Source organism: Lissotriton helveticus, chromosome 3_1, assembly GCF_964261635.1.
Source record: "Lissotriton helveticus chromosome 3_1, aLisHel1.1, whole genome shotgun sequence".
Classification (NCBI taxonomy): Eukaryota; Metazoa; Chordata; class Amphibia; order Caudata; family Salamandridae; genus Lissotriton; species Lissotriton helveticus.
The window spans coordinates 1,641,421,214-1,641,493,302 of record NC_136061.1 but is presented as its reverse complement, the minus strand read 5'-3'; positions in this window follow the sequence as shown (position 1 = coordinate 1,641,493,302).

Here is a 72,089-nt window from a genome sequence, read left to right as displayed (position 1 = left end):
CAGCTGTGTGTAGGCCAGACAGCTCTCCTCAATGCCTTCGTTGACCATGACAAAAAAGTTGCCCAGGTGATTGCTTTCATGGAGGGCATAGATTCAGACGTGGGTGGGCTGCACCGTACTGTCCAGGCTCTGTCCTCCACAGTGAGGTCTGCCCTTCAACAGGCACATACTCCCAGTCCTGGTCCAGGGCCTTTGTCCACCCCCCAGGTTGTGGCCACGTCTGACGATAGTGACCACGGTCCACAGACGTCAAAGTCCCGATACAGCACACGAAGCACACAGCCGCAACAACCCAAGCGGTCCCGCCCGCAGACACCATCCCCACAGAAGAGCAAAGCCACCCCAGAGCGCAAAGACAAAAGCCTGTCAGGCAACACCAAGGCCCAATAAGCAAAGAAGCAGACCTCAGGCTCACATGCCTCAGAGGTATCTCCAGCTAAGGACTGTCCTGTCCCTAAAGCATCTCGCAAAGAGAGGCATGCAGTTTCTGTGCCCACTGAGGAGGTGATGCATGGCAAGGGTACACTTTAAAAGGGCTCCAAGGCAGATTCACCCACGACCTCGACTCCCATTCCAAGCCCAGTGAAGCAGGGGAAGGAGGGCACCGTAGGGGTTATAACTGGCAAACAGGGGATGGAGGGTCAAAGGCGAAGCCAGGTGAAGCGTTCCGCTGGATCCAGCACATCCCCAGAGGCAGTGCCAGTGTCTGCACCTGATGCAGCTTTGTTGGTGAGTGTGCCTGTTGTGTCCACACCACTTTCCATTAATCCCAAGATAGAGAAGCCATTTAGGATCCCCAAGAAGTGGAAAGGCACCCCTCCACAATCTCCCAGCCACACTGTGCCTCATGTCAGCATGACTCCACCTCCACGTGCCACTACACCACCTGGTCCAAGCAGCCCTCTGGCTTGCCAAGCCACTTATAGCTCTAAATCAGCTTGGCCGCTCTCTCCCCGGTCAAGTGCTCCTACTGTCTCGGACACACAGCCAGCTCCCAGCCCACCTGACAGCCAAGTCTGACACACCTGTCTCTCACACAGGTGGGCCTGTACTGCACATTGTTACCCCTTGACTGTGTTGCTGATCATGTAAAGATACAGTCGCACACATTCCCTGTGCAGCCTCACATGTACTCGCTCTGCACTTTGCCCTGGACACTGGCCTTGCTATTTTGCCCTTGCCTGTGCAGATTCCTATGTACTCACTCTGCACCCTGGACTGGCCACTGGCCTTGCTGTTTTGCCCTTGCCTGTGCAGCCTCTCATGTACTCGTTCTGCACTTTGCCCTGGACACTGGCCCTGATGTTTTGCCCTTGCCTGTGCAGCCTCTCAAGTACTCGCTCTGCACTTTGCCCTGGTTACTGGCCTTGCTGTTTTGCCCTTGCCTTTGCAGCCTCTCATGTACTTGCGCTGCACTTTGCCCTGCCCACTGGCCTTCCTGTTTTGCCCTTGCCTGTGCAGCCTCTCATGTACTCGCTCTTTACTTTATCCCTGGCCACTGGCCTTCCTGTTTTGCCCTTGCCTGTGCAGCCTCTCATGTACTCACTCTGCACTTTGCCTTGGACACTGGCCTTGTTGCTCCTTGCTGTGTTGGACTATTCCCTGTGCAGATTCTCATGTACTCACTCTTCACTTTGCCCTGGACACTGGCCTTGCTGTTTTGCCCTTGCCTGTGCAGCCTCTCATGTACTCACTCTGCGCTTTGCCTTGGACACTGGCCTAGTTGCTCTTACAGTTTTGCCCTTGCCTGTGCAGATTCTCATTGATATGCTGTGCTCCCTGGACTGGCCACTGGCCTTCCTGTTTTGCCCTTGCCTGTGCAGATTCTCATGGATATGCTGTGCTCCCTGGACTGGCCACTGGCCTTCCCTTTTTGCCCTAGCCTGTGCAGATTCTCATGGATATGCTGTGCCCCCTGAACTGGCCACTGGCCTTCCTGTTTTGCCCTTGCAGATTCTCATGGATAAGCTGTGCTCCCTTAACTGGCCACTGGTCCTCCTGTTTTGCCCTTGCCTGTGCAGCTTCTCATGGACATGCTCTGCATGTTGTGCCTTGCTCTTCTCTACTGTTGCTGCCTATCTATGCAATATGTGAATAAAGACAGTTACTCCCGTTGTCTGTCTTGTCAGTGTCCTTGCTGAATAAAGTTTTTTTGGTGTGTTTATATGGTTGACTGTGCCCCATGCTCTGTGTGCTTCAACATTGCCAATGTCTTTGCTCACCTACTCTTTTTTTACAGGGGTGACAGGGACTTCAGTTCTTCCTGACACTGATGCTTATGGTGTCTATGATGTCAATTTTACCTGTAAAGCAGTTGTCATTTTTATAGTTTGTAAATGTTGGTTAGATACTTCACATGTCAGGTTGGAGGGCACTGTCAGCGCAGAGTGTGATTCTTTCCACAGGTTTGCAGGGAGGCTGGCCAGTGTCATCATGTATGTGTGTTATTCCTTTATGTGTGCACAGCAGTGTATGTGTGGTCATCTTGTGATGGCCAGTCATCCTGGTCCCATGGCCTACCTTAGATTTGTGCACTTAAGTAGTCAAGAAGTGTGCAGTGTGTAGGGGTGACTTTGTAGGGAGTATTGATGTGTCTGTGCCCCTGCATTGTCAACTACACACATGTGTCATCCAGGAGTTGGGTGCATGTTGTTTGGATTGTTTAGCCCTGTGGATGTGGTTGTATGCACATGTGTGAGTTGTATGTTGCGCACTGTGCAGTGTGTTGGTGTGTCCATGCAGTTCTGTCTGACTCCTACTTCTTGTTTTTGTCACTTGTGAGTATGCAGAGTGTGTGTTACTGGCACATCAGTGTTATGTTTTATTGATTATCCATGTGTCTTGATACTGTTTGTGTAGACTGTGCAGACCTGCTGCTCCACACTGCCATTGTGGTTGTGTTTTCTCATGCATTGCTGTCACATGGTGCCTTTTTGCCTCCAGTATGACATGTTGTGTGTGGTGTCATCTGGTATTAACAGGAGAGTGAGGGATAGTAGGGGTAGTGTGTGGTGTCATGCCATCCTCTATCAGTGCTTCAGATGCCTACCCATTGTGGGTCTGAACTCCCTCTGTTTGTGTATGGTGCACTCCTGCCATGTCCACTACTGACGTGCAGTACGCTTCACTTAGATGTCAACTGTCCCCTTGGTTTCTATGTGTGTGTGCCTCATCATCACTTCATTTGTGACACTGTGCTTTGTGATGCAGTTCTTTGTCCAGGAACAATATGCCACTCAGGATATTTCCCCAATTGTTTATTTGTGATGTTCTTGTGCTGTTTGGTAGTCATGGTTGCTCATCTGCTGTTCAGCTGTGTGTGCTGCCCAGTCCTCTGGTCAAGTTGATTCCACCTTTGTATCGCAGAATTGTGCATCTATTGTTGTTGTGTTGGATGTGTGTGTGTTGGCTATGGTAATGCTTCACTTCCTGGGTGAGCTGTTGTCTTTGTGCTGTGCTGATTTGTGTTGTGTGGGTTGATGTTGTATCATTCATGTCTGTGTATGACTGGTATGCTTGTTGTGCACACACTGCTTGTTGTGTGTGCAGTGCTGTGTGTCATTGCCTGGTGTGCATCCCCTGATGTCCTGCAGTGTTTTCTCTGATTGTTTTGCATGTGCATCTGTTGTTTGTTTGATGTGGCAGCGTTGTTCTGTGATGGTGCACTTCTTGTGTTTGTTGTGGTATGTTGTCTGTGCATTGTTCCTGAGTGATTTTGTTGTGCACTCTTGTTGTGTCTGTGCTCCCATTGCCTTTCCACAGTTTGGCTGCACAGGGCATGTCATTTTGTGTTGTGGTTCTGTGTGTGTTTCTGTTGCGTTATGTGTTAGTCTGTTGTTTTTATGCAGCCATTTGTTCCGGCATCCCTGTGTGTGTGTGATGTTTGTGGCTACAACAAGGGTGTGTGTTTGTTTGTGTGTGTATAGACTGGCAAGTATTGCCAGCCTTCAGTGTGTTTGGCACTTGTGTTGTGTGTTGCTGGTGTGATGGGGGTATGTGTGTACCTTCCTCCTGGTGCTTGGCAGTCATAGTGTGTGTCAATGGGCCCTGTGTGTTTTGCTGCTGGTGTACTCCTGTGAAGTGGTTGTATGCATGTATGGCTGTTCACAGTTTGACATCTGGGCCTTCATTTCTTCCTTGTGTCTATACATGGTTTGCCTTGCTGTCTCCCTGTGTTGTTGCACTGTGGTATTTGTGGTTTTACTTCACTGACTGTACCAGCCATGTGTGGTTAGATGGTCTGAGGGGGATGTTTTGTGTTCCTTGTCTTGCATGTGATGTGCACATGCTTGTTGTCTGTCTCCATGGCCTTCCATGTGTGTGCATCCCACTTTGGCTTTCCTGTTTGTTATGCTCCATTGCTGTTGGCATTTGGGATGTGTATGTGTCTGTGTGTCAGTCTGTGATATGTATGTGTGACTATGCAGGCATTGTGTCCATTTGTATGTTTGTTCCTTGTATGTGTTCATTTGGTGCTTGTACTCATTTTTGTTTCCCTGAGTGTGGTGGTGTTGTGGTGTGTGTGTTTCCCTGGCCCTGTGCTACTGTGCTGTGTGTTCCTGTGCAGCCACTCCTGCAGTGGTTTTCTCCCTGGTTGTTTGTTGTGTGGTGCAGGGTGTGGTTTGACCTGGCTTGTTGTTATGCATGGGGGTGCACAGGATGGGTACATGGCATGTGCCTTCATGGGGTGTGCTAATGTGTGGTGGGAGGAGGTGTGGCCCTGTGGTCTTTGTGCCTTGCCCATGTCTGGTGCTGGCCCTGCCTTCTGCATTGTGCGCATGTATTCCCTTGTGTTCACCGCTGGGATGATGTGACCGGGACATTGCTGCAAGATGGCGGTGTATGTGTCTCCTGGATGGCGGGAGTGACTTGGTGGCAGGTGGGTCATGTGTGGGTGCCCTTGTTGATGTGTTCCTGTCCCCAGCAGGGTGTCTGATCTGGATTTGGACCCTGTGTCAGCCCATGTGTTGTGTGTTGTGTTTGTTTAGTTGCGTACCTGCGGCGGCGTCCGTGGTGGTCCATGAGTTGCTGGTGATGTAGCAGGTACAGCACTGGAAAAACATGTAGAGCAGGGTCCATGGCAGTCGTGACTGGGTGGTGTGAAGGGGACTCCGCTGTCGAGCTTCCGCCGTCTCTGATTGTGCGGTGTCTCCACTGCAGTGCGTCTGCTTGTTTGGGGCATCCTAATTTGTGGAGCGAGGCGGACGTCATCCCACACGGCGGAGAGACTCCATTGGCTCCCACCGCCATGGCGGCTGGCGCATTTTGACGGCGGAAGGGAAATGGTCTATGTTTGGCCATACTAATATGGCGGACGTGAGTACCGCTGCTCGTGGGCGGAAAAATGCATTTTCCGTACCGCCGGCACTGCGGCAGTGCCACCGCCTGACATCCTAATGGACCCCTTAGTGTCGCATTCAGAGGTCCTCCAGCGTTATCCTCTGGTCACATTATTGAAGTTAGTTAGGAAGTGTTTGTTTTGAAATTCGAATCAAATTAAGCAAGCTGAGAATCATGTAACTGTTAGGTGTTTCTGCATTACGCTTCAGTGCAGGAAAGCAAAGGGCTTTCACTTTATCACTTACATCAAGTAAATTGGACTAGTGAAAGAATTTGTCCTACAAATATCAACAAATTCATTGACATAATTATGAACTATGGTTTGTACATTGTTAAGGTCCTTTGTGCCCTGCCATCCATGAATGATTCACTGATATTGTTTCAAGAATCTTGATAAAGTAGAAAAATACTGAATATAAAATTAATTTTACTGGCTTACAATGGCATATATTATCACATGCCATCAGAATATTTAAAATCATGTTTTATGCTTGATATCTTATGTTTTTTGTGTACTCTGTAAGAATGTTTGTGGATATGACTTGGTATCATGTTGAACCTCAAGTTTATCCTTTACTATGCTTTGAAAGTATTACATTTGTAAATGTAATAAAAAAAGTTTTCTAAAATGCTCAATTTTAGCCTATTAAAAATAATCTTAGGGGAGAATCCCCCAAACCCTGTTGTAGTGGACAGGATCAATTGCAGCACACTGTATGGGGACAGGTATGTCTTATTTTTGTGTTCTCTGTAACAATGTTTGTAGGTATAACTAATATCCTGGTGCACTGTAAGGTTATTATTTACTGTGCTTCAAAAGGTAACACATTTGAATATACAATGAAAAATGTGTTGTAGAATGCAGTTTTACCATTTTTTTAATTGCCAAGTTCTACTTGCAGTGGTCAGACCTGCTCACTCCACTTGCTAACTGTGTACCATATGAGGGCTAGTCTGACAACATTTGCCAGGGCTGCTTTGGGTCCCCAATCCGGCCCTGCTGTGCGTGGCAGTGGGCCACTGGCCGTAGAGCTACTGACTGGGTCCGGAGCATGAGGGGCCCCTCCATGTACTTTGCAGGGGGGGCTGAAGTTTTGTTATGCCATTGCAATGGTTAGCTTATTTTCAAGCATGTCTCCCACCACTATCTATGTGTTTGATAACAAAAAGACAACCTTGTGAGTAGTCTTTTCATTATATCATCTGTCATATGGGCATAGCAATACATTTACCTTCTACTACCTGGCATGTATTAAATGGGAGTTTTTGTCAAACACTTACAAAAAATTAAGCCTAGTAAAAGCATTGGCTTTTTCTACATTAGATTGGGGTCTATTTAGTGTCCGTATAGTCTTGTAGCAACAATAACAAATACATGGGCCTGATTTAGAGTTTAGCCACAAAATGGAGGGATATCTTATCTGCCATATTACAAGTGCCTTATATCCGAATGCACTTGTGATAAGGTGGAAACTCATATATGTCACATTTGTGATTAGGTGCTCCTCCACCAAACTATAAATCAGGCGCTCCAACTCTCTTCCTGCCAACACTGCAGTGTTTTTAAACTATAAGCAAAAGGAACAGATGATGGATGGAATGCTAAACGATGCAAACATCCCCCCCCAGTCACAGATCTGGGTTTAATCCATTGTTCTTTTGCTCACCACACCACCGCAGTTTAGACTCAGTCATAGGCACATCAGTCTTGAACCTGCACCTCATGTGAACAGTCCAGGCCGAACTGCCAGGCCAGGTCCTCCCTTGACCAGAAACAAGTATTCTGGGACCTTTTTCGAGGTATCTCCCCTCAAGAGCCAGGCTAGCATGAATCCAGTGGTACAGTGGGCATGAGACCCACGTCAGATGGACAGAATGTGGAGGAAATCAAACATTCACATCCAGTCAAGAGATATTGGCTAAATGCATTGTTCTTTTGCTCACCATGCCAACCCAGTTTAGACCTAGCCTTATGCAAATCAGTCTTGATCATGCTCAGTCCAGCCCGTACTTCCAAGCCTGGTCCTCCTTGGACCAGAAACAAGCATCACTATATAGGAAGTTTTCTGCTTAGTAAATGCGGTGATTCCAAGAGGCACCACCTGCTGCCTGGGCTTTGGCCTGTTGCCTCCCACCCTCCAGATTTGGGCACTCCTTCTCTGCCTTGTATAACTCCTCCCTGGTGTTTCCCACCTCTACGTGCCATCCAGCGAGTTCAGGTAGGTCACCAAGGTAGGCTTCACAGTAACTTTCAGAAGACCTGAGACCCCCCAACTCAAATAGAACAAGGGTCACTCGATATTGACCCTCACCGTTGTCAGCATTGGGTATAATCTGCACTAGAGCCACCTGCTGACTCCTTACCATAATCATACTGGCTCCTGTTTCCCTCAGAGCCTCAATACCTTGCCCAATAATGGTGACCCACTGCCTATGTTGTGCAGTATGCAAGGCATGTGGGCTTTAGGCACCATCTCTACTCCACCCAGGGACACTATGGTAATCTCACCGAGCCCCCTCCCACTAACTGTGACAAACTCCTCCCCAAGTACTATACTTGCCACCCCTGATGCCTTACCTGCAGTGGGAGGCCATTCTCTTTTTGGGCACTTGGCATCCCCCTTGTAATGCCCATATTTGTAGCACTCATAGCACTTGGGAGTCTTGATCTGACTGTTGTCAAGGAAGCTCGTTTCTGGTAGCTAGATTGGGAATGGGACCCTTTCCCCAGAGAATTGTTTTGGCGGCCTTGAGAGTACTTCTTTTTATCTTCTGTTGGAAATCCTGACCTCCCTTTTGGGATTCCCCTCAGATACCTTCTTGGACACTGCTGCTCACCCAGATGTCTGCCTCCTCAGCTAGCTTCCTGGGGTCAGGCAGCTTGGTATCAACCAGGTGCTGAAACAGCTCTGTAAAACAAATATCAAGAATGTACTCCTTCAAAATGAAGATGCGCAGCCCAGTATAATCTTTTACCCTGCTGCCCTCACCCAGACTTTCAGTGTCTTGCTGGAATAATTAAGAAAGTTCACCAAGTTCTGTGCGGGAAGTTTGTGACGCCCCTGAAATTCTACCTATATCAATCCAAATTTCTTGACAAGAATTGCCTTCACAGGGGTATATTGTGTCTTGTCCTCTACCTCTAGTGTTAGAAATGTATCCCTCCACGGCGAGGGCATGTACCTCCATAACCTACCCCCCACAGTACTCTTCAGGAACCCTGTGCACCCTTAGAGATACCTCATAAGCGAAGAACCATTTGTCAATGTCATCTCCCTCCACATAAATGAGAACCAAATCTTTTGATTTGCAGATGCTCTTTTCTTAAGTGGACACTGCAGGTACACTGCCACCATTGCAACTGGACCCACCTGTTTGGCTTGGATGCCCAATTCTTTAAGTTTAAACTCATGTGCCAACTTATTCTCCCACATCTTTAGATTGTCTAGTTCCAATTTGAGGTACCTCTCCTCTTTCATGCCCTCCAGGTCCTGTGGGTTCAGGCCTCTGGCTGATACACTGCTCCCTGCTCCATGCCAAGCATCAGGGGCATCCATGTCATCTGTTGGAGCAGAATGGGAATTCCAGTCCCTGGTCTGGGTCCTTTCTCTCCTCATCCTATGACAGTACTCCCCCTTCCTCATTGTCGTTCACCTCCTCCTCTCCTGATATGGCCTGCCATCTTTGTGCCTCCTCAAAGGCACTGAGGGCTAGTTGCAGATCCAACTTGGTAGCCTTCTTGTCTGCTTTCAGCACCCTCTGGGTCCAAAGCATGAGTAGCTCAGGCCTGGTGAGGGTATCAAAATTGTAGGCATCTATGGTGCAGCAAATAAAGGTTTAGAGCACTTACATTTGGAAAATATAAAAACAACCAATCAAAAAACTAAGGAAGAATGAAAAACCTTATAGTGATATTAGCTATGTAGTAGTAGTGTACATCACATCACTGTCTGGCATTGGACAAACACAAGCCCTTTACTCACCAATGCTAATAAATTGGGCTTCTGGTTGGCAGACGCAAGCACCCTGTCCAAGAATGAACCACAATCCTAGTCAGGGAAGGACAACAGCACGGTCTAAATTATCCTGTGCTCACCCTCTAGTAGCTTGGCACAGAACATTTAGGCTTACCGTAAGAGACAATGTGTAAAGTATTAGAGCAACACTTCAAATAGTAGCACAGCTAAAACTACACAAAAAGACTCAACAGTTGAAATAGCTAGATTATATTTTGATGAATACAACAAGACCGAAACAAAAAAAATGCAATAGGCAGAACCAGAGTTATGACTTTTTGAAGAATAAACAAAAATGTAGTTCTTAAAAGCATAAAGGGCCCGACAGTCTTAACGTTAGGATTTTTCTCCGTTTAGGAGTAGTAAAGTAAGGAGTCCTAACTTTAGAACTCCTAAATGCCTTCTGTGAATACCAAAAGTCTTAAAGTTAGGAGTTTTCTCAGTTTAGGAGTAGTAAAGTTAGGACTACTAACTTTAGGACTCCTAAATGCTTTCTGTGAATACCGAAAGTCTTAAAGTTAGGATTTTTCTCAGTTTAGGAGTAGTAAAGTTAGGACTCCTAACTTGCATTGGGCTTATGTCTTTGAATTATATTTTGCTGTAATGATGTTGTCCTAGTATTGTTAATTTGTTGAGAAGTGATTGTAAGAACATCACAGCATTGGCATGTACCATGTAGCTCAATGAGGAATCCTTTTTTGATTGAAACTTTATGATAAAATATTATTAAAATGTGTTCGGTTCAAAAAGATTGAATCACTGTTTGCAAGTACGATAGTTTGTATATCATTAAAAGTTGTGCGCACCTGAGTCCAGCAGGCTATTTGCTTTATGACCCCCCATTTTTTCTTGTCTGCAGCACAATGATCATCAAAAAGATAAGATGTTTACTAAGTGAAAGCAAGGAGTGCGTAGTCCACACTACAGTTTATCTTTCTAAAAGTGGCATTTTTAAAAGGTTAATGATGCATTCCACTTTAACCAGTAAAGACGATTCATCATTACCATTCCGGTGATATGAAACATGAAAGACCTACTCTTTCTCAATCAGGAATTACAGCTTATTAGTTGTAATAAGAAGTTCTCAATGGTGTTTAGAAAAAATATTGAATTGCAAGTATCGGTGTACAAGAATTACGGACGCGATTCACATAACTAACTTAAGACAAAATCCTAAATGGACTACTATTTTGGTATTCACAGAAGGCACTTACTCATTTTGGTATTCACAGAAGGCACTTACTCATTTCGGTATTCACTAAGTGTGGGCGTAAAATCCATTTCGCGGGCGAATTTGCGAATTTTTGACAATTTCGCGATCTGCGAATCGCGTGAACTTACCCAATAATTCGCAAATTCGCAAGCTACGAATTATTTTGCTTGGTCGCGCTTCAAAAATACAATATCGCGCGCGACGTTGACTCTGAGCCTGCCGTGTTCTTTTTCTCCCGGCTTTGTGTGTGCTGCGCCATTTTCGATCTTGCTGCGTGATCGCGCGAGAGTTTTTCGAACGCATGCACGGCGAGAGTTTGACAACGCGAGTACGTCATAAATGCCCGCAACGGCGCGCAGCTGACTTCCGGCAGGAGGTTTGAACAGCTCGCGTTCGCGAAATTGCAAAAATTGCAATTCTGCACAAGAAATCCACCGCAGGAAGCATAAACCTTGTGAAAATCATGATTTTGATCAGAATAACTGCTCAGATTGACATTTGGCTTTTTGGTGCAGGAGTCCATTTTTTGGGGCGGGGTGGGAGGAAGGAAGTGCCCCAGAGTCTCCAACTTCCTGTTCCTGTCCAGCAGGCTCCTCCCAGTGCTTTGTCCATGTACTGGTCACTTTTCATTTGGCTGTGGAGCTGGAAGGATTACTTTTTCTTGCTGCTGGTGGATTTTTGTATTTGAGGACTTTTTGGACTTTGGAGTTTGGATCACTTTTGGACTTGAGATTTTACAAGTAAGTTGGTGTTGTTTGTTTGGGGCATTGCAGTTGAGGCAACTCCAGTTCTAAAACTTTTTTCACAACTTTAACAAAATATATATTGTGGTGGGTAGCTAGCCACAGTATCCAGTAGGCCCAGGGTTAGTCATGGGTGCATGATACAACTGTTTCTCTGATTTTTTTTAACTTAATTCTCATTTATTTCATGGAATTTTAGCTCACTGTTATATGTTGTTTTTTTTTTAATTTTGGGGTGCCTTTAAAGCCTCACTAGCCAGTAGGCCCAGGGGTACTCAGTGGTGCATGGGCCTAGTCTTTCTGTGGGGTGTTATGAATTTAAACATCATTGAGGACATGGATGGCATGGGATTGTGGTGGTTTTTATGTGTTTTTCGATTTTTTGGTGTGTTGTTGAGGACTGGCCATGTGGGTGGGGGCCATTTTGAGGGCTGGCACAGGCAGGGCCTGGCCATGTGCTGGGGGGTCAAGGGGCCTTATTGAAGGCAGGCAGTGTGCTCAGGCCTGCACCCATTTTGCCTAGCTTTCATCCATTATGCCCACGGGTACTCAGTGGTGCATGTGCCTAGTCTTTCTGTGGGGTGTCTTGAATTTAAACATCATTGAGGGCATGGATGGCATGGGATTGTGGTGATTTGTATGTGTTTTTCGATTCTTTAGGGTGTTGTTGGGGACTGGCCATGTGGGTGGTGGCCATTTTACGGGCTGGTACAGGCAGGGCCTGGCCATGTGCTGGGGGGTCAAGGGGTAATTTTGAAGGCAGGCAGTGTTCTCAGTCCTGCACCCATTTTGCCTAGCTTTCATCCATTATGCCCAGGGGTATTCAGTGGTGCATGGGCCTAGTCTTTCTGTGGGGTGTCTTGAATTTAAACATCATTGAGGGCATGGATGGCATGAGATTGTGGTGATTTTTATGTGTTTTTCGATTCTTTGGGGTGTTGTTAGGGACTGGCCATGTGGGTGGGGGCCATTTTGAGGGCTGGTACAGGCAGGCCCTGGCCATGTGCTGGGGGTCAAGGGGCCATTTTGAAGGCAGGCAGTGTGCTCAGGCCTGCACCCATTTTGCCTAGCTTTCATCCATTATGCCCAGGGGTACTCAGTGGTGCATGGGCCTAGTCTTTCTGTGGGGTGTCTTGAATGTAAACATCATTGAGGGCATGGATGGCATGGGATTGTGGTGATTTTTATGTGTTTTTCGATTTTTTGGGGTGTTGTTGGGGATTGGCCATGTGGGTGGGGGCCATTTTGAGGGCTGGTACAGGCAGGGCCTGGCCATGTGCTGGGGGTCAAGGGGCCATTTTGAAGGCAGGCAGTGTGCTCAGGCCTGCACCCATTTTGCCTAGCTTTCATCCATTATGCCCAGGGGTACTCAGTGGTGCATGGGCCTAGTCTTTCTGTGGGGTGTCTTGAATTTAAACATAATTGAGGGCATGGATGGCATGGGATTGTGGTGATTTTTATGTGTTTTTCGATTTTTTGGGTTGTTGTTGGGGACTGGCCATGTGGGTGGGGGCCATTTTGAGGGCTGGTACAGGCAGGGCCTGGCCATGTGCTGGGGGTCAAGGGGCCATTTTGAAGGCAGGCAGTGCGCTCAGCCCTGCACCCATTTTGCCTAGCTTTCATCCATTATGCCCAGGGGTACTCAGTGGTGCATGGGCCTAGTCTTTCTGTGGGGTGTCTTGAATTTAAACATCATTGAGGGCATGGATGGCATGGGATTGTGGTGATTTTTATGTGTTTTTCGACTTTTTGGGGTGTACAACTGATGTTCCTCTGTCTTCCATTGCTTTCAGGTGCACAAGAGAACCACCAGTGCCAGGAAGAAGTCCTGCAGCGGTGTGTGCAGCACAACATCACGCGACGTCACGCGTGGCCACAGACAAGACAACTCTGCAACACGTGCAACTGCGGCCTGCTGTTCTGTCATCTGAAGAAGATGGGCCCAAAGAAAGGTGGCCGTAGCGCCTCAGCGAAGAAAGTTGCCAGTGCCACTGCCAGTAAGAAGGAGCAGAAGAAGCAAGTGGCACCACCTACCAAGGAGACTGGTGTGCCCACCGACACCTTTTTTGGGAAGAAAAACTATGCCTGCAGCAGCAGCGGTGTCCGCCGGGGACCAAGCTGGAAGCAGCACCTCCGCCTCATTGGGGTCAGTGCCACCACGCCAAGTTAGGTCCAAGACCATGAGTGCTGCTGAGGCAGCCACTTTACTTTCTCAATCACAAGAAAGTACCATCCAATCAACACCGGGTGTAACTCAGCTGGGGAGTGATCACAGCCGCAACGACAACCACAAGTGCAACTAGTACAAGCGCAAGTACATGGGCAAGGAGAGGCGCAAGTACATGGGCAAGGAGAGGCGCAAGTACATGGGCAAGGAGAGGCGCAAGTACATGGGCAAGGAGAGGCGCAAGTACATGGGCAAGGAGAGGCGCAAGTACGTGGGCAAGGAGAGGCGCAAGTACATGGGCAAGGAGAGGCGCAAGTACATGGGCAAGGAGAGGCGCAAGTACATGCACAAGGAGAGGCGCAAGTAGAGGTGCATGGAGAGGTGCAACTAGAGGTTCATGGAGCGGCACAACTGCCTACAACGCTTGTTCCTCCAGAAGTAGGGGCACATCAGGAAATTGATATACAAGTGGAGGTATCATCCGAGGAAGCCATCCTCCTGAGGATGATCCATTGTCTCCCAGATCCCCAGCAAGAAAAAGGTCAAGGAGGGCTGCTATTACTACTACTACTACAAGTTCTTCTTCAAGCCCCCTTCATTCTGATGACCTTGATCGTGATTGGAACCCAGCAATGCAGTCTGACAGTGAGGCATGCCATGAGCAGACAAAGGTAGCTAAGCCTAAAAGGAAGGTTCCCGCAAGGCTTCGACTTATGGGTGATGACGACGAACAAGAAGTGGTGTCTTCTGCTGCTGATGAACAGTCTGATGACGACCCAGTCATCACAGACGTCACTCCAGCCACAGCGGGCATGCAGCAGACAAACATTTTAACCCTAGCCCGAATGGCTGCTGAGCGGGATGTGGGCGGCGTGGCACTGGTACCACCACCAACGCAGTTAACTACAACACCAACACGACCTACAGCTTCCAGATTTTCTCATCAGAAGGGCCGGCAGGGACCTCCATCCAGCTCGACCTCCATTACCTCAAGTAGTGGTGCTGTAAGTGAACAACGGAAACAAATTCAGCCACGCCCATCCTCCACTTCATCTGGCATTGAAAGTCAAAGTAGCACCTCCACCACCAGCAGACATCTCCAGTCCCCAGTTTGGGACTTCTTTACTGTTAGCAAAAAGGCGGAAAACATGGTCCTTTGTTCGATTTGTAAAGTATCAGTTAGTCGGGGTAAGCTTGGTACCAACTATGGTACCAGAGGCCTGAGAGGTCATCTCAAACAACACCGCCCTATCCAGTGGTATAAGCACCTAAGTGACATCGAGGAAGCCAAAACAAAAACAAATCCAAATGTATCCCTTGATATTGCATCTGATGATGATGAGAGGCTGATCGTGCAGGGGGAAGTGAAGAAGCGACAGACATTTTTTCTGGTACACCCAGTACCCCTGGCAGCAGCACTGCAGTGGTAGCGGCCACACCCTCTACCCCTGCAACATGTATGAGGCACACTAAGAGTCTGGGACAGACACAAATGCAAAAAACTAAATCAATGAGCCTAACTGGTTTGAAGTCTGCATCATCATCATCATCATCATCATCACGTAAAACGGTCCAGCCCACCATTAGCAGCATGTTTTGGTTGGATGCGCCATTTGAACGCAACCACCTAACGGTGCGTCTGTATAACGCAAAGCTGGCTAAAATGCTAGCGCTGGACCTTCTCCCTTTCTCTTTCGTGGAAGGGGTGGGTTTTCGTGAATTGGTGGCAACAGTCTGCCCTAAATGGAAGGTTCCTAGCCGGTCCTATTTTGCAAGAGTTGCTGTTCCAGCACTACATCAAGATGTGCTGGAGGTGATTGGCGCAGCTATTCTGAAGAGTGCTGTTCACACTATCCACATGACAACCGACATGTGGACCAGTTGCCAAGCCCTTGATTAGATGTGCATCACTGCACACTGGGTCTCTTTTGCAGGAGTCGAAAAACAGTTAAAACACGAAGATGTTGACACGGAGGAAGTTTTTCAAGCTACTCGCAAACATGCAACAGTAGGCATGTTTGCCATGGAGAAATCTCACACTGCACCTAACCTTTTGGAGGAGTTTAACAGGATGGTCAATGAATGGCTGCATCCAATAAATCGCACAGTTGGTTATGTTTCCACGGATAATGGCAGTAATATAGTAATATAGTTAAGGCCATGGAGCAAGGTGGCTATTTCAGAGTGCCGTGTTTGGCGCACAGTATTAACATCGTGGTGGAAGCCTTCTTGAAAACAGAAGCAGCAGTCATCAAATTACTGACCATCTGCCGAAGAATCTGCACACATTTCAGCCATTCTTTTAAGGCCCGCAAGCAGTTGAGGAGCCTTCAATATGAACGTAAACTGCCAGTCAAAGAACTAATCCAGGAGGTGGCAACACGTTGGAACTCAACCTTTTACATGCTTGAGCGTCTGTCTGAGCAGTGGGAGGTAATACATGAGTATGTCTTTAAACTGGGTTCTACTCATAAAGACATGAGGCTAGAGTTGGAGGAATGGAAGCTAATTGCAAGCCTGACAGACATGCTTCGTCCTTTTGAGCTCTTCACGCATGCAGTCAGCAGGGAGGACTGTTCTTTGAGCAAAGCTATCCCATTGTTGCGCATGCTAGAGCACAAACTGAAGGAGGGGACTTCAACGTTCCGAGATGATGGTGAAAAGCGAGAAGCATATGATTTGGCGGAGAAGATATTAAGGCGCCTACTTGACAATGAAAGGCTTAAAAAGATACATACAGAACAACATTACATTTGTGCCACTATTCTTGATCCACGGTACAAAAAGGCAGTGGCTAGCAAAGCATTAATTCCTTTTGATGAAGCAGATGTTTCAAAGTACAAACATTGGCTAGCTGTGTCAGCCACTCGGTTCGAAAGAGAGCAGCAGAACCTTCAAGGAGGCAGCACAAGTACACCTGCACCAAGCCGCCCAAAAATATTGTCGGAAGGGGAATTGGCTATCTCAGCAAGGGTTTGCTCGGTCCACTGATGAAAAGGTCGCAGATGGTACGCAAAGTGGATCAACCCTGGAGAACCTTGAGTCGGTGGTGCAGGCCTATCTGGATGACCCAACAGAGGTCTGTCATAATGAGAACCCATTGAAATATTGGTATACGAAAAGCTCTGTATGGCGACTGATCACCAACCTGGCTCTAAATTATTTGTCTTGCCCACTCGCAAGCATGTCTTCTGAACGTGTTTTCAGTGCTGCTGGTGCCATTGTTACTTCAAAAAGGACCCGCCTTTTGCCCAAAAATGTGGAGAGGTTAACAAAAATCAAGATGAATCAGCACTTCATACCACCTGATTACAAAATACGTGAATGCACGCAGGAAGAAGAGGACACCGACTTAGGTGACGCTAATGGAAGTTCTTCTCGGTCACCAGACCTACTCCCTTCTCAATTCATAGACATGGAGGACGAGCTCTGCTTCCCTGACACCGAGGCCTGAAAATTACTTCCTTTTTTCCGTACTTATTCACTTTTATTCCTGTGTGTCTTTCTTTGTTTTGCTACTTTTACCACAACAAAACTCTAATCACCTAATCACAACAAGTCCACCATCAGCACTGTCTTCATCTTATTTTCCTTATTGATTTGAAGGTGCCGCAGTTTGCATTCAGATGTTCACAAGTTCACAACTCAATCATGCTCCTCTATCCTCCTCCTCCAGACCCCCCCTATCCATTTCCCTCAAGGCAGATGGATGGATTATGGAGAAAAAACAAAATTTGTCTTCGTAGACGAGCACCCTCAAGTGGGACTGAAATAACTGACTGACTACATGCTTGCTGATTGTTGACAGACCTACTTCTGAAATTTACAGGAGAGGCTGCCCTGTGGGCCCTCACTTTCCGAAGAAGATGAGGACAAAAAGTAGAACAGTAATGAATAATGAAAAGATGGCATGCAGTGGACACCAATGGTTGTCTGTCTCTGTAGAAACCAATTGCTGTTTGTTTTTTGTGAACAGCGCAATTTGTCATGTTTTGAATATACCAGTATTGCAGGTTTTTGGGGGTTTCTTTGGGGGTGTTCTAGATTTGCGGTGCTAGGTCGGGGGGTCTGGGAGCACTTCTGGCACAGTCTAATGTTGATTGCATTTGTTTTTCAGGAAATCCATGGTGGAAAAGGGGAGTTAGGGCCTAGCTGTACAGCGCATTTGGACTGAATTCCAGGTTGGCCCGAAATTTGCTAAGTCACCCTTTTTAAGGTTTTGCTTTTTGGCTGTTTGGGGGTGTTAAACTTGTTTCCGCCTGGGTTGATGGGTCTGGGTGCATTGCTGGGAAGGTCTAATACCGGATCAAAGTGGTTTGGAGAAAATCGGAGGTGAAAAAGATTTATCATTTTTACTCACTTGCTTGTCTTTGGGGTGCTGTTTGGGGGGGGGTTCCTGGTGTTTGGGGTGGGTTTTGGGGTCTGGGAGCACTGCTGGCACAGTCTAATTTTGATTGCATTTGTTTTTCAGGAAATCCATTGTGGAAAACGGGAGTTATGGCCTAGCTGCACAGTGCGCTTGGAGTGATTTTGGAATGAGGCCTAAATATTTCTAAGTGTGAGTTTTTCCGGTTTTCCTTTTTACCTGTTTGGGGGTCTTCTACTTGTTTTTGCCTGGGTTGACGGGTCTGGGGGCATTGCTAGGAAGGTCTAATACCGGATAAAAGTGTTTTGCATAAAATACATGGTGAAAAAGTTTTTCACTTTTTAGAGTTTTCGCTCACTTTTGTGTTTTCGGGGGCCTGTTTGGGGGGTTCCTGGTGTTTGGGGGTGGGTTTTGGGGTCTTGGAGCAACGCTAGGTATGGATACTTTTGATTGCAAGAGGTTTCAAGCAAATCCATGGTGGCAAAGAGGAGTGAGGGCCTAGCTGCAGAGCGCGCACAGAGCGATTTTGGAAATGTGCCTAAAAATTTCTAAGTCCACATTTTTGTATTTTTGCTTTTTGGCTGTTTGGGGGTGTTCTACTTGTTTCGCCTGGGTTGACGGGTCTGGGGACATTGCTGGGAAGGTCTAATACCGAATAAAAGTGGTTTGGAAAAAATCGGAGGTGAAAAAGTTTTTGCGTTTTTGCTCACTTGCTTGTCTTTGGGGTGCTGTTTGGGGGGTTTCTGGTGTTTGGAGGTGGGTTTTGGGGTCTGGGAGCACTGCTGGCACAGTCTAATGTTGATTGCATTTGTTTTTCAGGAAATCCATGGTGGAAAACGGGAGTTATGGCCTAGCTGCACAGCGCGTTTGGACTGAATTGAAAGAAGGCCGAAAATATTCTAAGTATGAAATTTTCCATTTTTGCTTTTTGCCTGTTTGGGGGTGTTCTGCTTTGTTGCGGATGGGTTGGCGGGTCTTGGGGCATTGCTGGGGAGGTCTAATACCGGATAAAAGTGGTTTGGAGAAAATCCATGCTGAAAAGCGTTTTGGCACTTTTTTTTAACTTAGGGCTTATTAGGGTTAGCAGCAGTGTTGCATGTGTTTGGGGGTATTCTAGATTTTTGCAACTGGGTTCTGGGGTCTTAGAGCACTCGTGGAAATGTGTAATTTTGGTTGCAAGTGGTTTAAAGAAAATCCATGGTGGGAAAGGGGGGATTTGGCATAGTTAAAGAAAGTGTTTGCCACTATTCTTAACTTCGGGCTCGTTAGGGTTAGCAGTATTGTATTGCATGTGTTTGGGCGGGGGTTCTAGATTTTTACGAATGGGTGGGGTCTTGGAACACTTGTTGGAATGTCTAATTTTTATTGCAAGTGGTTTGAAGAAAATCCATGGTGGGAAAGGGGGGTTTTGGGCATACTGTCTGAGTGCGTTTTGACACGATTTGAAATTAGGCCTCTGCGAGGAAGCAGCAGTATTCTGCACGTTTTTGGAAAGGTAATGTGGGGTGTTCTAGATTTTGGGGATTGTCATCTCTGAAAGTGACAGTATAATTTTTGCACTACACAGCGTCCCTTATATATTTTTTTCTCCGAGGTGTCTTTAACACTTACTGTTGTGTTTTTCCATCATCAATTACAGGCAGGCTTTTACCCTTTGCCATCGATGTACTACTCAGGCTTACAATTAGCGATCCACAAATCCGCATCAGGCAGTTAGTGGACAGTGTGTCTGGTCACCAAGATTGATCAACGGAGCATCCGATGGAATGAAGGAGTACAGCGAATAAGAGGAATGGCTGGATGCATCAACTTCACAAATACAACGGGACAACTACAAAAACAGTAACAGTATCCAAAATTCTCCTTATCTTTTAAATGATATTCTTGTGAACTTGAACTTACTTCTACGATAGTGACTCTGTGCGTTTGTTTGATCTCTGCTTCAAATTCATCCCTCTAGCTATTTGATACGTCTTTGCTATGTTTAACACTAATTTAATGTTCTAAGTGTTTATTCTCTCTGAGGGCAGAGAGGCAAGTGAAATTGCGTAATGACTGCAGCCCTGTACTGTCAACTTGTTTCTTCGTAGTTACTAGTAAGTTGCAGTAAGTAGTAGCACTACTTTTCAGTAAGCTAACCATCCATTTAGTAAACAACTTCTGGCATGCAGTAGTGCACTTCCTTTATGTCCCTTTAAAGATTTATCAATATCTTCAAATCCAAAGATTTGTTTCTCTTCATTTGTTGTTTGACTGTCCATGCTGTGTTTTTCCCCTCTACCAAACTTTCCCAAAAACCCCCATTCTCATCCAATTTTCAAACCCTAACCCTCTTCCCCCGGGCTGTGTGGTATTTCATTGAGGTGTGACTGACAACAACGATAAATTCCACACACTTGCTGGGGAGGATAAGGTCAAAGCAACCAGAAGTTCATGTGCGCCATCGTGGATTGATAAGAACATCCTCCTCCTACACGACGTGAACAATCAAATGCTTAATGCTTACCTTACGTTGGCACTGCTTAAGCTACAATTTAGGGCACTGTTCTGTACCGTACTATCTATTGTACTGTTTCTAATGCTACGCTCAGGCCACTCAATGTTTAATTTCCTCTTTTTTTCATATGGTGATACTGCCAGTGTGTACCACTACTGCTACCAGCACAACAATGATATTGCATCCGTCGAGGATTCAAGTCAACAACCAACCTTAATCACCATTTGCAATGCAGCCAGCCCTGGGGCACCCCGATTCTCAAACATGAATCACAGGTAAGATGAGCAATTTGGAGAGGTAGAATAATGGGCTAGGACTGGGAGGAGAGCAGAGATTGCCAGTACTACTAGTAAAGAACTAGTAGGGCTACTGAATTCACTAACTCGGTTACTGGCACTTTGGTACATTTCAGGACTAGATGTTTCATTCATGCTGGTAAGTCGGAAGAAACCAAACATCCAGTAACCACCGCCCACCCCCGCACAAAATAATATGAACGCATATACTATGTTTTGGTATGAAAAATAATTATTAAGAAATATATTGAGGTAGTCAAAAAATAAAATAAATTAACCCAACTCACCCCCCTGCCTAACCCCAGCCAATGTCCAAAAGTCCAAAAGTCCCCTTTCCCAAGCACCCAATTCCCACCCCCCAACAGTCTTTAAAAAAGGGGCAAGGGACAGTCACTTCCTCCGGTGGCGTAGTTTGGCAAGCTGTTGCTTCATGTCCTGCTGCTCTTTGCGGAGGTCCCGGAGCTGGCGCTGATGTTTTTCGGCCAACCGCTCCAGGTAGTCCATTCTTTTGCGTAGTCGGCGCACACGAACAATCCAGGATCTGGGGGGGCGCTGATGTTGTTGCTGCTGTGCGGGGGTGGCGGGAGGCTGTCGGGCCACGGCTCCGTTTGGCTGGAGGCTTCTGGCTGGTAGACCCGGGGTCAGTGGAGGAGGATGTAGATGTTGATGTCTCCTCATGCTCCCGAGCCCACAACCGCCGATACTCGGCACAAATAGCCTCCAGCTTACGGGCCCTGGCCCAGACAACCATCTCCTTACGGGTGAGCTTTTTGGGAGTAGCATCTATGAAGAAAGAAAGAAAAATACTGTAGCCAATAGTCTTTAACATAAAGTCAAAATAATTCAACAGAAGGTTGACACTCAGTAACACCAGCAAGTAGCAGACACAGTATAACATTTTGGCATGTATCTTTCCGCCGTCTTTGTAAGCCTGTGACACTGTGAGTTTCAGGAATTCCACTAGCAGCACTATAGGTGGACTCACTACTACATACATAGTCCGAGAGTACTAAAAAAAGGCCTTTTTTACTTTTTTTCTCTTGTTTTGCAGAAGAAATTACTGGTACGTGAACTTGTGGTAGCCGCCATAATGGCAGCTCACTCAGCTTTCACCCAAGAAATACAGACACAGGCCATGATGATGCAGACTTGCAGTACTTTAAGCAGTACATGCAGGTGGGGATAGGAATGTCTTACTTTTCTGTAGGGGTGGCACTGCCACCGGCCATACTTCATCCACTCAGTGTCTGCTCTACTACATCATACACCTCTGCTATCGACGAGGAGGATAAAGAAGATAACATTCAGGCTTCCAAAGTACGTCTATGATTCTTCTTAATGTCTCAAATGTACCAACATTTCTTTTTGTCAACAACAAACTAACACCCTTATCATTATATTTTGGAAACCGCCGTCTTCTTATGTTAAATTGCATTCAACAAAACCATTCTTTACAGTCATAAATATTAAGACACGCTCGTCCTTCGTTTCACCCTTCTTTAACTTTTCGTTCTACACATCCCTAAACTACATCTGATATGACTTGGCTTCACAATAAAAATTTGCCAGCTGAGTTGAAGTGAAATAGAGGGGGCCATTTGGTTACCAGAGAAGTACCGCCGCTAATGCTATTAAAAGTCAAGGTTGACTGTCTTCTCCGTGATAGACCAAAAAGTAGTTCTAAATTAGTAAATGTTCTTGACAGTACAGTGTACTTATACTGGTGTACTGTGTACTACTGTACAGTACATCATACACTCCTTTGCGAGCCTACTCAAAAAAATTAAATAAGTAAGTAGTATAATAACTTACCACCGTCCGCTGCCGCTGAGTCTTCCCACCCAGCTCCTCCTGTTGGCGCCGCCGCATCCAGAGTGGACCCCTCCGCACTGCTGACCCCCGCACTGGTGGTCATCTGTGCCGCATCAGATGTTGTGACGTCTAGGAAAAACATGTCATATTTTCAGATGCCATACACCCCCCCCTATTTTGTCTCGTAATGGAAGACAATGTTACATAACACATTTTTTATTACTGGGATTGAAAAAAGTAACGGTTTTGGGGAGGGTGTTAACCTTTTTTATGCTTATTCCATTAAATGCTACACTTCTTCTTATGACAACTGATGAATACTTGCTTAACGTGCACAATTTTTCTCATTACAGAAAGAAGATTCCATTGCCCTTCTGCCAGACGATTCACCAACTACTACTAAGTCATCACCAGCAGTACTTTAAGTACTCTAAAGAAGGTGGGGGCTCCCGCACAGTTATTCTAATAATTTAATGTGTCTGTTAACTATTATTAAGTTTGAGTCATACTAATTTCATTCATGGGAATGTTGTTTAAACTTTAACGTCATCTTCATCCATCAGAATAGTACGCTATTAAAAATAAAGAAATAATGTTTTCATTTCTTAATTGAAAATAAAACTTTAAAACTAAAAAACACTGTGTGGTTTTTGTTTACAAATGAGTGAGCGGAAAGGTTTGAACTACTGCACTTGGCAGTCATGTTTCAGTGACTCAGATAGGCCGGAACTCGTAGGTAGTCTTCTTCTGTTCTTCTGGGTCGTAAAATCATTGGTCAGACATTCTAGATAGTCGGTCAGGGGATTGGGGGTTCAACTTCTGTTCGGACTGAGGTATGTCGAAAGTCGAACTGCACCTATCATCAACAATGTCCTATTTATCTTGGCCATACTTCTTTGTGTGCAGAATAGTCCCTGAAACACTAGCGGTATGGGATGTGCTCCTCTCAAATCAAAAAGGCAACTGCTACCTTTTACTTGGTGTAAACAATGACATTTTGTTGTTGGAAATTGTCAAAGCACTTACATTAACAAGACTGGGATAGACAGCAAGGGCAACCCAGAGGACTGCACTCAGTGCCTAGAGCTATTGCTGTATCAGAGTTTTGTTTCACACCGTTTGCCGAATGGGCAAGCTTAGCTACCTACACAGACCGACTCATAATTGTAAATAGTAGTAGCTCAGAGAATGATGGTAGAGTCAGGATAAGAATGTAGAAAGTAGTCTACATTAGAAGATCAAAGACTATTTTGTAAAACATAGAACTATTAGGAACCAGTTTGTAATGAATAGGAGCTATAAAAGTTAGGGAAGTATAAGTATTAATATAACAATAGAACAACTTACTGGGGCCAGCAGAAGAGCCTGCAAGGGACTGAGCCTCTCCACCTTTTGCCACCGGAGTCTCTGTCGCCGCCGGTGCCTTGCCTCCCACTGACTGCCAAGGCTCACCTCGTCCTGTGAAGCGCTGTGACCGTCCTGACTCCGTCAGAAGCGGTCGCTCCCCACGGCCCCTGGTCTCTCCTGGGTATGGTTGTGCTGCTGGCTTTGCTCTGCTGCCTTGAACTGTATTGGTGCCTGCATTGATCGCATTGCCTCGTGCTGCTCGCTTTGCTCTGCTGCCTGAACTGTATTGGGGCCTGCATTGATCGCATTGCCTCATTAATTGCCCGCTTTGCCTTGCGTAGCGCTCGCATTGCCTAATAGATTAAAATAATACTGCCTTTTTGTGATAGTGCCTCTGCCCACAGCGTTATTACTATTGTTGCCCCAACCAGTTCCGGTTTAGTTTCTGCTGCCATTTTGTTATGTTGTGCCTCGGAGCCCATCCTCTCCACCCCGCTCCCGCCTCCCAGCTGCTCCTCCCTCCCACTGACTGCCAAGGCTCACCTCGTCCTGTGAAGCGCTGTGACCGTCCTGACTCCGTCAGACGCGGTCGCTCCCCACGGCCCCTGGTCTCTCCTGGGTATCCTTGTGCTGCTGGCTTTGCTCTGCTGCCTTGAACTGTATTGGTGCCTGCATTGATCGCATTGCCTCGTGCTGCTCGCTTTGCTCTGCTGCCTGAACTGTATTGGTGCCTGCATTGATCGCATTGCCTCATTAATTGCCCGCTTTGCCTTGCGTAGCGCTCGCATTGCCTAATAGATTAAATTAATACTGCCTTATTGTGATAGTGCCTCTGCCCACAGCGTTATTACTATTGTTGCCCCAACCGGTTCCGGTTTCGTTTCTGCTGCCATTTTGTTGTGTTGTGCCTCGGAGCCCATCCTCTCCACCCCGCTCCCGCCTCCCAGCTGCTCCTCCCTCCCACTGACTGCCAAGGCTCACCTCGTCCTGTGAAGCGCTGTGACCGTCCTGACTCCGTCAGACGCGGTCGCTCCCCGCGGCCCCTGGTCTCTCCTGGGTATCGTTGTGCTGCTGGCTTTGCTCTTCTGCCTTGAACTGTATTGGTGCCTGCATTGATCGCATTGCCTCATGGTGCTTGCTTTGCTCTGCTGCCTGAACTGTATTGGTGCCTGCATTGATCGCATTGCCTCATTAATTGCCCGCTTTGCCTTGCGTAACGATCGCATTGCCTAATAGATTAAAATAATACTGCCTTATTGTGATAGTGCCTCTGCCCACAGCGTTATTACTATTGTTGCCCCAACCGGTTCCGGTTTCGTTTCTGCTGCCATTTTGTTGTGGTGTGCCTCGGAGCCCATCCTCTCCACCCCGCTCCCGCCTCCCAGCTGCTCCTCCCTCGCTCCGCCCCCTCCACTATCTACTTATGACAGATGCACTTTCGCGCAGCGTCCACGCACAGCGGACGCGCCCCATGCGCGCCGAAGGCGCGCCAAAGGTAAGCCCGTCTACGCCCGTCCGCGCCTGGACCGCGCCCAACGCCAGGCACCCTGGCCCCCGCAAAATCCACTCCGCCCGCATTACATACGACGCCGCAACCCTCTCAGCTCTGAACCCCGGCCGCTCACCACAATGCTACCTGGCTGCCCCGGGACACACCCATGGACCCTTCACCTGCCACTCCTGCAAATTCGACTGCATCAGGACCCACACCAAACCCACAAACTCCAAACAGTGCCCCGACAACAACTACCTGAAGTGCATCCTCCTCAACACCCGCTCGATCCACAAACACTCCATTGAACTCTGGAACCTACTCGACACCACATCTCCGGACGTCGCCTTCCTTACAGAAACCTGGATGAACGCCTCTTCAGCTCCCGACATCGCCATAGCCATCCCAGACGGCTACAAGATCATCCGGAAGGACCGCACCAACCAAACAGGAGGAGGCATCGCCATCGTCCATAAAAACACCATCCGCATCACGACCAGCTCCGATGATAACCTCACTACCGCCGAACATCTTCACTTCCAGATCCACACCGACCCCAAGACCACACTCAGAGGCACCCTCATCTACAGACCACCAGGACCCCGTACACAATTTAGCGAAGACATCACTGACTTTATCAGCCCACACGCCCTCCCCTCCGAGAACTACATCCTACTAGGAGACCTGAACTTCCACCTGGAAAAGAAAAACTACAGCAACACCACCAACCTTCTAGACAACCTAGCCAATCTCGGACTCAAACAACTTGTTGACACCCCCACCCACCTTGCCGGACACACGCTCGACCCAATCTTCACCTCCAGCAAGCACATCTCCTTCGATCACACCACTACTCTCCATTGGACGGACCACAGCTGCGTTCACTTCAACTACAAAAAGACCTCGACCCACAACCCCCCACAACCTATTCCCCGAAGAAACTGGAACAAAATTACCACCGACCAACTCTTCACATCGCTTCACCAAAACCCCCCTGCCAAATCATCGGACCCAAACCAAGCAGCCACCAACATCACACAATGGATCACCCACAGCGCTGACGAACTAGCACCCTTGAAATACCGTCAAATCTAGCAAGGCAGCAAAAAAGCCCCCTGGTTCAACGACGACCTTAAGAAATCCAAGAAGCTCTGTCGTACCCTCGAGAAAGCCTGGAGAAAAAACCCAACCACTGACAACCTGGCCTTCTTCAAGAACGCCGCCCGCAAACACCACCAACTCATCCGATCCACCAAGAAATCAGCATTCAAGGATCGACTTGACAACAACGCCCAAAACAGCAAGGAACTATTCAACATCGTCAAAGAATTTACCAACCCCACCGCCGGCACCAACGACATCACCCCCTCCCAAGACCTCTGCGACTCTCTATCCTCATTCTTCCACAACAAAATCGCCGACATACATAACAGCTTCAAAAACCAATCCGAAGACCAGCCCACTTCACCCACCCTCAAACCAAAACCGCACTCTAACAACCTCTACGCCTGGAACCCAATCACCACCGAAGACACCATCCGCCTGATGAACTCCATCCACTCAGGATCGCCAACCGACCCTTGTCCCCACCACATTTTCAACAAAGCAGACTCTATCATCGCACCCCATCTCCGCGATGTCATCAACTGCTCCCTCAACTCCGCCACCTTCCCGGATAGCTGGAAACATGCCGAACTCAGCGCCCTTCTGAAGAAACCCACAGCAGACCCCACTAAACTTACGAACTACCGCCCCATCTCGCTCCTCCCATTCCCCGCCATAGTCATTGAGAAAGCCGTCAACAGTCAGCTCGCCGCCTTCCTCGAATCCAACAAATCCCTCGACCCTTCACAGTCCGGCTTCCGAGCCAAACACAGCACCAAAACCGCCCTCATCGCAGCAACAGACGACATTCGAACACTACTGGACAACGGAGACACGGTTGCCCTCATCCTACTTGACCTCTCCGCAGCCTTCGACACAGTCTGTCACAGCACCCTCATACAACGTCTCAACAATGTCAGAATACAAGGAAAAGCACTAGAATGGATCATCTTGTTCCTCGCCGGAAGAACCCAGAGAGTCCACCTCCCCCCTTTCAGATCAGAGGCCACCGAAGTCATCTGCGGCGTACCACAAGGATCATCACTCAGCCCCACCCTCTTCAACGTATACATGAGCCCCCTCGCATCCATCGCGAACCAACACAACCGCAACATCATCTCCTACGCAGACGACACCCAGCTGATCCTCTCTCTCACCAAAGACCCAAACACCGCCAACACCAACCTACACGAAGGAATGAAAGATGTAGCCGAATGGATGAAGAACAGCTGTTTAAAACTAAACTCAGACAAAACGGAAGTCCTCATCTTAGGTTCATCCCCCTCTGCCTGGGACAACTCTTGGTGGCCACCTGCCCTGGGAACCGCACCCACACCTACGGATCAGGCACGCAACCTGGGCTTCATCCTAGACTCCTCTCTCTCGATGTCCAGACAAGTCAACGCCGTCTCATCATCCTGCTTCAACATCCTACGCATGCTCAAAAAAGTCTTCCGTTGGATCCCCATCGAAACAAGAAAGACGGTCACCCGCGCCCTGGTCACCAGCCGTCTGGATTATGGAAACACCCTTTACGCCGGAATCACAGCCAAACTACAGAAAAAACTCCAACGCATCCAAAATGCCTCAGCCAGACTCCTACTGGACATTCCTCGTCAAGCTCACATTTCCGGTCACCTGAAAGACCTCCACTGGCTCCCCGTCAACAAGAGAATAACGTTTCGTCTCCTCACCCACGCACACAAAGCCCTCTGCGATCTTGGACCCGAATGCCTCAACACACGACTAACCTTCTACACCCCCACCCGCCGACTACGATCATCCAATCTAGCCCTCGCCGCTATCCCACGCATCCATAAATCCACCATGGGGGGCAGATCCTTCTCCTACCTAGCGGCCAAGACCTGGAATTCTCTCCCCACCCACCTCCGCCTTACTCAGAACCACCTCTCCTACAGAAAACAACTTAAAACTTGGATATTCGATAAGTAAATGCGCCCCCCTCCCCCAAGCGCCTTGAGACCCTCTGGGTGAGTAGTGCGCTATATAAATTTCTGAACTTGAACTTGCCCGTGGGAGGTGCTGGTGATCATGAAATAAAGAAACACAACATGGATGATTGTTTTTTTGGAAATATTTGATTTCTTTGTACTCAATCTAAAATTATGTCGGGGAAACAAATTAACATCAATTGCATCTGATCTGGTCAACTAGGAGGATAGTAGTACAGTATTGCAGGATTCGCAGACCGTCTAATAGGAAAGTTATGTAATTCACTAACTACATCAACAACAAAAAGGTTCTACTACGACTGCCATCACTCAGCAGCACGAGACGTCGCGTGACAGACACAGTCCGTCATCATGATTGCAGACCACTAACAAATGTCCTATAACAAGTAATAAATAATATACTCAACGTATCAATCCACCACTATCTCTTCAAAGTGGCAGCAGCATGAGTACAAAGAAGGACTAGACTTGAGTCTACTGTCTCTAGCATTACGCAGTAATACTCTCAAATGACTAAAAAGTTGCAAACAAGTAAGCATAGTAGCAACGCCAATAACCAGGCGAGCACCTGCAATGACAGAAGCTATTTAAACATTAATTTACCTGCAATGTAATCGAATCAGCAGCATTCGTACTCTTCAGGAAAAAAATAGATTAGCAATATAACAGAGCAGAAGGAAAAAAAGTAGTTATTAAATAGGTACTTACCAAGGCCAGGGATCTCCACTCCTAGCAGGTCGAGCATGTCATGCTCCCGGTCCAAGATGTCACTCCACCGGTGCGTCACTTGCTGGTAGGTGCGCCGGACCCCAGACTCCTTATACATGCGCCGGCACACCTTCTCCCACAGCTGGCGATGCTACCGGAGGCCGTAACCGGAAGAAATCCACCCACCTGCTGCCACGGTGTTAGGGAGGTGGACTTGGACGAAAACCATTAAGGCGGCCACCTCCACCGCAGAGAAGATCTCCCTGGCCTGGTCTTCCTCCCCCCTCAAACGCCCACAAGGGAGCTGGGTACAGGGTGCTGGGCCCTTCCCCTTGCCCTGGTCGCCTCCCTTAGCCATGGTCCTCGGCACAAGAAGAAGGAAAGAAGAATAGGTGTGAAAAAAAATAAGAGAGAGAGCGAAAGAAATAAAGTAGGTAATAAAGTAACAAAAAGTTAAAAAAAACACAAAATATAGATGTAGGAAATTGAAGAGAGAGATAATAAGCAAAAAAAAAACAAAAAAAAGTTCAGAAAAACATAGGATTACAAAGATGTAAGATGGATAGAAAGGTAGCATGCCCAAAACCATAGCAGTGAATGAAAAACAAGATGGCCACGCCCATAGAGGACCGCTGGCGTAAGTTCGCACGATGTTTCCCCCGCGAGCACGCAAAAACGCCCAAGAACACGTAATCGCGCGCCGCATACGACACGAGCATGCAACTAGCGCCCGGAAACGGAAACACGTCACGCAAACAAGATGGCCGCGCCCATACACGACCGCATGAGCAACCTCGGGATCGGTGCGCTGCAAGCGGTCCGCGAATAAGCAAAAAAACGCGCGAATACGCAAAAAAAAAGAAATCAGCAAATTCGCACGAATTTGCGGATTGCAAGTTTGATTTCGCATGAATTCGCGCCCCGCGAATCTCGTGAAATGGCAGAAAAACAAATTTTGGAAAACTGAAAGCACTTAGCAGGTGCAAAAGTTCAAGCTAATTTGTAACCATTCCCTGTAGTGCTTCCTGAGGGGCCCCTCCAGAGTTCAGTTGCCTACTTGCACCTATTCTCTGACCCTGCTCTGACCCTCAAAGCAGGGTCAGAGAATAGTTACAAGTATGGCACAATGCTCCTGTAAAATAAATTACTGCAACAAGAAGCACGTACAGCTAAGGAAGCAGGCGCCAGACTTGAAGCACAAATTCAGTGACACATTAACCAGCCCCAAATTAATTCATCTCAGTTGAGGCTGGGCAGGTGTGCTTTCCCGCCATAATATACAGTGGTGAACAAGAGGGTGGTAGTGGTGAACCAGAGGGTGGCAGTGATGATCCTGAGGGCGGCAGTGGCGAACCAGAGGGTGGCAGTAATGAACCAGAGGGTGGCAGCAGAGGTGAACCAGAGGGTGCTGTGATTAACCAGAGGGTGGCACTGGTGAACCAGACGGTGCTGTGATGAACCAGAGGGTGGCAGTGATGAGCCAGAGGGGGAGAGTGATGAACCAGAGGGTGGTAGTGGTGAACCAGAGGGTGACAGTGGTGAACCAGAGGGTGCTGTGATGAACCAGAGGGTGGCAGTGGTGAGTGCTGAACCAGAGGGTGGCAGCAAGGGTGAACCAGAGGGTGCTGTGATGAACCAGAGGGAGGCAGTGGTGAACCACAGGGTGCTGAGATGAACCAGAGGGTGGCAGTGGTGAACCAGAGGGTGGCAGTGGTGAACTAGAGGGTGGTAGTGATGAACCAGAGGGTGGCAGTGATGATCCTGAGGGTGCCAGTGGCGAACCAGAGGGTGGCAGTAATGAACCAGAGGGTGGCAGTGATGAACCAGAGGGTGGCAGTGGTGAACAAGAGGGTGGTAGTGGTGAACCAGAGGGTGACAGTGGTGAACGAGAGGGTGCTGTGATGAACCAGAGGGTGGCAGTGGTGAGTGCTGAACCAGAGGGTGGTAGCAGGGGTGAACCAGAGGGTGCTGTGATGAACCAGAGGGTGGCAGTAGTGAGTGCTGAACCTGAGGGTGGCAGGGGTGAACCAGAGGGTGGCAGTGATGAACCAGAGGGTGGCAGTGGTGAACCAGAGGGTGGCAGTGGTGAACCAGAGGGTGGCAGTGGTGAACCAGAGGGTGCTGTGATGAACCAGAGGGTGGCAGTGATGAACCAGAGGGTGGCAGTGATGAACCAGAGGGTGGCAGTAGTGAACTAGAGGGTGGCAGTGGTGAACAAGAGGGTGGTAGTGGTGAACCAGAGGGTGGCAGTGGTGAGTGCTGAACCAGAGGGTGGCAGCGGGGGTGAACCAGAGGGTGCTGTGATGAACCAGAGGGTGGCAGTGGTGAACCACAGGGTGCTGAGATGAACCAGAGGGTGGCAGTGGTGAACCAGAGGGTGGCAGTAGTGAACTAGAGAGTGGCAGTGATGAACCAGAGGGTGGCAGTGATGATCCTGAGGGTGGCAGTGGTGAACCAGAGGGTGGCAGTAATGAACCAGAGGGTGGCAGTGATGAACCAGAGGGTGGCAGTGGTGAACAAGAGGGTGGTAGTGGTGAACCAGAGGGTGACAGTGGTGAACCAGAGGGTGCTGTGATGAACCAGAGGGTGGCAGTGGTGAGTGCTGAACCAGAGGGTGGCAGCAGAGGTGAACCAGAGGGTGCTGTGATGAACAAGACAGTGGCAGTGGCGAGTGCTGAACCTGAGGGTGGCAGGGGTGAACCAGAGGGTGTCAGTGGTGAAACAGAGGGTGCTGTGATGAACCAGAGGGTGGCAGTGGTGAACCAGAGGGTGTCAGTGGTGAACTAGAGGGTGGCAGTGATGAACCAGAGGGTGGCAGTGATGAACCAGAGGGTGGCAGTGGTGAACAAGAGGGTGGTAGTGGTGAACCAGAGGGTGACAGTGGTGAACCAGAGGGTGCTGTGATGAACCAGAGGGTGGCAGTAGTGAGTGCTGAACCTGAGGGTGGCAGGGGTAAACCAGAGGGTGTCAGTGGTGAACCAGAGGGTGCTGTGATGAACCAGAGGGTGGCAGTGGTGAACCAGACAGTGGCAGTGGTGAACCAGAGGGTGGCAGTGATGAACCAGAGGGTGGCAGTGATGATCCTGAGGGTGGCAGTGGTGAACCAGAGGGTGGCAGTAATGAATGAAAGGGTGGCAGTGATGAACCAGAGGGTGGCAGTGGTGTACAAGAGGGTGGTAGTGGTGAACCAGAGGGTGACAGTGGTGAACCAGAGGGTGCTGTGATGAACCAGAGGGTGGCAGTGGTGAGTGTTGAACCAGAGGGTGGCAGCAGGGGTGAACCAGAGGGTGCTGTGATGAACCAGAGGGTGGCAGTAGTGGGTGCTGAACCTGAGGGTGGCAGGGGAGAACCAGAGGGTGGCAGTGATGAACCAGAGGGTGGCAGTGGTGAACCAGAGGGTGTCAGTGGTGAACCAGAGGGTGGCAGTGGTGAACCAGAGGGTGCTGTGATGAACCAGAGGGTGGCAGTGATGAACCAGAGGGTGGCAGTGATGAACCAGAGGGTGGCAGTGGTGAACTAGAGGGTGGCAGTGGTGAACAAGAGGGTGGTAGTGGTGAACCAGAGGGTGCTGTGATGAACCAGAGGGTGGCAGTAGTGAGTGCTGAACCTGAGGGTGGCAGGGGAGAACCAGAGGGTGGCAGTGATGAACCAGAGGGTGGCAGTGGTGAACCAGAGGGTGGCAGTGGTGAACCAGAGGGTGCTGTGATGAACCAGAGGGTGGCAGTGAGGGACCATAGGGTGGCAGTGATGAACCAGAGGGTGGCAGTGGTGAACTAGAGGGTGGCAGTGGTGAACAAGAGGGTGGTAGTGGTGAACCAGAGGGTGGCAGTGGTGAGTGCTGAACCATAGGGTGGCAGCAGGGGTAAACCAGAGGGTGCTGTGATGAACCAGAGGGTGGCAGTGGTGAACCAGAGGGTGATGAGATGAACCAGAGGGTGCCAGTGGTGAACAAGAGGGTGGCAGTGGTGAACTAGAGGGTGGCAGTGATGAACCAGAGGGTGGCAGTGATGATCCTGAGGGTGGCAGTGGTGAACCAGAGGAGGACAGTGGTAAACTAGAGGGTGGCAGTGATTATCCTGAGGGTGTCAGTGGTGAACCAGAGGCTGTCACTGGTGAACCAGAGGGTGGCAGTGGTGAACCAGAGGGTGCTGTGATGAACCAGAGGGCGGCAGTGATGAACCGGAGGGTGGCAGTGATGAACCAGAGGGTGCTGTGCCCATACACAACCGCATGGGTAACTTCACCATGCAAGCTGCCCGCGAAGACGCAAAAAGCCCCGCGAACACGCAAAAAGCCACGCGACCACGCAAAAAAAAAGTTCGCAATTTCGCACGAATTCGCGAATTATGCGGCCGCGAATTCACTTTCGCACGATTTCGCGGACCGCGATTTCGCAGATTTCGCCCATGCTGAGTATTCACAGAAGGCACTTACTCACTTCGGTATTCACAGAAGTTAGGAGTCCGAACTTTAGGACTCCTAAATGCCTTCTGTGAATAGCGAAAGACTTACAGTTAGGTTTATTTTCAGTTTAGGAGTAGTAAAGTTATGACTCCTAACTTTAGGACTCCTAAATGCCTTCTGTGAATACCGAAAGACTTAAAGTTAGGATTTTTCTCAGTTTAAGAGTAGTAAAGTTAGGACTCATTTGAAGGTAAGTAATATTGATTTTGAAAATATAGAAGTCTTTAATATCGTTTGCAAAAATATAATTGTTTAAAATATAGTTTTTTAATTAGTGTTATGTATTTTAGTATTTATTTTAAATGTATGTGATGTAAATTTTTTGTATGTGTTGTTTATGGTTTTTAATATGTGTAAATATTTAGTAGTTATTACATTTCATTTAATAAACTTTTGTGTTTTTTAGTTCCGTAGCAGGTTGTGGGTCTATAAGGGAATAGGGTGGGAAGTAATTTAATTATAAGAAATGAATGCTTATTTTGTATTTAATAATATAGATTTATTTCATATTTAGGGGCTGATTCTGATTCGGTAAACCAATCGTACGACCGAAACGAATCCTTAGCCCTTTCAAAACGACTTGTACAATTCCGTCCGAATCGCGTAGTACGATTCGTTTGAAAAATATACGACTGAATCATTGTGAACTGTCCGAAAAACAAGGGAAAATCCATATGACACGGACCCTCACAGTGAACCGTACAAATCGTAAACATGCTGTATGACCAGACAAGTACGATCCGGGGAATGAGCACGCGATTTGTATGGAAAATGTCGCGTATAAGCGATTCCTACGGAGAGCCACACAATCACATACGCACCGTACCCCTGCAATCATGGGGTGTACGCACCGTACCCCTGCAATCATGGGATGTACGCACCGTACCCCTATGCACCGTACTCCTGCAATCATGGGGTTTACGCACCATACCCCTGCAATCATGGGGTGGACGCACCATACCCCTACGCACCATACCCCTGCAATGTTGACGAGACGCATCGTACTTGCTGGGTTGGAAAATGCTGCTTCGATCCGTACGGACGTTGCGTCCTGCGTGTTCCGAATGCGATTCGTACGGATTTTTAAGTCGTATGGTCTATCGTACGATTCGTACGAAGATCTGCTTTGGGTCCGAATCATAGTTCATCGTACATACGGGGACGTCTAAGGGTACGATTCGTACGGGAAATATGCTTCGTACGGCTATTTGTAAGGGATTTTACCGAATCGGAATCGGCCCCTAATTGTTTGATTGTGATTTTTTTGTCTGTAAATTATATGTGTGGATTGTAGGGTTTATAGGGATACGGGGTGGGAAATGTATTTTTAATTAAATATTATTTTTGTTGACTTATATTAATCAATTCATTAATTATGTTAATTGTATAATTTGTTTTGGTGTGGGTTGTGGGGTTACAGGGAGAAAGGATGCAAAGTAATGTATTAGTAATTAATTAATAATTAGTTTACAATTAATACTAATTAATTAATTGATAATTAATTATGGTAATTGTTTCATTACATTTTTTAGGTGTGTCTTTTTGAGCTTATAGGGGTAAAGGGTGGGGAGCAAATTTATTTTAATTAATTTACAATTTGCTATTAACAACTATTAGCTATTTAATTGAAGATTAATTTTAATTGTGTGCAATATGGGCTGGACGGAGACTGGGACCGGAACGAACAGGACCTCCAAGATGGCACCTGGATGGTCGTCATCTGAAAGGGGAGTCAGCAGTCTAGTCGTTGACGAGGAAGGAGACTGGACGTCACGGGAGGCGTTCGATGGTTTGGACAGCTGCAGGGCGTTAGGTGATTGTGGAGAGGACATGAGGAAGAAGGAGTGCGATGGAGTGAGGAGGAAGGCAACTGGAGACAGATAAGGACCGGAGGAGCCCTAAGGAGTAGAACACGACAGCGGAGTGGCTCAGAACAGGGAGCAGTCCCCAACACACACCACGCTTGTATCCAGTAGTCCCCCGAGGAAGCTGGACACCGAGATACCCACTGCTACAGTCCAGGGGGACCGTAGCCCCAGGCAAGGGACTTGGAAGGAAGGGTGGAGGAGGAGGTGGTCAGGGAAGGGCTTCTTGGGACTGTGGCACAAGTAGGAGCACTGATAAGAGTATGAGTGGAGTCCTCTACACAGAACCTTCATGTTCCCAGCCCTACCGTTGTATATAGCAACCCTCACTAAGTGGTGACCTTAGCATGTTGGTTATGGGGAGCGCAATATAAAGCTATAAGAAAAATAGAGCGAATAGTGACAGTAGTGTCCTTTTTTCTGTTTTCCTTTTGGTGGGAGTGCCAGCCCTGACTGAAGTACTGAAGGGAAAAGCTTGTAGACAAAGGCCTTACACTCCATGACTGTGCTTCCAGACTGTGCTGTCTCTCCATTATATTGTCACACATTTAAATGGTTGGACTATTGTCAGTGAATAAAACTGAGATATTGATTTACACCTTCAGACCTTGTGTATTATCCTAAGACCAGACTATAGACTCATGGGACCTCTTAAAGGAGAAGAAGTGAAAACCCTTAAATTGTGTAATTAATTTTTCTAAAGTTTAATTTTAGGTGCGAGTTGTGGGGATTATAAGGATATAGGGTGGGAAGTTAACTATGTTTAATGATTCATAATTTAGTTTCTAGTTATTATTTGTTTAATTAATAATGAAATATGTTAATTGTGCAAGTATTTTCTTCCGGAATTTAGATGTGGGTTGTGGGTTTTGTAGGGGTATGGGGTGGGAAGTAAATGAATTTTAAGTAATTAATAATTATTTTTCCAATGAATATTAATTATTAATTTAATAATTAATTTGGTTAATTGTGTGAATAATTGTTTGTTAAATGTTATGAGTGAGTTGTGTGCTTTGTGTGGATTTATTGTGGGAGGTACATTAATTATAATCAATTAATAATTATATGAATTTAATGAAAATTAGTTTGTTGGTGAATTTTTATATTAATAATGTAAATAATTTTTTAGGTACAGGTTGTGAGTTTTGTGGAGTTATAGGGAGGAAAGAATCTAAACTTCATGTATGTAATAATTAAAGTTTTTGAATAATTCCTAAATAAATATATTTATGTGTATGAAAATTATTTTTGAATTGTATTTATATAAATATTTGTAGGCATTTGTGATATGTATTTAAGATTCAGGTGTTTTTATTGTTATTGTTTTATTGTTTAATCTTAAATATACTTCTATTTTATTTTTCAACATATTTATATATTTTCCATTTACTTTGTGTTTAAAATAATTTTATTTTGTTGAAAATATTTTGTTTGTTTTTAATGTTGAATGGACTGGAGTATGAATAGGAATTTGTACTCCTGCGCTAGACAGCACTTTCCATACTGTTGCACTTATTGGAGTGAGAATAGTAAATTTAGCCCCTCCGGAATCCAACACTTTCCCTACTGTTGTACTGACTGGAGTGGAACTAGTACATTTGACCCTTCTGCTATTCAACACTTTCCCTACAGTTTTACTGACTAAAGTGGGAATAGTAAATGTTACACCTTCGCAATCCAACACTAACCCTACTTTTGTACTGACTGGAGAGGGAATAGTACATTTTACCCCTCTGCTATCCAACATTTTCCCTACTGTTGCACTTATTGGACTGGGAATAGTAAATTTTACCCCTCCACAATCCAACACTTTCCCTACCGTTGTATTGTCTGGAGTGGGAATAGCAAAGCTTACCCCTCCGCTACATCACTTTCCCTACTGTTGCACTTTTTGGAGTGGGAATAGTACATTTAACCCCCTCCGTAATCCAACACTTTCCCTACTGTTGAACTGACTGGGGTGGGAATAGTAAATCTTACCCCTCCACTATCCAACACTTTCCCTACTGTTGCACTTATTGAAGTGGGAATAGGTAATTTTACCCCTTCGCAATCCAACACTTTCCCTACTGTTGAATTGACTCGAGTGGGAATAGTAAATTTGATCCCTCCACTGTCCAACATTTTCCCTACTGATGCACTTATTGGAGTGGGAATAGTAAATGTTACCCCTCTGCAATCCAACACTTTCCCTACTGTTGTACTGACTGGGGTGTGAGTAGTGAATCTTACCCCTCCACTAAACAACACTATCCCTACTGTTTCACTCATTGGGGTGGAATTGTAAATTTCACCCCTCCTCAATCTAACACTTTTCCTACTAGTGATTGGAGTGGGAATAGTAAATCTATCTCTTCACACTTCAACAGTTTTGCTACTGATGTATGGCTGGAATGGGTACAGTAAACATTACTTATCTGCAATCCAACACTTTTACTACTGTTGCATTTAGTGGAGGGAGATTTGTAAATTTTAACCAGATTTCTTTTGTTTGCATTGTGTGATGTGGGGGTAGTACATTTTATATATTTTAATTTTAATAGTTTGCATAGTTCGGTTTAAATTGTAGTGGGAACAGTATCTGTATTAAATTTTATATTTTATAATTTATTTTATGCTGTTATACTTTATATTATTAGGTTTTTGTTTATTTAAAATTATAAAACTTTTATTTAATAATATTTTTTATGTGTAAAATAATTTTTGCTACATTTAAAGAATTTTACAATGTTAATTTTTTTTATTTAATTATAACGGGTTGTTTTTCAAAGATTGTATTTTAATGGTATATGTATATATATATATATTGTCCAAAACACACCGCTCCGACTCCTGGAGAAGTAAAAGGCCACCACACGGGGGTCCGGTTGGAAGCCTTTATTAGGACACCAAAGGCATAATGCATTTCGGCGCTCCTGCGCCTTCCTCAGATGCCTCTGTACACATGACGCTATTCCTCCCACACTTTAAAATTGCCTCCTGTTGTGCTCCCATTGGTTAAGGAGCCTCACCTCCCAATCACCTGTCACCACGCCCACTGTAGTTCGTTGCCACATACTACAGTTCCCAGAATACATCGGGATGGGCTGTGTTGGGGTTGCGGAAAAATGAGGAACAGCTGAAATAGTCCGAATAAATAGGGGCAAAGTGCAATATCCAGGTTGGCGACTGTGTTTTGTGAAGGGTCCAAATGCCTCCTCGGGACCCCACTGACGTTCTAGCCCCTTGTGGAGTCTACAGGCGAGCCACAGGACAGGATACACTGATTCCTGCCACCTCGTGAAATCACGAGCTGCACCTTGCAGAAGCCCTGTCCCGAGTCAGCACTTCAGGGCGGGCCGGTGTTACCAAATCCTTGGTCAAGTCAAAAAGAAACAGCATCAACTGAACCAGCAAGACACCGGCCTCTTGACAGAACGGGGCCTCCTAGCAGGCAGCTGGCAGCGTGCAAATTGTCCAAAACACACCGCTCCGACTCCTGGAGAAGTAAAAGGCCACACGGGGGTCCGGTTGGAAGCCTTTATTAGGACACCACAGGCATAATGCATTTCGGCGCTCCTGCGCCTTCCTCAGATGCCTCTGTACACATGACGCTATTCCTCCCACACTTTAAAATTGCCTCCTGTTGTGCTCCCATTGGTTAAGGAGCCTCACCTCCCAATCACCTGTCACCACGCCCACTGTAGTTCGTTGCCACATACTACAGTTCCCAGAATACATCGGGATGGGCTGTGTTGGGGATGCGGAAAAATGAGGAACAGCTGAAATAGTCCGAATAAATAGGGGCAAAGTGCAATATCCAGGTTGGTGACTGTGTTTTGTGAAGTGTCCAAATGCCTCCTCGGGACCCCACTGACGTTCTAGCCCCTGTGGAGTCTACAGGCGGGCCACAGGACAGGATACACTGATTCCTGCCACCTCATGAAATCACGAGCTGCACCTTGCAGAAGCCCTGTCCTGAGTCAGCACTTCAGGGCGGGCCGCTGTTACCAAATCCTTGGTCAAGTAAAAAAGAAACAGCATCAGCTGAACCAGCAAGACACCGGCCTCTTGACAGAACGGGGCCTCTTAGCACGCAGCTGGCAGCATGCAAATTGTCCAAAACACACCGCTCCGACTCCTGGAGAAGTAAATGGCCACACGGGGGTCCGGTTGGAAGCCTTTATTAGGACACCACAGGCATAATGCATTTCGGCTCTCCTGCGCCTTCCTCAGATGTCTCTGTACACATGACGCTATTCCTCCCACACTTTAAAATTGCCTCCTGTTGTGCTCCCATTGGTTAAGGAGCCTCACCTCCCAATCACCTGTCACCACGCCCACTGTAGTTCGTTGCCACATACTACAGTTCCCAGAATACATCTCGATGGGCTGTGTTGGGGTTGCGGAAAAATGAGGAACAGCTGAAATAGTCCAAATAAATAGGGGCAAAGTGCAATATCCAGGTTGGCGACTGTGTTTTGTGAAGTGTCCAAATGCCTCCTCGGGACCCCACTGACGTTCTAGCCCCTTGTGGAGTCTACAGGCGGGCCACAGGACAGGATACACTGATTCCTGCCACCTCGTGAAATCCCGAGCTGCACCTTGCAGAAGCCCTGTCCCGACTCAGCACTTCAGGGCGGGCCGGTGTTACCAAATCCTTGGTCAAGTCAAAAAGAAACAGCATCAGCTGAACCAGCAAGACACCGGCCTCTTGACAGAACGGGGCCTCTTAGCACGCAGCTGGCAGCGTGCAAATTGTCCAAAACACACCGCTCCGACTCCTGGAGAAGTAAAAGGCCACACGGGGGTCCGGTTGGAAGCCTTTATTAGGACACCACAGGCATAATGCATTTCGGCGCTCCTGCGCCTTCCTCAGATGCCTCTGTACACATGAAGCTATTCCTCGAACACTTTAAAATTGCTTCCTGTTGTGCTCCCATTGGTTAAGGAGCCTCACCTCCCAATCACCTGTCACCACGCCCACTGTAGTTCGTTGCCACATACTACAGTTCCCAGAATACATCGGGATGGGCTGTGTTGGGGTTGCGAAAAATGAGGAACAGCTAAAATAGTCCGAATAAATAGGGTCAAAGTGCAATATCCAGGTTGGCGACTGTGTTTTGTGAAGTGTCCAAATGCCTCCTTGGGACCCCATATTTATATATTTTAATTTTAATAGTTTGCATAGTTCGGTTTAAATTGTAGTGGGAACAGTATCTGTATTAAATTTTATATTTTATAATTTATTTTATGCTGTTATACTTTATATTATTAGGTTTTTGTTTATTTAAAATTATAACATTTTTATTTAATAATATTTTTTATGTGTAAAATAATTTTTGCTACATTTAAAGAATTTTACGATGTTAATTTTTTTAATTTAATTATAACGGGTTGTTTTTCAAAGATTGTATTTTAATGGTATATGTATATATATATATATATATATATAGATATATATGTATATAGATAGATAGATATATAGATAGCTATATATATAGATAGATAGAGAGAGTTTTATTATTATAAAATGATGATATAAACTAAAATTATTCGTTTAGTAACTTTTTGTAAGTAGATATATGTAAATATATATTAATTATATATATATGTGTTTAACTTTTTTAATTAGGTTTATTTGTGATATTTGATAAGATATATATTAATTATGTTTTATTATTTTATAATTGATGTTACTATTTAATATATTGAATATTTATTATTTTATTTTATGTTTAAAACTCAATATTTTGTACAACTATATTAATGACCAATATTTTTTTATATATATTTTTGTACTTACTATTATAAGTATAAGATGTCGATATTTTGATATCGTTATTTTAGTCTCAATATTTTGGTATGGGGATATTTTGAGTGTTGATATTTTGTCAGTGTACTGTTCCCAATGTTAACTTATGAGAGGAGTATGACTCACAGTAGTGAAAAAAGCAAATTCTGTGTTTTTACTGCCAGGAGATGGTGGAGAGGTGGAGAGGTGTGGCTCACTGGTTAGAGGCGGCAGACCTGTAAGCAGAGAACGGCCCGGGACCAGGGTTCAATTCGCGACGCGGCAGGGTCTTGGACCAGGGTCAACGGACTCAATAATTCTCGCCTCAGTGCCTACTCTAACCAGGGAACACACTCGGTAACTCTGGGCATTAAGCTTGCCTCATCTCTACAACGGCCCCCCACAGACGCCGGGGATGCCTGGTTTCACCCTGGAGATACCCAGAAAGGGACCATCTCACAGGGAAAACCAGGACGGGTTCCCCAGCGGTCTACAGCGCCAGGACACTCGGGTAGAGTAACAGTGCGCTTTACAAGTTTCCAACATTTAGGACATGCAAAATTGAAAAGTTCTACCTTTTGATTACACAGCACCCTGTCCTAGGGGCTACCTAGGGTCTTATATGTAATAAACAGGGAGGTTAAGGCTTGGCAAGGTGTTTTAAATGCCAGTCGACATGACAGTGTAAACTGCAAACACAGGCTCTGCAGTGGCAAGCCTGAGACATGTTTAAAGGGTTACTTGAACGGCTGGCACAATCAGTGCTACAAGCCCCCTTGTAGCATTTAATTTACAAGCCCTGGGCACATGTGATACTCTATACTAGGGACTTATATGAAATTAAACATGCCAATGGTGGATAAGTCAATCAAATCATATTTAGGGGAGAGAGCACATGCACTTTAGCATTGGTTGGCAGTGGTAAAGTGATCAGAGTCCTGAGACCAGTAAAAAGTATTTAGCATAAGTGAAGGCAAGCAGGCAAAATGTTTGGGGGAAGACCACCCTAAGGATGACAGTTCTACCACTACACGTAGCAGCATGTGATTCAGAGGGCATTTCTAAAAATGTCTTCTCTCTTACAAACTAGCTAACATTTGGACGGCACAAGTGCAGAGAAATTCAATTGGTAATAACGGATATACTAATATTTTGTGTTCTCACATGTATTCTGATAAAAATGGTATCTCACTTGTGGGAAACTTAGCAAAATGCAAATGTTTTAAAACTATATGCTTCACACAATCCACAGTGGGGTGACTTGCATGCTTTCCTTAAGTTTTCCTACCCAGAAGCCCTTTCAAACCTCAAACCTTGACAAAACAAATTTTTTTCATGTTAGTTTGACGAAAACGTCTGGAATCTATGGGGACTCCAAATTTCCTGTCACCCAGCATTTACCCAAGTCTTTCGATAAACATGGTACCTCACTTGTGTGGGTAGGCATAGTGCCCATGGCAGGGAAAGGCCTAAACCACCACATAACCACATCACATTTTTCATCTGAAAACTGAGACATTTTTTGTAAAGTGGGTAGCTGTGCATTTGTGGCCCAGCTCAGCTGCCACCTAGGGAAGCCTAGCAAACCTGCATATTTTTTTAAAACAGACGCATGGGGGAATCCAGGGTGGTGGGACTTGTATTGCTCTCAACAGGTTTTCCTATCCATAAGCCCATGCAAACCTTAAACATTGGCAAAAAGCACACATTTTCCTCTCATTTCTTTGAGGACAACTTCAGCAATCTTTGTGGAGCTCCAAATTTCCTGCCACCTACCATTCTTCTAAGTCTTCCAAACACATGTAACCTCGGTTGTTTGGGTAAGCCTAGTGCCAGGAAAGGGCCCAAAATACAACATGAACACATCACATTGAAAACACTGAAAACTTCCCTTTGCAAAGTAGGTAGCTGTGGATTTTGGGCCCTAGCTCAGCTGGCACCTTGGAAAGCCTAGCAAACTTGCACATTTTTTAAAACTAGACTCCCGTTGACAAGAGCAAATTAAAGCAAGGTCAATGGGACTACCCTGCAAGGACTATCATTGACCCTGGTTTTATTCGTTGTTGTTGTGGGTACTAGGCATAGCCCCACAGGTGGTGTCACATTTTCATTGGGAGAAGGGTGGGTACACTATTGTGGGGTTAGAAAACCTTGTGGTACCCATGCAAGGCACACCACCCTGAAATCCCCCTGGGTGTATAGTCTCCAAAACTGTCAGTAGTTGGTAGGTTTTCGTGGTAGCGGCCTATTTAAGCCCAAAATGTGCAGCAATTCACCATGGCAATTGGTACGATAATGGGATTTAGCTCTACTCTTCTGGTTCATATGTAAAAACAACACAGAATAGAATGGAATGCCGTCTTGCTTGCCATTGACATGGGATGTTTTAGTCTGTTAGGGATCAGAAAGAATGTTCGGGCTTTTAGGGGTGAGGGTGGTGCCTGGTGTCAGATTGGGCCAGACACCCCACATTTGTTTTTTTAAAAGAAATATTTCTGCCATACTGTGGACTTTCTGCTCCCCAACGGCCAAATTGGGGCTCCCTGCACCCCTTTATTTTGCCCCAAATGCAAAATCCCTCATGTCTTGTGCGGTTTCTACCGTTTTGCAGGGCAGATTTGGGGCAACCTACCCAAATAACTTCCTATCTCCCCTCAGGGGAGAATAAAGGCATTATTGCCCCTTCTAGAGCAGGGGTAAGGGTCATTGCCAGGGTAGGCCAAAACCTCCTTTTGTGTGTTTTGGAGCCTTTTTAATTCCCTGTTGTCTAGTGGGCTTTCTTCCTACACACTCACCTGGGGGAGGAAGACTTGGGCAAACCCCCAGTTTGCTCCCCACGGGCCAGCAAAAAGCTGTTGCTCCCCTTTAGTGGTGGGGGCATGGCCATGCTCATGGTGGGCAGTCCCATGTCTCCTTTTTCAAAATATTTTTATAATTCCTGGTGTCTAATTAGCTTTCTGCACAAAGGCCAAATTAGGGGTAATTGCCTCTTTCACCTCCAGAGAGACAGAAAGACTGTTGCACCCTGTTTGGGGTGGGGCTTGGCCATGCCCATAGTGGGCACCCCCTACCTGTTTGTTTGATTTCCTCTAACATTCCCTGGTGTCTAGTCAGCTTTCTGCCCCCCCCCCGGAGTGAGATTGGGGCAATGTGCCTCCAAGGGGGAGCCAGAAAGACTATTTGCCCTTTTTTCGGATGGGGCTCTGGCCATTGCCATGGAGGGCAGACCCACCCCTCTTTTTCTAAATATGTTTTTTAACCCTCATGTCTAGTGGTCTTTTTGCCCTCTGAGGGCAGAGAGACTCTGTTACCCCTTTCGGGTCAGGGGTATGGCTCAATGCCATGGAGACCACACTCTCCTTTTATGTGTTTTTGAGCCATTTAGAATTCTCTGGTGTCTAATGGGCTTTCTGCTCCCCTGGAGAAGAGATATTGGGACAAACCTCCAATGTGTTCCCCAAGGGATGGCATAAACACTATTGCACACTTTTTGGGCTTGGGGTAGCCCTCACCCCTCATTTTATAAATTACTTCATATCTCAGGTCTTTAGTAGACTTTCTGCTCCGCCCGCGTGGCTAACAGTGCCCATCTGCAAACTTCCAATGTGACGCCGGGAGGGGGTACAAAGACTGCTGTACCCTTTTAAGTGGTGACGGCATGGATATACCCATGGTGGGCAGTCCCCATCCTTATTTTTGGGTTCCTGGAACTGTCCCTGGTGTCTAGTAGCCTTTCTCCCCCCCCACCAACCCGGAGAGGCAGATTGGGGCTAACCTCCAAGCTGCCGCTTACTGTAGTCAGAGAGACTGTTTGCTCTTTTTTGGGATAGGGTGTGGCCAGTGCCATGGTGGTCAGCTCCCACCCCCCTTTTTCTAGATATGTTTGTTTTATCCCTGGGGTCCAGTGGGCTTTATGGCTTCCCAGGGAGCAGATTGAGAGTAATTGCCCCAATCTGCTTCCTTAGAGGCCGACAAACTGAACATTTGTGGGTGTTGTGGGGAACACAAGCCATTTCTTATAGGGCTGCTCCCCGAAACTCCGTAGTGTCTGGTGGGTTGATCCCTGCTTGGGGATTTCTGTCCTGTGGTGATTCTCAAGCAGGGCTCCACTGGGCAGATATACCATTGGAAAGGGGAGATTCTCCCCTTTCCAGTGTTACCTTCCCCAACACAATCTGTGCTTTCACTTTATCCGTAACAACATCAGCGTGATCATCATTACCAAAAGCAGAAAGCCTTGGGTTGCTCATACAGCTCTATCCGAGCAGCCTGAGCTAAAAATGATAACAAATATTCCATCTAGTGCACCTCCAAAATGCCAGCCAGTTGCTGTCACATGCACTGGGGAGGTTGTGCGGGCATCGGCCATTGGCCAACGTCTGCTCTAATGGGTTAAAAGAAACTAAAGAGTATTAATAAAAATTTCAGAATTCCACAAAGTGGAAAGGAATTCCAAATTAATCAACACCCAAAGATATATTTTTAAAAAGAAAAGCATGCTAATTCACACTCAATTAAAATACTAAGAGGCTCATTATGATGTCGGGCAGGACACAAACTCAGACTTGTGACCGACCGACTTGCGGGCCGCGGTTCTGACCGACTTGCGGGCGGCGGTTCCGCCCGCTGCATTACAATGCGACAGAACACTGTTCGGTCTGATTCCCATTGTATCCTATGGAAGCTCGAGTTCCATCCGACAGCCAGCCATAACACAGGCCCCTATGGGGAAATGGTGTGTGTGTGTAAAACCCTGCAGCTTGCCGCGGGCACCCCACGGTGCCTGCCACACAGTGCAGGGTTTTACAGGGGGGGCCACTTAGTTACCCCCTTGGCCCCCAATCAGAGGCTGCAGGATGAAGGGGGCCCTGTTAGGGGCCCCAAAGTCAATTTCCAACAGCCTTTTCATGTTGGACAGGCCAACGCGGAAAGGCTGTTGGAAATTGAAATTGTAATCCCGAGGACGGAAACACTGTCCATAGGGGTGTACGATGCGGTTCTGACCGACATGAATACTCCGACAGCCGGTCGAAACGGATTCTGAATGACCGGGAGGTCTACCTTCCAACTGCAAACATCAGAATCTGGCGAGCAGATTGTCATCCGACCAAGTAGATCAGAAGGGTCGATGAGAATCTGACTTTAGGGAGGAGGATTTCCGCCCAACATCATAATCAGCCCCTAAAAATACATTTACCAATGTACACAATCAATTAAAGGGAAGTTATTGCTATAGTAGTTGTCACAGGGTTATCAGTGCAAAACCCTTAATTCTTGCATTTCACAGGGTAATGTGGCAGAGTAGCCCAAGGATACCTCATGGAGGTTTTTGTGGTCTAGAAAATCAGAATTGAACAGCACCCAAAAATAACACACAATAAATCAGTGTCCTACCAATGTTTTCTTTGAAAATGAAAAGTAACAAAAAGTAAAGCAAATTAATGCAAAAAATAAATACTATATTTAGAGTGACAAATATTGCAAGAATTCAGGGGGAATTAGAAACTGAAACCCGACATTTAGGAGCCTCTTAAATTAAACAGAGTGCAAAGCACATACCCAACAGAAATCTAGCAGGAGGCAACTAACTGTAAATATTGTCTCCTTCTATTATGTTTTTGGTATCATGTGGCAGTTTTCTCAGATTAAACCTACATAGTTCGTAACATCTTTCAAAATGTAAAATAGGAGGCCTACTGCATTTGTCACCAAATTTAACAACGACTACAGTAAGTCAAATTGTGTCAAGGTGAAAATAAATAAATATGACCATATGTTCTTTGCCTGGGGATTCCCATCATCACTTTGAGGCAGACACAATGTTTATATTGACATGAACAATAAGTGCATAATTTAGAGTTTAGCAGATAAGGTACTCTGTCCACCCAATTCTTGCCCATCTGTCCTATTGTAAGTCAAATGGGCTGTCAGCTTTCAATTGGTGGTATCCTCATTTGTTCCATCGATGGAAAGCTTATATTGTTAGCCTGACAGAGTGCTGGCCATCAGAATAAGGGCATCACACAACCTGTCAGTGGGACATAGGCCCACCACATCCATGCCACGATGTACCGGCTTGTTGGCGTATGTAGCTTTGTCACATTGCCCAGGACAGATGCAGCTCATTTCCTAACCTTTGTAGGTTCCAGCGGTGTACTCAGTGAACTACAAGACCACTGGTTCAGTATTACACACCACTATTTGTTACTTTCACACATCTTTATTATTTACTCACCTTTTGCAGTAGCTTTTCACTTGATCCTGATGAAGGCCAAGACACTTTTATAGGTCCCCAGGCCGAAACATGTTGAATAAGGCTTGCCATAGCTAACCTTGTAACCAGTTTTAACGCACAATTCCCTTCAGCACTGCAGCCTCTTCCACTACACACCGTGCTCACATAGGGTTTTAGAGTAACCCACTCTTCCATAAAACATCCCTGTGCTCCTCCCTCGCAGTGAGGGGGTTGTAGCCCGCGTTGAGACTAAGCTCTCAACGCAAGGAGGTACCCCTATGATGAAGCATGACACCTTTGGTGTGTGAGGGGAACCATGCTTAAAAGGGAGCCCCCTCTCCTAGCGTGATTGTCACATTCCACATGCCCCTCAGACAGACGTTCCGGACCCGTGGGCTCTTTTTGTGATTGGTGATCACACCACCTACCTCATTGTCTGATGTCTTTTTTTCTGTCCATCAGTGACAGCGAAAACCTGACAACGATGAGCAGAAAAATTTAATATTAATGACACTGACACCCAGAAAAAAAAACTTCCTTGGTGTGTTGGTCATTAATTATTAGTTTTTTTAACTCAAACTCCCACTTTGGGGAGTTTGCTTTTGAAAACTAATACATTTTCCAGTGGACAGATGTCAACCAACTATTTGCTTCCTTTAGAGGAACTGCTGCTATGGTTGTTCCACTCAAAGTACAGAGATCACCGATAGGCCAGCAGTTTTCTCTAAATGTTGTGGTCCTCGGTCCATCATCGTAGTGGACAAAATGCCCTCTGCCACCTTGAAATATAAAGTAAATACAGCCAAACACTAAATTAGGTCTTTTGGGCCATATGTACTAAGCATTTCCCCATAGGCATAGAATAGGTAACACCCTTTGATACATCTGGCCCCTTGTATTTTCCTTCAGACACCAAGAATTTACTGTGGCCAAAACTAAAACAGGACCTCTGTAAAAAAAAACTGCACCAATTGCATTTGTCAGGAAGGTCACAATATAAAATACATTCCTAATACATATGTCAAATTGTTTCAACTATAAAGCCCCTCCCTGTGGTTTTTGTCACAATAAAAAATCCTTTCTCTTTCATTTGAGTTAAGATGCACAATTTAAAACACCTTACTATTGCATTTATAAGAGTGTTTACTATAAACCATCTTCCTATTGCATCCGTTAGAGGGTTCACAATGTAAAGCCCCTGGCAATGAGTTCAATGTGAAACCCTTTTCTATAATATATGTCAGAGAGTTCAGAAAGAGAAACCCCTTCTTACGGCATTGGTCACAGCAGTATACCATGCAAAGCCCTTTACTACTGTATTTGGCTTGGGATCCTACATTAAATTTTTTTTTATCTAGAGCCATTAGCACAGTGTACTAACAGTCTACCTATACAGACCTACTGGATTAACATATGGTTTTCACAATAAATATTTCAGACCTCCTGCTTTTGTCCTGCCTTTGTCATCAATTTTTATTGTTAAACAGATAAGATCTCCAGCATCTAGCAAAACTTTTAGCATTGACCAAAACAATGGCGGCTGGCAGGGAACGGGAAGGGGGCAAGGTGTTTGAAAAAAACAAAATTAAAAAGAGAACACTTACCTCTTCATGCTGCTATCCCTCCTCTGTCATTGCTTCTCTTCCGGTCTAGAAAGCACACAGGCTCCCCTCAGCCAATCAGGATGCTGATGTCACCATGACAGAAGTACCATGATAGGTCTGAATGCCGTGGTTTGGCACTAAGACGGAGACTGGGATCCTGTGTATGTTCCCACCCAGGCTGTGTATTATAGCATGGTGGAGGACATGCTAAGTGCGCATGACTGTTTGGCCGGCCTAAGATGGCCAGCTAAATCGTCATGTGCACTTACGTGCATGAACCACTCCTCCCCTGTGACACCAGCCCTACCCCTACATAACCCAGCCCTGCAGCTACGAAAAATAAAATGATAAAAACGATGTTATAATCATTTCAATTTTCCTACTTCAACTACTCTCAGAGCAGGGGGGGGACACTCCTCTGCTTTAGTGGAGGAGCCGCTGCTGGACCCAAACAGGCTTGGCTTGTTACCACAGCCAACTCAGGCCTACCGTATTGAGCACAATACACACTCTTTTTCAGCAGAAGTACAATTCCGGCCAATCAAATACAGTAGTGAGGAAGATCAACTTGTTGTCGGAGCCAAGGTCATGCTCTCAGTAGTGCTTCTTAAAGAGGTTTATAAGTTGAATATATTAATTCAGTCCTAAAAAGGGCTCATTGTCCCAGCGAGGAACTGTACTTGCCGTCTAGGTGTAAACGCAATTAAATTACGTTTTATGAAATCCAGCTGGGAAAGCAAACTTGAAACAGCCACACAATTCATGTGGTTCAAAGTTTAACCAAAATTCATTCATGCCAGCCTATTATTACGTATCATCTATTAACTACAACTTCTCTGTACTCATGTATATCAAAAGTATATGGACACGCCTGTCTCAGATGAGCATGCAGCCTAAAATCACTTGGAAAAGCTTACTGACCATGGCCATATTCTCAAACATGTATCCCCACCCTGCACCAGTGCATATAAGAGTAAGTATTTAATTTCATGCAGGAACATTCACATAGGGAATTACCACATGTACTGTTAGCTTTACATAGGCAAATTTTGCTCCCAGACAGGTTTTGCACCTGGGCTCATGTGAGGTGCATACTCTTTTCTATTCCTCATTGACAGAGAGAATTGCAAATGAATGTGCACTTGGTGGATTTCCTGTTCCCTATGTGGTAAAAAAAACCTTGGTACAGAGCTGTCTCCGGATAAGGTGCAATACATGAATGACATTTCAGATACCTTACTTCATCGCCTATGTAACACAGAAATGGTGAAGTACTGATTTACATTCACACTTCTGTCTTAAGGATGTATAGTAAATCTAAACATTGACAATCAAGACTATACTTCTTGTTGAAAATGGGAACTTGTGGACATCAAAGACTCCCCAGAATTGTGATCAAAGTGTTAATGTGAGGCAATTCACAAATAAGCATTTACATAGCCAATAGGTCTGGCCTGAGAAAATTGGGGACAAACAAATGTGCCTTCACCTAAGCATGTCCAACATGCTTGCACTAAAAAAATGTTGTATTTAATAGTCAGTGGCGTGGCTCTTTTTACCAGTATACTTTAAATAGCAAAAACTTTCTAACTGTTCCATTAACTTTTTTTAGTTTTACTGTTTGTGTAAGGAGACGAGAAAAACAATCACAATCTAGCCAAGCACTAAAATTGCAAGCAGCTACATTGTTGCAATGTCATCTAAACTCTTTACAACAACAACTTAAAAAGAAGACAGAAAATAAATCCCCATTTACCTGGGCAGTAAAATTGCAAATTACAAAATAAATAGCTGGTATTTACCATTATAAAAAAGTTAAGTAAGAAAGAACACTTTGAACCAACTTTGTCTCTGAATAGAAAAGAACTATTTTTTAGGCGGATGTGACCAATGTGCACATGATTTGTGCAATCGCAAAGTGGATGGAGCCAGTAGGTAAAGTGCAATGTGATGTTGTCCCATTCTGTATGCACTGATTGGAGGAAACAAAATGTGAATGACCGTTTTACCGACTAATTAGTGAAGTCTGCTCTAAAAGCAACTCCAGATAATTTTTCTGGAAAAATAGCTAAAGGTGCCTGAAAGGCGAGATGTACAAAACACAGTGTGCTTTTGACTGCTGCACCCATATTCCGTTTCTGAATATGGACCAACCCGTGCCCCCAGTGTGAGTTTTAGGAAAAAATGGATTGAATCTCATTATAGTGTAACTAAGAAATTCATTTACGTAACATTGCTTCTTTTTTTCTGGACAGATGCAAAATATCTTTCATTGGATTATGTCTGCGTTGCTGCCTATGCAATGCCTGCTTATCATATAATTTATCAAAATACCAGTTAATGCTCATGAAGATCCATCTGAAGTTAAGGATTAATAATTTTTTGCAAGGGGGCATGGTTTGGCGAGAACGTGGGATGGCTGCCTTTCAAAGTGCTCAGCGAGGACCACAGTGGGAAGACTAGCCATGCTCTTCCACCCATGTTTTCGTCATGCTGTCTTGGCAGGATCTGCTGAGGGAAGCTGTGAAGCAGCAGCAGATCCGTGGGAAACCTGAGTATGTGCCTGCCAATGTGTATTTCCCTGATAAAATGTGGGATGGGTGGTATTTTACCAATCCAAAGCTGTAATATTGTGCCTGGAGTGGTAAATGGCTTTTGTCATTTCATGGCTAAAATGAGACATCGCCAAATGTACAATGGTACACTTACATATTTCAAAAAATCATTCTATTATGAAAAAAGACACTGAAACACAACTAATACACTCAATTAACACCAAACATTTAAATCATCACAAAATGTCATGGCTAAAATGAGATATACTAAAGTATATCTCATTTTAGCCATGAAATTTACTATAGTATATCTAATTTTAGCCATGAAATGTTGTGATGATTTAAATGTTTGGTGTTAATTGATTGTATTAGTTGTGTTTCAGTGTCTTTTTTCATAATAGAATGATTTTTTTTAAATATGTAAGTGTACCATTGTACATTTGGCGATCCATTAATTTAATGAATTAAGATGCCAAATAGAAACTGACTAAAAATATATGATACTGATTGCAGTTTAATGATTGTACAGATATATCTATTTTTATATGGTGCCACTGTCTCACAAGTCTATATTTATAAAAACAAAAAGGCAAGAAAATACATTTTTGTATTAATAAATTATGAATTTATACTTTAATGTCCATTTGGGTTTTTACTTTTTTGTTTAATGTATTATTGGTCCACATGCTGAACTGTTTCCTATAGATTTATTTACATGTATTTAGCACCTGTATAAACCCAGATTGGAAGTGTCTGCAGTCTGCTGGTGAGCAGCTTAGCGAGGATCTTGGCATTGATGTTAATAAGAGACAATGGACGTAAGCGTCACATTTGTTAGCTGGTTTGTTCAGTTTCAGAATTGTGATTATCACAGCCTCACACATCATAGGAGGGAGGCATCCCTGTTCAAGTGATTCCTGATAAACTGCCAGTAAGTGGGGGGCCAGCTCTTCAGCGTACGTTTGATAAAAAGATGGTGTCAGCCCATCGAGCCCGGGTGCTTTGTCTCCGGTAAGGCTTCTGATCACCCGAGTTATGTCTTCTGCCGAAAAGGGTGCATTTAGGTATTCACGATGGGTATCACTTAACCAGATCAGCTCGATAGAATCTAAGTAGGTCTGCCGCTCCGGGTGTGCTCCAGTCTGTGTGGCAGTGTAGAGGGATGTATAGAAATCTTTTAATCTTCCTAGTGTAGCAGACTGCCTGTGAATCGGGCTGGAGTCTTCGTCCAGCAATACAGTAATATATGAGGAGGTGCGCTGTGGCTTAAGCGAACTTGCCAGGGCTCTACCCGGGTTGTCCCCTTCCCAGTATCGACTGACTCAAGCGCTTTATCCCAGGAAGTGTGTTTCACAAATTGCTTCCATTTAATATTCAGATAGCTTGTTGCGGATAGCAGCTAAATGTGCAGGATGGCCAGCATGGAAATATAATAGCTCCTCTTGACGTATCTCTGCTTTTAATTTTCCCAAGGTGGATCTGATAGACTTTAAGACCCCGGTTTGCTTAGCTATGCAGGTACCTCTTATGGCAGCCTTGAAGGCTTCCCTCAGTGTGGAGGGGGAATCTACCGACTTCTTGTTGGTGGCAAAGTACAGCAGGAGTTCCTCGGGCACCTCCTCTCTGATAGCCGCGTCAGTTAGCGCGTGTGGCAGTAAGCACCAGCTGAGAGCGAGTGGCAGCGACAGTGGTATAGTCCAGGTAAATACAACTGGGGGTGGTCAGGCAGGATACGTGGCAAATGTCTAATGTCAGTGGTCCAAGATGCTCTGGATAGCAACCAGTAGTCGAGTCTAGACATGCTTTATGACAGGTGGAGACACAGGTTTCCTTCCGAGTGTCCGGGTGCCAGGAGTGCTATGTATCAATGAGATTGTGTTCTTAAACTATAGAAGTAAGCATGTGATTTGCTTTGGGGTGCAGTAATCTGGTGCTTAATACCCTGTCCAGGGAGTCCTGCATGACAACATTAAAGTCCCCCCCAAATAACCGACTCCTCCCCCAGTAGTGTGATCTTAGACCAGATAGTTTCATACAGGGCCGGGTCATCAGTGTTGGGGCCATATACAGCAGCTAAGGTTGCAGGTTTGGTGTGTAAAGTGCCTTTCAGTAAGACGTAGCGTCCGTCAGGGTCAATAGCCGAACTAATTGTAGTCCAGACAATATTGCGCCTTAGCAGGATTATCGTCCCTCTTGCCTAGTTAGAATGCACTGCCAAATGCACATCCCCCCATGTCTGTTGTGGAGTTTAGAGTCTGTGGCGCACTGGAGATGCGTTTCCTGTAGGAAACGTATGTCGATCATATGCCTGATCAAACAGGCATGGACTAGCCTGGTTTTCCTATGGTCATTGTGGCAGCGTAAGTTTCATGTGACACATGTGACTGCCATCTTTAAGTGTGGTCAGGAGTGGGGCATGCATGCCCCAAACATCCCAATGGGCGCGCAGCTGCCAGAGAGTGTGGATTACCCGTATGTGAGATAAGATGTCTTGTGATTTTGTGTGATTCATCTTTCTGTGTGCATGATGAAGCGAGTGGACCTGTTGCATGAGCAGTAAGTCCCAATCTTCTTCTTAAATTGTAGAATCACTTAGCCATCCCCCTGCCACACCAGCCCCCCAACAGGTGATGATTTCCCTTCCCACCCCCTCCCCAACAAACCCCTAAAAGAAACAAACAGTTTTACCCGTGGAAGAACTCCCCATGGGGGCATGAGTCGCTGGCGTGCTGCCCTGCACTTGTGGCAGGGTGGCCGGGCTGCCAAATCGGCTCAGGGATCATGTGCAGGATACTTGGATGAGTCATAGGTACTGGTGTGATGGGGACAGTTCCAAGGTTAGTTGCAAACAGGTAGCAACTGGAGCAGTCCAGGCGAGGGGTCGCACCCCACAACAGCGCGGTAACAGCTCGCCATCAGTCATTGTCGCTAAGTCCTGATACTTTTTCAGAGTGTTGTGAAGATCAAGGTGAGAGTTGTCCAGAGCAAATATGTTTGGCATACTTGAGAGCAGATTTAGATTCTGTGAAGAAGTGAGCCTGGCCGTCGTATGAGATTTTTAGCTTAGCTGGATAGAGCATTGCATATGGAATTTCAGAGCATTGCAGTAGGTGCTTTGTGGGAAGAAATTCCTTCTGTGCGGCCTGGACCAGAGGGGTAAAATCAGGGAAGATAGATATGTTGTTGCCCTGGTGGTTGATGGGACCGGGGTCTCTGGCTGCTTTTAAGACAGAATCTCTATCACAGTAGTTTAAAAACGCGCTATTGTGGGTCTAGATGTGCCTCTGACTGCAGGTCTCGGACCCAAGGATCTGTGCACGTGTTCTACCACGAACACAGTGGATAGTACAGTTGGAAACAGTTTGTGCAATAGAGATTCAATATACAGCTCCATTTTGGGGATGGCAGTTGTTTCCGGTATCCCAGCGATGCAAAGGTTGTTGCGCAGAGAGCGCTCTTCCAAGTAGTCGTTCTTCACTTGGATCATTGACAAGACCTTTTCCATGTTGAGGAGATCTTCTTAAGATTAGACTTGATACTCGCCCATCTAACTTAGTGTAAATAGATTTTAGATTTGTGAGTACTTCCAGCATAATTGTGCACAGGTCGTCTTCTTGTGAATCGCCTCTGTGCTGAGGCTCAGGTTCGGGTTCAGAACTAGGATCCGTAGTGCTGGTGTGACGCTTATTCTCAAATGTGAGTTTGGGTTGCTTCAAGTAGTGTTTCCCCATGTTGTTGTAGGCCAATATTGTCTCTCACCTTAGGGAGGTCAGGTGTCTCTTACTGCTGTGGAATGCCACCGCCAGATATGTACAAAGAGATATTTGCGCCGAGTTGTATTCCTGCTTTGTGACAAGTCCTCAGAGGCAACAGGTCCTCAAGGGGCTCTGTGTCTGACTCCTGGTATCTAGACAGTGGGGGCTGTGGTAGCACACACAACCCAGCCTCAGCAGGGGGCTCGAGTGTTCAGGATACCATTGCCCCACTCCACCCCTGGCCAGAAACAGCACCAGTCTCCATCACCGCCTATAGCCTAAAGAGCCTCTGGGCCCCTGGGGCCTGCAACCCAGCTCGCAGTTTGCGTCACCCACAGCCACCAGGAAAGGTCTCAGCCCAGAGCCCCTATGTCGTGAAGGGTCTGCCCACTCACGTTCAAGCCCGAACAGCGCCAGGGGGCTCAATTGTTACTTACAGGTGCCAGGGGAGGTCGCACAGTGATCAGCTGGATCGGCCCGTTGGACTGCGCGTTTCTTCTGCGGTCCTCATCTCAGCTTCAAAAGGTCGTTGTCAAGCCCTCACACATGGTGCCAGGTCCACAACGAATCGCTCCGTCGGTGTAATCATTTCCGTTGGTGTCATGTTGTAGGGGGGTGCGTGGCTCAGATCCCGCCCCCTACCAATAGCTGCTGCCAAGGCCCGGCTAGGTTGCGCCTTATTTTAGGCCGCAGCAGTATCCTCCGGGAAGGCTGCAGGCCGCGTTGGTTCATAATGGCGGCATGGCTCGGCGCCTCTTGTCATCATCCTCCGCTCAATGTCTCCAGCCTCATTTGCCCCCATCCAGGCCAGCCAGGGTTCACGCCTGTCCAGGGGTATTGACAGTGTCAGCAGTGGCACAATGCAGTAGATGTGGCGAGTTCCAGGTCACGGATCGCCCAGGCGGGAGTCTCGGCCGCAGGTCGGCCTTGCCCGTGCTCGCACCAGAGTGTCACAGACTGCAGACTGCAGACTCCACTCTGAGTAGCGCCGTGCTCCAGAAAAGGGCTTGTTCTTACCCATTAAGTACACGGAGTGCAGCTCTTATCGTCTAAGAGTATGATCACCCCGCATGTGGAAGGATGATGCATGATTTAGAGCCTGGCCGGCAGAGCCTGCTTTTCAAGCAGCCATCTTGCTGCTAAGCCAAGCCACGCCCCTAGTTTTGCTAATATTTTCTTACATTTTTGGCTTGCTAGTCTATAATATGGTTAATGTTTTCTGTGTATCTTATTTGTTTTAATTAGTTTTAATATGCTTGCATTCTTTCTTTCAGGTTTGTCCCTTGTCTTGTCAACTTTCCTTGGATATTGTGCAGTTCGGTCTCCCCTCCGTTTTGTTGGCTGATCGGAGTTTGGTTGGTCATCCACTTCCATGGTCCTAACTCCGGCAAATTTTTGTTTGTTATATATGTATTTCCTTTTTGTCATTCTTTCCAGCTTGTTCAATTCCTACTTCTCTCTCGCTCACCTTCTTTTCTTCTTTCATGTTTTTCTTTTTCTTTTCTTCAATCCTGCTTTTCTCAAGACATCACCCAAACTTTTTAATACAATCCATTTCTGACGTTTTTTCATTGCTTATTTTTTATTCATCATTTACATGTGCTTTTTTCCCCTTTTTTGTGTGCATTCACCTTAGCTTCTAATGTCTAGTAGCTTAGCCAGTTATGCCAAAAAACCTCTAGTGGACTTCAGAAAATAGACATTGCCTCCCTGCAGGTACATCTCTCTCAGAATGTCTGATTTATGGCAGTTGCGTCACGTGAAAAAACAAAGGGGGTAGACATTGCAACAAAAACAGAGAGTTATACAGGTGTAGTCATTGAGCAAGTCAGTAATTAATTGCCTCCTCGATAACCATTACTTCCCACTAGCTACTAGCCCAACTTTGTAACAAAGCCCAAAATTGTATCCTCTTATAGTCTTTCTCTATTAAGTCTATTTAGACATGTAAACAAGAAAGTCTAACCACTCCAAGTGTTGAGGTGAGGTACTTCCCACCCAATTTTGAGAAATTTCCCTTCTGGCCAATAAAAGTGCATGAAACAGGAAATCTCTAGCAATTCCTAGCACTCCTTCTATTATTCAAAAAATGATCAATGAAAGGCTTACCTTAAATTGTAGGCCCAAAATACCTGAAACTGTCACTCCCACTTCATCCCAAATTCTCTTGATTGCATGGCATTGGTGAAACAGATGAACATCTGTCATCTTTCCAAGACCACACTTTTCTTACATATCAGGCCTTCCCTTCCCCATCTTTTACAACTTCCCAGCAAATATATATGCCCTGTGGAGAGAGAAGAGGTGATTTTTCCTTAAAACCCAGGCTTGACAATGGAATACAATGTGTGCATCGATACTTGACACATATTTTGTAGCTGCTCTCTTGGCAAGCATCTTCCCTAGAGTTCTTCTGCCAGACTGATCCATCCATGGTGTCTTGTAATTACCAAAATGAAACTTCTTTCCTTCCTGGGAATTTACCGACAAGTTGCTCTTCAAAGCCATTTCCAATACCCAAGGGCAGCTTTTGGCTTTGTTCCCAACTTTTCAAATGTATATATTTGAATCTTGAGAGTTTACCCCCTAACAGCTCATTTAACTCATTCCATGGTATAAGGTTACTGTCTTGAGTAAGATCTCCCCAGACACATACGCCTGCATTTCTTATCGGTAGTGCCAGTTTGTCTTTAAGACACTCCGGAGTCCCTGGAGATTCCCAAATAGGGGCGGAGTGGGAGTAATAAGCTAGTTTTAACCGTGTCTAATGGTGTTCCACATTCTAGCCACTGCTTGCTCATTTGGTATTTTTGAAAGTATTTTGGGTCTCCAAATTTAAAAAGGAATCTGTCTACACCCATCTTGCTTTTTTTATCATAGCCAAGAGCATGGTTCCTATTTTTGATCCATTCGGCGTATGAAAGAGCATTCTGGAGTTAGTCAATTGAAAGGCCAATGCATAATATTGGATTTCTGGTAGAGATTGACCCCTTTCTTCTCCGCAGCTTTTTCCATGAGATCCTAATCCCCTTCTATGCCCTAATAATGGCGTTTATCACCTGCTGAACTTTATCTATTGAAGATTTCTTAGAATGCAGGCGGATCATATTGAATAAGAAAGCAATTTATGCAATATTACCATCTTGACCAGATTAACCCGCCCAGAAATCGCTAGACGAAGGTGTGCCCATCCCTTTATCAACTGCACAATTTCTTTTGATATTTTCCCAGGTTTATTTTAGAAATTGTATTTATAACTTGCGCAATTTTTAAACCTAGGTATCTCATTTCCTTCTTAAACAGCAGGTTATCCATTCTCTGATTCCATACCATAACCTCTGTTTTTCCATCAATTACTATGTGACCGGACACTTTGCTGAACTCTGAAGCGATCTGTAAGGTGGCCAGCAGAGCCAGAGCAAAGTCCGAGGAGCAAACCATTAGATCATCTGCGTATAATGCTACCTTCTTTACCCAACCCCATTGGAGAAAGTTTTTTTGTGCAGAGCTTATATAGAGGTTAAACAAGAGGGGGCATAGGGGGCAGCCCTGTCTTGTGCCTCTAAATATTTTAAAAGATGAGGATAGATTCCTGTTCACTAAAACTCTTGATGAAGGATCCTGATATTTTAGTTGGATTGCTCTACAAAGTTTATCCCCAAACTCGTATCATTTCAGAACAGTAAACAGGTAAGACGACCTTGCCCTATCACAAGCTTTAGAAGCATCTCAAGTTATCACTGCTAAGGGGGTCGAATGGATAGTTGCAAGATCAATAGCTCCTATAAGCCTGTGTGTTACCTCATGTAGATATCTTCCTTTAATGACCCCTTCTGATCCTTGTGTACCACATATCTGGCTATTTTGCTTAATCTCCCAGCCAGGATTTGTTTTCAAGATTTCAGGAGTGATATCGGTCTATACGATTCACAGCTAGCGGATTTTTTACCTGATTTCAAAATAAGTGTAATTATCACTTCGCCCCAGGATTTTGGTAGCTGTGCCCCTTGATCTAAAATCTCCCAGATCATTGCTGTCGAATATGGGTTTAATACCTCCCCTAGAATTTTATAAAGCTCGGCTGGTATGCCATCAGGGCCTGCAGCTTTACCCCTTTACTTGATTGTTCAGCCGTTCTTACCTCCTCCTTTCCGATATCATGATTTAAAAAGTTTTGCTGAATTGAGTGCACGGGTTTAATAGAGCCTGCTGAACAACCATGAACCTCCTCCTCTAGTACTGTTTCCTCTTCCGAGTATAGATCCCGGAAGTCGTGTTTAAATGTCTCTTCCATCTCCGTGTCACTAATCAGCATAGCACCAGACTGCCCCTCCTTGATTGCCCTAATTTGATTTCTATTTTGCTCTGCATAAATCTTCCAAGATAATAGCTTCCCTGCTCCTTCCTCATACTCAAAATGGGCTAGCTCACTAGCATCCCATCTTTTTTTATTCCGAGTTTGGAGGATTTCTTTCATATTATATTTCAGTAAATTTAGTTTATTCCTTATCATATTCCTACTTTTGTCTGCTAGATTTATTTCTATTTCAGCCTTTAAATTTTCCATTTCACCCTCTACCGAGACACCTCATTTCGATATTGTTTATTTCTGTGGCAAACTACGCTTGTAATCTTACCTCTGATAAAGGCTTCAATCATGTTGCATATTATCCCAGTGGGATCCGAGTCACTATTGATCTTAAGGGATTCTCCTACTTCTATTTCAGAGCTTCCATTACTTCTGTATCTGCCAAAATGGTACAATCTAATGTCCACTTCCTTTCCATAAACCTGCTAGTACCCCTGATTGTTATTGTCACTTCTGAATGCTCTGACAGATGGGCTGTCTTATACCCAATATCTACAATATACTGTCTAAGGCTCCAGTCTACTAAAAAGGTAGTCCATCCTCAATCTATGTCCATATTTCTTATTATGAAATGAGGCACCCTGCAACCATCCGACCATCTCTCTCCACAAGTCGCAAAGAGCATGTTGTTTCACCATAGATTTAAAAAATACATGCTATTTGGGAGTGGATATAGCTCTGCTTTTATTTGATTTACCTAGCTTCAGATCCATTATCATGTTGAAATCTCCTGCCACAGTTACGGGACCTGAGAAATCAAGCAGATTAGTAAACAGGGTTTTTAGTGGATCACAATTGTCGTGATTTGGGTCATAATCTCCTACTAGTGTTAGTAATCTATCACCTATTTTTATGCTTGCGATGACCCACCTGCCTCCCCTTATCCACCCTTGTATCCAATATCCATATTTTTGCTTGTTTTTTCACTACTATTGCTACTCCTCTTATATTCACACTCAGTACATACCATCTGTTGTCCTATCATTGTTTTCTAATTAGCTCAACACATTCTTTTCTCACAAGATGTATCTTCTCAAGGATCAAAATCTGAGCAGGACAATCTCTAAGGTACTGTAGTATCTTGTCCCTCCTCCCTTTTGGACGCAACCAATTGATATTCCATGTTAAAACCTGAAAAGACATGTCTCTGCTTTTTTGCCCTACTGTCCATTTGGGCACATCTATCTCTTCTAAATGCCTTATATCTCTCGGAGGTTTTTGAGGACTTTTATAGTTTTGCCCACATGCTCTCTACCAAGTGCACTCCCTTATCCCCCACCTTCCCTTCGAGAACCCACCCATATTTCTTTCTGGATCTGATGTTAGTCTAATTTTTTATTCCCAGCAGCACCCCAGGCACCCACCAACGAACCATAGACAAAAAAAATGATATGACCCCCGCAATACCTCTTCCACATCCTTAGGAGAGAAAACAGAGCATACCCTTGCCTACAACTCCACTCATACCAGGTCATCTCCTAGTTTCCCACTCCTTACTTCTTGATAAGCTCCAATAGGTCATCCACCTCTTTTGAACTTCTTAACATATGCATCTTATTATTGTGCATAACTCTTAGGGATGCATGAAATGTAAGCTATGGTGTCGCCCCTACTTTTTTAAATTTGTCTAGGCGCTTTCCCAATTCCCATTGTTTGTCTAAGGTGACCTGTGACAGATCTGATCTGATCTCAAATTGAAAATCTTCCGTCCTCAATGTCTTCAATTTGAATGCACATAAAAGGATTTTTTCCTTTAGGGCTTACATCTGAAAGTTAAGGAGAATCTTCTGCGGCTTAACCCTGTTTGGATTTTTCCTGAATGGATCTCTGTGTACCCATTGGATATCTTTTGCAATGTCCACCTCACTCCCATAAATCGGAACATATATAAGGGAGACCACAAAGGCTTTTATTGTAGTTATTTCTTCTTAAGTTTTTCTCTAGCTGCTCCAGTTTTCCCTGCAGTTCTTGCTCATCCAGCTGTAACGCCTGTAACTCCATTTTATTATTACTTAGATCGTCTTTCAACTCCCCCTCTGTAGTCTCAAGCACTTCCGTCCTTACAAACAAAATGTCAATCTTTTTCTCAAGGGCCTCACAAAATCTACGTATTTCACCACAAAATCCTTCCTAATATCAACCGTGAGTGAAAAAAAAAGTCTCTAAGGAGCTAGCTGGGGCCTCAACATTTGTTTTGTCTTTCCCTAGTATTTTTAAGGCTATTCCTGGCAGGAGTTTCTTCATACACTTATCTTGTGTCGGATCATCCACTTGGGGCCCATCTTTCTCTTTACTACTACCATTTTAAGCAGTTCCTTTATCAATCCATTCTGGCTAGATAGATTCCCCTCCGCAGGCATCATTGGTATACATGGTTTATCCCCCCCTCTCTACAGCCACTGTTTCTTGCTCTCGTAAAGTCAACACAGAAGGTAAAACCTTAAAAAAAGGACTTTAGAGAGGGAGTAATTTTTAACTTACACTTTACAATTTCATTACTTCTCTGCACTCTCCCTGTTCTTTTAACCTCCTTCCTAGACGTCTCCTTGGATCTGCACACCTAAGTTCCTTCCACACTATAAACGGAGTATTTAAGGGTTGCTCTAGAAGTTGTTTTTTTTACCATCCTCCGTTGGATTAACAACCTTCTCCTTTTGCAAAGTTTTGGACCTGCCCACTATTTGTTTTCCCCCACCTGGACTGACCCACCTACCTCTAACTTCTGTGGCTGCCTTGCTGTTGGGAACCTTCCTTTTACCGACCAAAGGCTCTTCCTCATGGCACTCTGTGCTCTCCCCAGTAGCCAGAGAGTCTTCCACCTCTTCAGGGACTGGGGGGGCAGCATATGTGCTGACTCTGCTCCCACTGACCCAGAGTAGACCTCGCGCTGCAGCCCTGCAGCTCTTCCTGAGCTCCAGGGCAACCCAGAACAAGTGTGAGTCTCCTGCACTCCTGTCCGAGCTGTCCCGGTTAAAGAGCCCCTTTGCAGCCTCCGCCGGTACCAATACAATCATGGTGAGGCACAAACGATCTAGCACTGCGGGGCCTCAATTACACCCAGTGGTGCGTGCTCAATGGCGCTCTAGCGGTCCGCCCTTAGCACAGCCACCATGTTCTCCTTTGTTCATTAAAGGGTGATTATTTACATGTTCTTACTGCTTTCTTCTTGTTATTTATATATTTCCAAGGTTACTATGTTTTTACTATCTTTAAATGACTTTAAGAGTTGTTAAATGGAATGTTAAAGGTTTAGGCTTGCCTATGAAGCATTAGAGGGAGTTCATTCATGTAAATGACAAGGACATTTCTAAACTTAGAAAACAGTGGGTTGACGACATGTCTGCTTCCCCAGGTACAGAGAAACACAATGGAGTGGCTATTTTATAACATAAATCCTTAGATATTCAATTTTGTTCTCAAGACTGAATCTTTGGCAAGGTGGGCTACTGCTTCCATGACTGTCAACAAAATATCTATAGCTATTTTAATGTGTATGCACCCACTACCTCAGATAAAACTTTCTGGCATGATGTGTTCTCTAAACTGATATCTTTAAATGATGATTAATACATTGTTGGTGGAGATTGTAACATGGTTATTGATCAATTTATTGATTGACAATCTAAATCCAAAAGTATCCCATCATGCATTTAGATATCAGCTCCATCTTAATTAGAGATAATACTCCTGTCACTCTAGGTTTAGATATTCTTCCAGTAATTCCTGGTAGTTTGAGTTTGAGTAAATATTTCTAAAGCGCGCGTACACCGAGCGGTTTCATGGCGCTATGTAGTACAACAAACCCAAGGAACGAAAGAACCAGGAGCCAGGGACCGAATTAAGAGGGGAATGCCTGGGAAAAAAGGAAAGTTTTAAGAGTTTGGCGGAAAAGGGAATACTGGGGACAAGATCTCAAGCAAGGTGGGAGAGAATTCCAAAAGGCAGGAGCCACAGTGGCAAACTTGGATCCTCCCCATTTTTTTCGTTTGAAGCGGGGGACAATGAGAAGTTGTTGAGTGGCTGAACACAATTCTCTGGTCGGGGTGCAGTCATGGATTGCAGAACTGATAAAAAGAGGGGCAGAACCGGTCCGGGCATTGAAAATGATGCAGCCCAGCTTGAATAGGGCACGTTGCTGAACTGGGAGCCAGTGTAAAGATTTGAGAAGAGGCGTGACATGATGTGATTTGGGTAGGTTAAATACCAGGCGAGCTGCCTGGTTCAAGACCAACTGGAGACGCCTCACGAGGTACGCCGGCATGCCACAGTAAAGGGCATTGCCGTACTCCAGGTGGGACGTCACCATTGCCAGAAGTATGAGTTTGAGGGCAGATGGGGTGAAAAACCGAGAGACTTTACGAATTGTCCGGAGGGAGAGAAAAGCTGAGGATACAACCGCACTAACTTGGGAATGAAGGGAAAGTTGATAATTAATTTTAAAACCGAGGGTTTTAACAGAGGAAACGGGAATGGGTGGGGGACCTAAAGAAGGGGGCCAGAAGAGTGAGGACCATGGACTGGAGCAACCACCCGTCAACACCAATTCCGTTTTATCGGGATTGAGTTTCAGGTGGTTGTGGTTCATCCAGTCCTGAATGAAGGTCATAACAGAGTGAAAATTGGATATAGACGCGGAGGAAGGGGATAGTGAGAAGATAGTAGTAAATGATGGAGACTTATTAACTCCCTTCTTCTGGATCCTAATGCTAGACAAAAGTTTAAAAACTTTGTGCCAACTTTCTTTCCTGAAAATGTAACTCTGGATGTTCACCTCAGACCATCTGCCTATAAGGCAGTGTTAGACCTGCAATCATTGGAGTGAGTCTCCCTTCCATTTTTTACTGATTGCCTCCTCTGTTTTTTATCTGTTTTGCTGGTTAGATGCTTTGGGCACTGTGCCACTGCTATTCAGTGCCACAGTGCAAATGCTCCCTATGTTAAATTGTTGTGCTAATTAGTGACTCCATTATTAAGTTATTTGATTAACTTGTTAGACCCTAGTACAGTGCACCATGTGTTCCCAGGGCTTGTAAATCAAATGCTGCTGGTGGGCTTAGAGCAATGGTTGTGCCGCCCACAGAAGCAGCTTGTAAAGTATGTCTCAGCCTACCATTGCAGAGCCTGTGTGCAGTCTGTGACTGCCATGTCGACTTGGCAAGTGCACGCACTTGCCAGTCTCTAAACCTTCATTTTGTTGCATATCAGACACCCCTAAGGTAGGCCCAAGGGCAGGGTGCATTGTAAGTATAAGGTAGAACATACCCTGGTGTGTGTGGCATGTCCTAATAGTGAATTACAGCCATTTTCGTTTTTCACTATTGCAAGTCTACCCGTTCCCCATAGGCCAGAAGGGGTAGTTTGATTATACAATCTTATAATCCTAACTGACTCAGGGAACTAGGTAGAAATTCGTGTTTAACATGCCTGAACTCAGAATGATAAAATACATCTTGTAGTGAAGTTGGTTTTAACATTCTGTGTTTGAAAATACCACTTTTAGAAAGTAGGTGTTTTCTTGCCTAACTATCCAAGCCTGCCTCTGCTAGGGCGTGTATTCCTTGTCTGGAGTTTGAGTGACAGGGGCTGGGGGATTCCAGGAGACAGGGTGCGTCAGCACAGGGCTGAATAGAGAGATCTGCATGCCGATGGGAGGGAGGAGTTGACCCTGGGACCTAAATAGGGCTGTGCCTTCCCTTCACAATGCTGGCTCCATCTCCTGTGGTGTGTCTGATGTCCCTGGCCTACACTGTGAAAGGAAAGAAAGAGTCTTGTTGACAAAGTGCTTCAGGACTGACAATAACTGGTTTGGACTAGGCAGAGGCATCTCTACCTAAAGAGAATATGATTATGAATATGGGGACCCAGACCCCAAGACTTTAGATCACTTCTGGGAACAAGACAAACCCTTTGCCAAGGAGAAGAACCAAGGAAGTTGCAGGAGTTTGGACTGCCCCTCTGCCAGTGTGCTGTTTGCTGGGTTGGCCTGCAGTGTTCCCTTCATTGCCAAGGAAAGGAGAAGGAACTTTTAAAGAACTTTCATCATCTTGCAGAATATTTCTTCAAGGGTCTGAATTTGTGCTTGCCTCCTGCTGAAGTCTCAGGGCTACAAGACTTCACCACCAGCTCCCCTCTGAATTTCCTTGCTGGGAATTCTATCTGCAGAAGCCTGCGTGTCGCTGGGAGCTGGCAGCGTGACTCAACGAGAAGAAGCGTGTCGCCTCCACAGCTGTTGTCGTCGCATTGCCGTAGAAGCGTACCGCCGCTGCATCCCAAGAGAAGCGTGAATTCATCACAGCTGCTTGCCGTCGCATCACCGGAGAAGCGTGTAGTCACCGCAAGGGTCACTGTTGCATCACCGGAGAAGCGCGTCGCAGGGTCTGTCACGGCTCCAAAGTACAGAGTTCGCCGCACGGCCTCCGGCGTGCACGCATCGTCTTAATGTTGTCGCATCAAGAGCGCCATCATATTACATCGCACCGGATAATCGCATTGTGGTGCCATCTTGTTGCAGCGCAACCGGAACACATCATGAGAACCTACGCATCACCTCCCCCCGGTAAGGACCAAGACCCTCCCCTACTCTGCGCAAGCATTGAGGCCTGATGCATCGTCTTCCCCGAAGCAAGGAACCAATGCATCTCCATTCCTGTGAACCTTTTGTTTGTTTTGCATTACGCATCCAGGTACTTTTTTGAGAACTTTGTTGCATTCATCATCAACTTTAATTAAGTAACTTCTACCTTCTTTAAGTCTATTTTGAGTACAGTTTTGTTGATTTTTGTCGTTTGTGGTCTTGTGTTAAGTCTATATAAAGAATACTTATTTTTATAAAACATGTGTGGTGTCCATCTGAAGTGTTTTTACTGTGTATATTCACAAATGCTTAACACACTGCGTCTGAGATAAGCCTGCCTGCTCGTGCCAAGCTACCAAGGGGGTGAGCAGGGGTTATCCAGTAGTGTAATCGCCTTTCCCTGACTTAAAAGCAAGTGTCCCTATTTGGTCAAAGGTGTATACCATTGCCAACTAGAGACCCCCCAGTTCTAACAGGCAGCTTCTAGGAATTTCATCATTTCCTTGGCAGCTGATAAGAAACAAACTGCCGCCAGTAAAGTAAATTTAATTCTAAAATGTATTAAACAATTAGAGCATTCTAATCATTCTTCAAACTCTAAATCTTGTCTGGAAGAGTTCCTTAAAGCTATATTTGCTTTCATTGGAATTTCCTCAGATAATGCCATCTCATATCTCCTTAAAGCTAGTGCCAAATATATAAAACTTCTTACTATTTACCTCAAAATTAAAAAAGATTGTACCAAAATTGACTCTCTCTCAACCGCCACTAACCGTACCATCCATAAAAATGAAGATATAATCTCTGAATTTTTTTAACGTTTCCCAAACTCTTTACACTCCAGAATCCTATGTTAATCAAGTTGACATTCTTCAATATTTATCCTGTATCAAATTATCTGAAGACCCCAATATAAATGTCTCTTCACTTGAGGAAGATATTCGCATTGATGACATTCTCACTGCTATTTGTTCCATCATACAAGAGAAGGTCCCAGGGCCTGACAGATTCACTATAGAATGTTAATCACATTTCTCCAAATTCCTCACTCCCAAATGATATCAGCTTTTTTTCCCATTTTATTCTGAATAAGTCTCCTGGGTGTTCCTTCCAAGATGCTTTAATGAATCTTATCCCTAGAGAAAACAAAGAACCAACACTCTGTAAAAATGACAGACCCACTTCCATTCTTAATTAGGATTATAACATTATTTTGAGAAAATCCTTACTCTCTGTATGGATCTCCTATTACCTATGTTAATAGGCAGGGAACAGTCTGGATTTATCAAAGGTAGGCATATTTCAGATAGACTTTTAAGATTTTAGGTAAATCCAAATCATATTAAAATTCTTTAGCATCTACTTATTTGTATGCTAAAAATGCATTTCACCATGTTAGTTCGCCTTTTATTTTTCTACTCTTTGTTGGTTCGGGACTAAATTCATTAATTTCATCTCCCTATTATATGCTTCTCTCGAAGCTTCCATCATAGTCAATAGCCCAATTTCTCTGTCTTTTGCACTTCATTGTGGTGTTTGACAAGGATGCCCTCTTTCTCTCGTATTATTTGTTCTTGCCCTAGAGCCCTTTTTATCAAACTTTTCTTTAAAGTCAGAAATTAACGGTTTTCAATATGGTGACAAACAGTTTATGCAGAAGGCATTCTGCTCTTTATATCACAAACGTAAACCTCTTTGTCAGCCTACCTGAATGATGTCACATGCTTCGCTTTCATCTCAGGATATAAACTGAATGCTGATAAGTGTAAAGTTATCATTGTCCCTCCCCATTCGAAAAAATCCATGTAAAGTACTTATTTTTAACTCCGAGCAGAATACTAAAGAACATTTTTTACAATCATCATTATGGCATAATAAACGTAGTAAAATAAATAATACAACTATGTTTGGAAAAACCTGACACAAAAGGGCTCAGCTGGGTTTATCAACTTTTGGATAATGATTCTTGCGCCCTTTTTATACTAGATCAACCATGCTTTGCACTTCCTCCCTTGCATTAAACTAGTTACATGGCATTAATCTCTGTGGTTAAATCAGCATACGATTACCTACCACTTATTATTATTCCTAACCCTACTACCTCTTGAATAGCACCTCTATTGTTCACTTCTCTCTCAGCATCCCAGTTATATAACAATTTAACCAATCTGCCAGATGATTGCAACACAACCGTTGTGGAACTACAATGGGAGTCTGATTTACAGATTTCTTTTTCAATTCATTCTCCGAACAATATTTGGGTTAAAATAAGTAAATTCTCCAGAGCAGCTAACTCCATCCAAACCTTTTTTTTTGTTTTTAATCTACAATAGACTTCTGATCACTCCTTCCACTCCTCATAAAATTAATCCTACACTACCCCCTCCTGTTGGTCCTGCAATAATACCTCATCCTACCTTGACCATATGTTATTTGAATGCCCTTCTACACACCTCTTTTGTCTACAAGTCTGGAAACAGATACATATTATCTTCCACATACACATACCCTTCATTTTCACCAATATTTTCCCTGAGAGTATTTCAGAAGATTGGTCTTCTCACTCAGATACTGTTCATGTACTAGATTTACTTTTGGCAGTTTCATTTCATCAGATTACCAAAGCATGGAAAAAATGTTCAGGCTTGGTGGTATGGTGTCTGTTACACTCACAGACTAGACAGAGCAAACGTTAATCCAAAAGAGATCTGCTCTAGTTACCAGTGACAAATTTCTTGGATTCTTCCGCAAAATCTGCCTGCCTGTATAACCGTAGGATTGACGAGGTTCCTAAACCTCCATGACTTTTTATCATGACTGTGGATATTTGATTCAACCTGCAGATTTCTAGTCAAACTTTGATGTTTATGTTTATTAGCAATGATAGGACCTGGTAGTAATTGATCCAGTCCCCTATCGGGCGCTATATTCATGACCTTGACCTTACGGTGGGAAATCGGTACCACAGACTTTCACGGAAGGCTGCTGGTCCTATGCTTTGCTTCCACAAATTATTTAAATCCCCCAAAGAAATCTTTCAGCTGCCTGCAGGTGTGATGAGAGGAAGTTGGACGGTGTGGGAGAGCAGTTTTCAGAGCCCCTAGCAGAAAGCGAGGACACACAGTGGAGTGCAAATGAAGCCACCGGCTTTGCCTGAGACACTGGCAGGAGCAAAGGAGTGAGGGAAGCAGTCAGCTTCACCTGCGTAGGAGATGCAAAGGAGAAAGCGGGAACCTGAGAGCTCCAGTACACTACTTTTAAGCCTGGCGGACAGGAAATCAGTGAGGAAGCCCTGGGTCCCACCGCCATGACCCAGGAGATGGGTTGTGACCAGAGGCAAGTTCCACGGGCCCTGCGCTCATTTTGGTGGTGGCGGTGGGTGGTCAGAAGACATCTTAAGGGCACAACAGTCTGCATGCACCACAGGACGAGAGCGAGCACTGGGGTATAAGTGGTGGAAAGCAGTGGAAAACACAATACTGGCGATGGTAGCACCTGGTTTAGGTACAAACCATCACCAATTTACCCAATCCTTTTTTTATTTTTTATTTAAAGGCCTGACCTGCCTGGCAAAGACTGGGAGGAGTCCCTACCTTACTGTGGAGGACGTGCAGCATATACACACCAAATTACCACATATAAACCTTACCAGAAGGGTTTAAACTATCTTCTTGATAACTTTTACTTTAGGATTCATTGACATTGCTCTTAAAAATGGTTACGCAGAAACGTAACCTTGGCATTGGAGATTTGCACATAAATCCATCTAAAAAGACAAAATCCATTACTAATTATTTAATGAATGCAGTGGGAATGATAGACCATGAAATCAATCATGTGGAGGCTAGAATGGCTGAGACCAAACAGACAGTGAATGAAGCAATGTGTATGGGCGTTGACGTTGAAGTGGACATTTTATTGACCCTTGCCACAGATGTAGAGCGTGAAAATGTGACTAATGCCTAACAAGACAGCGACATTGCTACCACCCAACCCTCAATGACTTCTGACTCTCATGATCCTGTAGTACTTAAGTCGACTTTAAATCAATCGCTAGTTCCCCCTCCAAATAAGAGAGTAGAACATCTGATGGGTAATTTAGGAGCACGTGGTATAGAGCAAAAGAGTATTGCTCAAGGGGGAAAAAAGAAGTTCTGGAAAACCAGGAGTGAGTTTGATCAAACGGGGGAAATGACCCATTTTCAATAGGTTTTATAAATAATATCAAACTACTATTCAAAAGTCTACACACCACGATCGATAGTATGGAAAAACCTGTTTAATCAGAGCTTAGGGATATTAAGAGAGGGTAAAAAATTTTTTATTAATTACCAAACCCCAGGAACCACAAAAACCAAGTGGGAATACTTCCTTTACTGCCCCCTCAAAGAGTTAGAGCTTTTTACTAGGGTACAAAACCACTGGGCGAACTGTTCTAAACATTCCTCTAGTAACAGTCGCAGAAGCTCACAGTGATATAGTTGATAATTCTATATTGTCTGATACAAACATATCTAGTTTGTTAGCATCACGTGTAGTTGTACCTTTGACAGAAGGCAAGAAAGATAGAATAAAAACTGCATCCATACCCAATCCAAAGTACTCTCGAGTTGTATTGCATCTCCTGCCTGAATCAACTCCATATGTGATAATCTTGAAAGACCTTCCCACAGTTGTGCCCTCGGGAAGCAATATTGGTAAGATCGTAAAAGTAAGGTACTGCATTAGATGTCACAGTGCATTTGTGAACCACATTTTATGCAAAGTGAAATAATTGCTGTCAGGAGGGTAAGCTGGGTGGGACTTTCTCCCAAAATGGGTACTGACGATTGCATTGTTGTACACTTTAAAAATCCATCAACCATAAGATACTTTTGAATTATATCACCTCAAGATACCAGAACCCAATAGAGGAAAGGATCAAGGCTGTACCCTTGCTATACTTCTATAAACCAGTGGATTGTTTAAAAAAACAGGAAGGGCTCCAGCAATCCCTCAATTCAAATGTATGAACTCCCGACCTGTTCTTTGCCCATTCAAATAGGTGTGCCACTTTATGAAATCTTGATAGCAGGACTGACACAAAAGGATATACCTCCCAGACTAGCCAGGAGGGCAGGAACATAAGTATGTCTTCACAATACCCCAAGAGGGCCCAAACTGCATCATTTTAAAACGGGGGAGATACATTCATAAATAGCGCAAAGACATACAGGGAACAAGGTGATATAAAATCTCTAGTGATTAAAACTTGGAATGTGTATGGGATCTCAAACAAGCTAGACAGCGAGGAATGGTTAGAATGAATAGGCAAGGGCCATAGATGGCTTTTACAGGAGACTTGGCACACACAGCCCTTTACTGTGAATGGGTTTGCAACTATAATAACCCCTGCCCTGCCTTTCGCACATAGCCGAGTCAAGGGAGTCTTGACCATACTAATTTCAACCTCAATCAATGCAGAAATAGTAAAATCTAACTTGTCCTCCCCCTTTTTCCAACTGGCTTCTATACAGATAACGAAATTCCACGAACTACTGTTAGTAAACATCTACAACAATGTGTTTATTATCCTAAAGCACAAAGGTGTAGAAGATCTGGATAGAGAATTGGATGCCTTTATCGAGGGTGCACAGAAGGATCATACGATAATTTGGGGAGGGGACTTTAAAATACAACAATTTCACACCTCACAGGCTAAGGCCTGTGGTATTAATGATGCTACAGGAAATCCTTTGTACCGCTTCTGGCACGATAATCATGGCAAATGCTTAAATGAGCTATTACCTAAATATGATCTGGAGTTACTGATACAAGACTG